Source organism: Chlamydotis macqueenii, chromosome 8 (genome assembly GCF_036417535.1).
Source record: "Chlamydotis macqueenii isolate bChlMac1 chromosome 8, bChlMac1.mat, whole genome shotgun sequence".
NCBI lineage: Eukaryota > Metazoa > Chordata > Aves > Otidiformes > Otididae > Chlamydotis > Chlamydotis macqueenii.
In genome coordinates this window covers 1112521-1182550 of record NC_141563.1, presented here as the reverse complement: position 1 = coordinate 1182550, position 70030 = coordinate 1112521, and the positions used below count along the sequence as shown (strand labels likewise).

Genomic DNA, 70030 nt, shown 5'->3' with positions numbered 1-70030 from the left:
CTTTGTGACGAGGACGGGGCCAGCAGCATGCTGGACGAGGCCATGAAAAATCGTTGTTCCTGGCTGACGGACGTAAGCGGCCTGTGGCTGGATCGCCCTGCCCATGAGCCCTTTCAGGGCTTGCTCCTCCCTCCCTCCCTCCTTCCTTCCTTTCCTCCCTCGCCCACCCCTCAACCTCTCCCTCCCACTCCCCAGTGTGTCCAGCACCTGCAGCCTTCCTAAGCCTAAAGAGAGGGAAGGGAAGGGCAGCAGTTTCAGTGGCAGCAGCTGTGCAAACAGCTGGGCTGCAGTGGCAGCACCATCCTCACCTGTGTCCCCTCCAGGTGCCAAAGATCATGACTGCCATCCATGGAAGCCTGGACCGCATTTGCGTGACACCAGCCCCGCGCAGCATGGATGCACTCCTCCTCTTCCTGGCCAACTGGCGCCCTAAGGAAGTGGTGAGGAGCTTGTTGAAGTTCTCTCCACCAGCTGACAGGTAGAGGCCCAGACACCCTTGAGGGCTTGTTCCCTGTGGGGAGAGGGGTGCGGAGACTCCGGCTGCCAGACCCTTGGGAACCTGCAGGACATCCTGGAGGTGCTGGGCCCTGGCCCAGCATGGTGGTCAGCTAACCCTGCTGACCCAACGCTCTGGCTTGCAGCGCTGCCCTGGCCATGTGGGAGGTGATCTTCTCCCTGCCCCAGCCGTTGGAGAAGGTTTTGAGGGAGCTGCGCAGTGAACTCCAGGACCAGCTGGTGTGCAAGTTGTTCCACACCATCAGCGACGACGTCTGCATCCTGCACCTGGCTGTGAGTGACCGGAGCAGGCCTTGCTCACCTGCAGGGCTGTGCCTGCCCTCTCCCCTCCCATCTGCCCCCAAATGCTGTTCAGCCGCTCCTCAGAGGCGTGAGGAGAGGCTGGCCATGGTCAGAGGACAGCAGGAGCCATCACAGACACCGTGCTGTGTGCGGCCTGGTGCAGGGCACGGGGGGATCCAAGAGGCCCTGCACAGGCAGAGCTGTCCCCACGATGGGCTGTCTGGCCCCAGTGCCCTTGCCCTGAGCTGCCAGTGGGAACCAGGAGCCGCTGGGTGCGGGGAGCCCTGCAGGCTCTGCCAGTCTTTCACTGCCCTCTTCGTTGCAGCTGCTGGCCGCCAGCGACGTCCGGTCAGAGGATTTTGCTGCCGTGTACAATGAGCGGAGGTCTCTGCAGCACTCAAGCCTGGAGGTGCTCTCGCTGACACTCCGAGGCCTCGTCTCGCTGTCGCAGAGACCTGAGCTGGTGAGTGGGGCAGAGTCGAGTGGAGCCCAGTTGGCAGCCTGGGGCTGCTGGGGCAGTGGGTGATGTGGTGGCTTGGTCTTGGCTGGGAGTCGGGAGGTGGGGTGACGGCTCCAAACACCTTCGCTTCATGGAGGGGCCTGCTGCTGTCCTGGGGAGCTCTCCAGGCACAGGGGGTTACCAACCCTTCGGCCCTTCGGGCTGCTCAGAAAAGGGGGTGGCTGAGCAGGGGCAGTCTTTGCTCTCCTACCACCTCTTCCCTCCCCCTGCTCTCCTCGCATCCCCATCCGTGTGTCCGTGGCCACCGCCAGCCAGGAGGCTGCTGCAGCAATTCCCGTGCTTGCTGCCAGGAAGCCGGACGGGAGGCTGGTGCTCAGGGACCAGAGCAGTTTGGCCAGGATGGCCTTTCATTGCTTCACAAAAAGGAGATGGTGTGTTTCATACAGGCAAGAAAAATGCAGGTCGTGCTGGGAGACGTCCTGGAGACCCTGCAGCATGCCAATAAGGACATTCAGATGAAGGCCCTGCTTGTCTTCAGAAACATTCTGGGTTATCTGAAGTGGGAGAATGCCTGCCCCTTCACTCTGCAGCTGGTGGAGAAGCTCCTGCCACTCTTCAGCAATGTAAGGCTGCTGCGGGAGCCTGAGCCAAGGCAACGGACACGCTGCAAGGACAGCTGCTGGTCAGCCCAGCCCTGTGGTCAGCGGTCGGGCAGGGCTGCTCCCCTCCTCACTCCCCTGGGCTCTGCAGTCCAGCACGGCTTCTCCCTGGCAGGCTGATGCCTCCGGGTATCACCAGAGACCTGAGAGCCTACGCTGGGGCCCAGCTCAGCCCCTGTGCACAGCACCAGCCGCCCAAGAGCTGCTCTCAGAGCTTTGAGGGCCTCCTCAGCTGCAGCGCCAGGCCGGAGCAGACGTTCTCCCCAGGCGCCGTGGCGGGGGATGAGGCTGAGCCAGCCGTGTGTGCGCCGGAGGGATTTTCTCCGGCCAGCCTGGTCTTCTCTTCAGCCTGTGGCTGGGGAGCTCTGCACTGGCACGGCCGGTGTGGCTGATGGTGGATGCTGGGTGGCTAGGGGAGCACGCGGAGCATCGGCCCCACCTCTTGTGTGGCCTCTCTCAGGCCCAGGGCTATTCAGCCGCAGCTGCAGATCTGGCCCACAGCCCCTGTGTTCAGAACCCAACCCCGGGGCATCTCCCCCACATCAGCCACGCCAACGCCCTTGCTCAGCGTGGGCAGGGAGCAGCTGTTGCTGAAGTCCCCCTGTCCTCCTCCCTACCAGGAGTCCAGCCAGGTGCGGGAGCTCTCCATCAGCCTCTTCAGAGACGTGCTGAAGACTGTGGTGGGGAGGAACTGTACAAAGCTGAAGAAGGCAGTGCAGAGGGCCCTGCTCCCGCTCTTCCTCCGGATGCATGACCAGATCGGGAGCGTGGCCAAGGTGCAGTGACTGCGACCGGTGTCGTGGGGAGGGGAGTGCTGACAGCATGGGCTCTTGTGCCTTCTCTGAGCCTCTGCTTCTCTTCAGGCCTCCAGGGAAGCCCTCTTAGGTGCTGCAGAGCTCCTGGAGCAGAACGAGCTCAAGGACCTCACTCAGACAGAGCAGACATGGAGGACTGGAGAGTGCTTGGTGAGAACAACCCCAAATCCTAAGATCCAGGCTGGACGAAGGCTGCCCTGTGTGCCCGGTGCTGTGGGCTGTGCAGCTCTGCCTTCCCTGCTCTGCTCCAGCCCGGAGCCCAACGCCTGGAGCTGCATCTTCCTTCCCTGCCTTCAAGCACAGAGCCCCCAGGAGCTCTTCTGCAGGCCCCTCTCCCCTGCTCGCTGCCCCCTGGGTGCTGAAGTCTCCTCCCTGCCCATCCGGGGACCTGGCAGCGGGACAGAGGGATCTCAGTACCTCCAGGCTCCCTCTGCCTCTGGCTGTCTCTGAACCCCAGCCCCACAGGGCTGTTGGCTGGAGACGGGAAATGCCGGGAGGGAAGGGCAGTGCTGGTGGGAAGGACTGCTCCAGCCGGCTGGGGAGGGTTGGTACCAGCCCCGTGCCCTTGTGCTCTCTCCAGCTGGCGCACAAGAGGAGCAGGGTGGAAGAGTACCTGCAGCAGAGCCTGCCGTACTTGAAGGACTCTCAGGCCCCCGTGCGAGAGGCAGCCGTCAGGTTCATCGGTGAGCCACAGCCCCTGGGGACCCTCTTCTGGCAGCCTGGCCCCAGTCCCCGCTGTTGCACTGGCAACAAGGGGCAGCCCGTGGCTACCAGAGCCCTGAGGAGGGCCCAGCACCACGCAGCTGGGCTCGCTGGGAGCCTCGCTCGGTCCCACCACCCTCGGGGACTGTCCTTCCCTGGGGTCAGCCCTGCTGAGGGGGAGGAGGGTGGGCAGCCACCCTGCAAAGTGAAGGTCTGACAAGAGATCTGTGCCTAGGGCTTGCCGCACGGCATCTGAGGGACCGAAGCTCGGAGAAGCTCTGCGATATCTGCAATGGTGAGGAGGGGCGGTGCTGTGCAGGCTGGGGCTGGTGGGGAAGGGGACAGAGCCCAGGCAGGGTGCTATCACGCCTGGAACTGCTGCAGGAAAACTCTTTGGGGCCAGAAGAACATGTCGGGGGGCATGGGGCATTTGTCTCGCCTCCTCTCCGGGCCAGAGAATGAGATGGTTGGGCTGGCATGGTCTGGAGGGGACTCCTGGGGGTCTCTGCAAGTAGTGGGGGTTCATCTCTGCTCTGCTTGCTTCTCTTGCAGCTCTCAAGCCCTTGACGAATGACCCTGACCCCTTGGTCAGCTCCCTGGCAGCTCAGACCATCTTCATCCTGGGCAAAGAGACACCAACATCAAGAGAAACGCCAGCATCAAGACAAATGCCAACATCAAGGTGGAGCCTGCGGTCACTGTGCTGCTGGTGCCGCTGAGCCTTTGAGAGATTAAATTCTCCTCTCAAAATTGCCCGTGTTAAAGTACGTTTTTAAAAAAATAACTCTGGAACAACAAGCCCAGTCCCATGCGGTCCTTGCCACAGGGCCCACCTGGAGGGTGCTGAGCAGACAGTGTCACTGCTGGCCTCTGCCGCTGCCTCAGGACAGCACACCCGGACCCAGGGTGTCCTTGCAACAAAGCCCCAGCTGCCCCGCTAGAGCGCAAAACCCAGAGGGGAGGAGGAGAGAAGCTGTAGCCCAAGCTGCCCCTCCTGCGAGACCTCAGGGCACGAAGAGGCACCCGTGTGCACCAAGCTGACAAATCATCCTGTGTCCCGTCACAAAAACCCTGTGCTGTACTGGGGAGCTGTGCTGGTTTGGGCTGGGACAGAGCTGAAACGCCCGCAAAATGTCCCGTGAGTCCCTTTGCTCCCTGACTTTGGGCTCCGTCTGTTCTGGTGGTCACTCAGGAGAGCAGAGGGGTGGCGTCGTGTGGAGTCACTGGGCCCCACAGCCAGCTCAGCTCGGAACCAAGAGGTTCCCCTGGCTTTCTGGGTCCAAAGCGCCACTTGTCGCATCCAGCCCGACCTTCAGCACCCAACGCCCCGATTTTAGGGCCAAAAGCCTTATTGTAAGGGCACCCACCAGGCTGTCGGTGTCACCGAAATCGGGACTCAAACTCATAACACCAATGCAGCATTAAGAAGCAGGCATTCTTCATTGCGGCGCCGGATGCACGGGGGGATCCTTCCACCTAGCGTGCGTGCCGGTCTGGAAATCTGGACAGCACATATTTAGTGACTTCATGCGTAATCATTACTAATTCCCAGAATACTAACACACAATCATTAGTTTTCCTAGAAAGCATTATAATATTCCCCACCCACTTGCGCATGCTCAGTCCTTTGTGTCGAGGGTCTTTCGGGTGGTCTTGGGGGTCGTCGGAGTGCCCCTCCTCGAATTCGCTGGTGGAACCCCTCCTTCAAATCTCCAGCTACGGTCTTGGGAACAGGTCGCGTTGCCCTGGATTTTCTGGCTCCAAAGGGAGGGCTCAGGGCCTATTCCCACAGCTGGTGTTTGAGGCCTCCCTTTGTTCTGCCACCTTTCTTAATTACCCCAGACAGGCTGGGCTGACTCCTAACAAAGGAACAGCTCTGAGACTGCCCGCTCCCTCTCAGGACAAACAGATTTCATGTCAACTTTAACCTGTGTGACTACAGCTCTGCAGTTAGCAAGAATCACCTCGTATGGACATCTAATTTCCCAGCAATCACACTATTCTAAAGTTACACTGATTGAGCATTTCATGCCGTGTAACACCAGCACCCGCACCTTCTCTCAGGCCCCAAATTCCACCCTGAGCGGCTGCACCCGGGAGGCGGAGCTCGTCGCCTGGCAACGTCTGCCCCGAGGTCAGGGGGGCGTCAGTGGACCCAGGACAGCCAATGGCGTTTGAACAGGCGGGGCAAGGCTCGTGATTGAACGAACCAGGCAGCCAATCCGAGGAAACAGCACCGCCGGGCAGGGCGGGAACTGCACCCGGGTAGAGCGACAGCCCCGGCCACCAATCAGAGGTGACGGGCTCCGGTGCAGGGCAGGCTCAGCAGCCCGGGGGCCAATCAGAGGCGGCGTCCCCTCAGAGGAGGAGACCGACAGCTGTCGGCGCCATCGTGTGCAGAGCTGGGCTGGGGGCGGAGGGGTCCCCCGCTCTGCGGGGTTGCGGTCTGCGTGGGAGCGAGCCGGCCCGCCTTCCCGCCGCGGGACAGAGACCCAGGGGGAGGTGCCTCCGCTGGCGCTGCGGGATCCGTTCCCTCGGCAGGGGAAAAGCGATCGCTGTGGGAACTCTGTGCCCTGCCTGACGGCGGGACAGGGGAGAGCGATCAGAGCCCCGGTCTGGCTGTGCTGAGAGAAATGGCGCTGCGGGGAGTGGCCCTGCCCAGCTGAGGAGCAAAACCCCCGCGCTGGCTGCGGGCTGCGTAATAAACTGTGAGCTGTTTGTTCATCAAACCTTGTCAGAACAATGGAGAGTTATATGAAATACACAAAGTCGGCCACAAGAAAGTTACATTAAATACACAAGGTCAGCCACAGGCACCTGGCTATGTAAAAACGGCATGCAGGACTGCGAAAGGAGGGAGCGGGGGGGGGCTCATAAAGATGAAGGGTATAAAACCAGTAACTTTCTAACCATATAGTTTGAAGAAGCAATTAGTGGGAGGGGGAAGTCTGGTTTGGAGCAAGAAACAGTCTCACATTATCTCGAGGGAGTGAGGGAGTGATTAAAAGGAGCAAGGATTCGAGAACAGGATGGCACCCATCACATAAATCTCCTTGTTCAAGAAGGACACGAATCGGCTCAGACTGATAAGGACACTGCCAACTTGTGGGAACAGCACATTCCAGGCAAAGGTGAAAAGTACACCGTGAAGAAGACCTACGGCCTTCCTCCCAAAAGACCCCCGAAGACCCTCGCCCACAATTCCTGGGAGAATTTGCGCAAGCGCGAAGGACTGATAAGCTAATTACCATACGAAGCGAGAGTAGGTGGGTTTAGGTAATGAATATGTATCAGCATCAACGAAATATTTATTGTTTTTACTGTATAAGAACGGGGCGGTTTGCTATCTCGGCGCGCGCCGTTGGCGGAGCAGGAGACTCCCCGGCCGCCCAGCGCTGTTTTGCTTACTGGTCGCTTGCTTTAATAAACCAAATTTTTAATTGGCCAATCTCTGTCATTTAATGGGACAAAGAGGGCAGATAAACTATAACATCTAGAAGTCAAAGTCAGATGCAAACTCCAAAGTTTCTTGGAGCCTTAATGGGTCCCACTGAGGGACGTTACCGACAAAGCCTCCCTGGGGCTGGTGAGAGCTGAAATGACAGGGAAAAGCAATGCAGAGGTGGAACAGATTCTGAGTAAACCTGGATGTGTTATATGAAGCCAGAGGGCCAAGCCCTGACCCATAGGCACGGGAAAGGAAGACCCTGTCCCTCACATTTCTTGAGACTCTTTCTGGGGCAGTGTGATGTGGGGATGATGTGCAACGCCAAGTGCAAGAACAGGCTGTGACACCTCCCTGCTCCTGAGTGGGGAAGAGGAGGCCATGAGGCCCTGGTGCTGTCATGATAAAGTTTCTCCTAGGTGGCACAGGCAACAGCCATGGCCCAGGGGAGAAAGATGTCGGCTCTGATGAGGGTATTCAGCATTGTCAGCTCCCTCAACAGTCTCCAACACAGGCTGTCCTCTGCTGCCCCAAGCCTGCACCTGTTCCCTTGAAAGCTGTGGACACCTAATCCTCTTCTTCTTGTTCTCATCTGAGTATCTCACTACCATTACTGATTTCTCCCCACCGTCCCTGGCTGTGCCTTGGCACACAAAGCCTTGGGCTGGTCCAAACTCCCTCTGGATTGACACACACACACACACAAATCCATCCACTGTCAGTCCATTGTTCAAGGAGCTGAAGCCTCTGATTGTGCTGCTCTGAGCCTCTGTCTCAGCAGGCAAAAGCCCAGGTGCCTCAGCATCCCCACAGAGGCCATGTACACGAGACGCCATCTTGGAAGACCACTTCTGGGCACTCTCCAGTTCCTCCCAAGTTGTCTAGAGCAGGAAACCCAACAGAGGAACCCACAAGTCCAAATGTGGCCACAACAGTGCTGAGTCGAAAGGGATGGTAACTCCCCTTTTCTGAGTGGCCACATTGTTCCTAAGGCAGCTGCCTACCCAGCTGATCTCACTTATGGTGAGCATGTTCTCCTGGCTCATACGGCATCCCTCCTTGGGCCCAGGCCCTCCTCCTTAGGGTCCCTGCTCAGCCAGCCAGGTCCTAGCCTGCCCTGAGGTACAAGGTTATTCTTTCCCCTCAATGCAGGACTTGTTGCTTCTCCTTGTGAACTTCAGGTGTTTCTGTTGGCCGAATCCCAGAGATTCTCAGGGTTCTCCCAGACTGATGCTCCATTTTGCCAGCTGTTAATCTTGCAGGCAGCTGGCTCACCCTGATTTTGGTGTCTCTCACAAGAAAACAGCATGAGCTGCAGGGCACTACAAATACTAAAAACAGGTATTAATTCAACAAAATTGCTTTCCAATATAGAATTATCCATGCTGACCACCTCAGAAAGAGCTACAAAGCAAGCAAAGCCAAGACCAGTGTGGAAAGAGCAAACAAAGGAGGGCTGTTTGTATGGGAGGAGCTAAGGATGATCAAAGGGAAGATCTCTGGTGGGGGAAAAGAGGGGAAAAGGGAACAGCAGATGAAGCAAAGGGCATGATCAAGGAGGTCTGGAAGTACCTGCCAAGCAGCTCTGCATGTGAGCAGCAGTGACTTGCAGAAGACAAGAAAGATGATGTGGCCAAAGTCATGTTTGCTCACTTCCATGGTCATGAGGAACCAGAGTGCTTTCCCTAGCATGGTCAAGGGAAGCCCTGAGGTGGAAGGAAATGCACCGTCACCCATACTGTAAGGCAACTCAGGATGTCTCTAAGCCAACCTCCTCCTCACAGCAAGGTCTCATCACCATTGCACAGCTTCTAAACCTGAACTATTTTGGATGTAGTGTAAAAAGTGCTGAGCAGAAGGAGATAATCACTTCTTCTGGCTGTGGTGCTCTCATGCAGCCCTGGATGCTGTTTGCCACCTTCTCTGCTGGGTCATGTTTTGCCTCATGAAACTGAAGGACCACCACAGCCTTTTCCCACAGAGCTGTTGCCCAGCCACACAACTCCTGGCCTCTGTCACTGCAGCCTGTAATTCCCCTGCTCAGTCCTTGGGTCTTTTTAGAAGATGGACGCAAGATTGGCTTTTTGCTTTCTCCAGACATTATGACCTCACGAAATGTCTCGGAACAGCCTTACTATGACATCATCCTGGTCTCTCAGCATCTTAGCATTCATCCCATCTGGTGCAACAGACTCTTAAGGCTTGGCCTTACCTAAGTAACCTCTGACTTCATCTCCATCCACTGCTGTGTTCTGGCTGGGCTCTGCCTTTTAGGCACATGCCACTGAGAGACCTGGCTGGAGAAGACAAAGGCCAAGAGTACCTCAAACCTATCTATTCCTCCTCTTGCTAAACCCAGCAGTGGCCACACATTCTCTTCATTTCTTCTTTCACTTTTCCTCAAGTAGGAACAGCTGATTGTTGTGCCCTTGAAATCTCTTGCAAATGTCAACTCTAGGGCTTCCAAACAACAACTCTTTTAAGAATCATAGAATTGTTAGGGTTGGAAGGGACCTTTAAAGGTCATCTAGTCCAACCCCCCTGCAAGGAGCAGGGACATCCCCAACTAGATCAGGTTGCTCAGAGGCCTGTCCAACCTGGCCTTGATTGTTTCCAGGGATGGGACATCCACCACCTCTCTGAGCAATGTGTTCCAGTGTTCTACTACCCTCAGTGTAAAATGTTTTTTCCTAATATCCAATCTAAATCTAACTATTTTAAAACCATTACCCCTCTTCCTATCACAACATGCCCTACAAAACAGCCTCTCCCCATCTTTCTTGTAGGCCCCCTTCAGGTATTGGAAGATCGCTATCAGGTCTCCCCAGAGCCTCCTCTTCTCCAGGCTGAACAGCCCCAGCTGTCTCAGCCTGTCCTCATAGGAAAGGTGCTCCAGCCCACTGATCATCTTCATGGCCCTTCTCTGGACCTTCTCCAACTGGTCCACATCCTTCTGATGTTGGGGGCTCCAGAACTGGACACAGTCCTCCAGGTGGGGGCTCACCAGGGCAGAGTAGAGGGGGAGAATCACCTCCCTTGACCTGCTGGCCACGCTTCTCTTGATGCAGCTCAGGATGCGGTTGGCCTTCTGGGCCGCAAGGGTGCATTGCCGGCTCATGTTGAGCTTCTCATCCACCAGCACTCCCAAGTCCTTCTCCTCAGGGCTGCTCTCAATCCATTCTCCATGCAGCCTGTATTTGTGCCTGGGATTGCCACGACCCAGGTGCAGGACCTTGCACTTGGCCTGGTTGAACTTCATGAGCTTTGCATGGGCCCAGCTCTCTAGCCTATCAGGGTTCCTCTGGATGGCATCCCTTCCCTCCAGTGTGTCAACAGCACCACACAGCTTGGTGTTGTCAGCGAACTTGCTGAAGGTGCACTCTATCCCACCATCCATGTCACCGACAAAGAGGTTGAACAGGGCTGGGCCCAACATGGAACCCTGAGGGACACTACTCATCACCGGTCTCCACCTGGACATTGACTACGAATCTCTGAGTGCAGCCATCCAGCCAATTCCTCATCCACTGAGTGGTCCATTCAGGTTAGAAAGAAAGATATTGTGCAGGACAATGTCAAATGCCTTGCACAAGTCCAGGTAGATAATGTTCATTGCTCATCCCTTGTCCACCAATGCTGTCACCCATCACAGAAGGCCACCAGATTGGTCAGGCACCATCTGCCCTTGCTGAAGCCATGTTGGCTGTCACCAAACACCTCCTTGCTCTCCATGTGCCTTTGCATGGTTTCCAGGAGAATCTGCTCCATGACCTTGCTAAGCACAGAGGTGAGGCTGACCAGGCTGTAGTTACCCTGCATCCATCTCCTGTACGCTTTCTTTTTTCTAAGGAACTTTCCCGTGACTCCTGCTTCTATTTTTCTTCCTCATTCTCCTTGGGAGGTGAGACCCTGTTATCTAATGATCATGACAACTAAGGCTGACTCTGGCTTTCACATCCCTCACCAGATCTTCCCTCTTGGTGAGTAACAGATGCAAATCAATTTCACCATTGTTGGCCCATCTGACAAACGAGATACATAGACCTGTGTCCCAAACGATCCCAAGACCATCCAGAAACCTCCCGAATTTTTTGCCATGCTGTTTTGCTCCCCTTTGAGGGTCATTGGTCCTGAAATTCTCCATGAGGACTTGAATGGGTTCTTTATCTCCCACAACAGTGTGCTCCTCAGCCTGAGGACATTGGTGCATGTTTGGCCTGGAGGTGAAGCCCATCCCAGCAAAGAAAGAGAGGATTTTGAAAGCAGTTTTGGGTGAGGACATCCTGTGATACAGGAACATCATGAAACCTGTTGCATTAATCCATGATGGTATCATCAATGGGAAGGTTAAAAGATGGGGGAGAGAAGAACCAGGAGGGTTTGAGAGTGATGGAACACTTGCAGAGACCTCCATGTGAGATGTTTTGTGTTCATGTGCTGTGATCCGTCTAGTGGATGGAGAAGGGACAGACCTTGTGTCTCCGCAGTGGTGGGATTCAGTCACTGGCCAAAGGCACTGAATTGGTCTGAGATGCCCTGGCTGGTGTCCATCACACCACTGCTCTGAATGGGGCTGGGGTGGCTGAAGCAACAGCTTCGTAGTCGGCATTATCCGCAGTGGCGCGGCACAGCGCAGCGCAGCCAGGACATTCCCGAAGCAGCAAAGCTCAGTGTGGAGAGGACCAAGGTGCCAGGAGCCCCGCAGCTCACGCAACAGTGTCTGACGAGACATGGGCGGAAGCAGGGGTCACCGGCGGTCCGGCCCGTCTCCCCGTTTAAAGCAGAACCTGTGGAGCGCCGGTGACCCGGAGCGCGGCAAACAGGACGGGCAAACAGGGTGTGGCGTGTCAGCAAGTACATGGCACGGCTGTTTTGGTGGCAGTTCACAAGGGTAGGGCGCGTCAGCGAGGGCGCCGCCCTGGGCACTTGGTGTTTTACGCCTCTCAAGGCAACATGGCCAACACCCGCCTGAGAACAAAGGCTGAAGCTCCAGCCAGGAGGTCTGCACTGGCTCCGTCTGCGGCGGTCGATGCCTCCATGCAGACAGAGCAGCTGAGGGGAGAGACTGCGGTGCAGACCTCGGGCTGCAGGCAATGCCTGGACCCTACTCTCCGGGCAAGGGCAGGCGGCAGCCCTGACTGCAGAAGGTGTGCCCAGGTGGAGGAGCTCCTGCGGCAGGGGCTGAGCTGCAGGAGGCGGTCAGGAGGCTGCGGGACATCAGGGAGGCGGAGACGGAGCTGGATACTTGGTTCCAGGCATAGTCTGTACCGGAACCGCAGCACCCAGTGAACCAATCACCCCCCCCCGCACTGACACACGACATTAGCAAGCAGGCAGAAGATGCCACTGAATGGAAAGCTGCAAGGACAAGGCACTGCAGGAGGAAGAAGAAGCTTCCTCAGAACGCCGAGGTGCCCCTGCAGAACCGCTTTGCTGCTCTGCAGACTGAAGAAGTAAGACCCAGCACCTCGGGGGATGCACGGGAGCCGTGCGAGGTAGCGCACCCGGCTCATGTAATATCTAGCGCTACCAAGAAAAAGAGACACATGGTAGTAGTGGGTGACTCCCTCCTGACAGGTACGGAGGCACCCATCTGCCGACCCGATGTGCTCTCTTGGGAGGTGTGCTGTCTCCCGGGGGCTCATATCAGGGATGTCACCGAGAGACTACCTAGCCTCATACGGCCCACAGACTATTATCCACTGCTGGTGTTTCATGTGGGGGGCAGCAACACAGCCGGCAGCAGCCTGAGAAACATTAAAAGGGATTTCAAGGCTCTGGGTTCAACAGTCAAAGACTCTGGGGTGCAGGTGGTATTCTCGTCAATCCTCCCGGACCAAGGGCAGGGACCTGAAAGGGCCAGACGTATCTGGCAGGTTAACTCGTGGCTCAGGGAGTGGTGCTACAGCCAGGGCTTTGGGTATCTAGATCACGGGGCGTGCTTTGAGAAGCCCAGGCTGCTAGGGGCGGATGGCGTGCACCTAACCCAGAAGGGGAAGAGTGTGTTTGGACAAAGCCTTGCTAGGCTCGTCCAGAGGGCTTTAAACTGGTGTTGCTGGGGGAGGGGGAGCACAGTTCAGCCCACTGCTGTCAGCATGGCGCCAGTGCCAGCACCGAGGGTCCAGAAGCTGAGGAAGGATCACAGATAAGTGCAAATGAACTTAAACTGCGGTCCAATAGAACCCCTGTCGCTCCAGCCAGCAAGTCGGCTTTGTCGAGGGCCCAGCTGAAGTGTCTCTATGCCAATGCACGCAGCATGGGGAATAAACAGGAAGAGCTGGAGATGTGTGCACGCGAGCAGGGCTACGACTTTGTTGGCATCACAGAGACATAGTGGGATGATTCGTACGACTGGAGCATCAACATGGAGGGGTATAGGCTTTTTAGAAAAGACAGGAAGGGGAGACGAGGAGGAGGTGTCGCTCTCTACATCAGCAACCGGCTGGAGTGTGTGGAGCTCCACCTGGGGATGGAGGAGGAGCTGACAGAGAGCTTATGGGTCACCATTAGAGGATGGGGACGGACAGGGGACGTCACGGTAGGGGTCTGTAACAGACCGCCTGGCCAGGAGAACAGAGCAGACGAAGCGCACTATAGGCAGATAGGAGCAGCCTCACGGTCACAGGCCCTGGTCCTCATGGGGGACTTGAACCACCCTGACATCTGTTGGAGAGACAACACGGCAGGGCACAGGCAGTCCAGGAGGTTCCTGGAATGCGTGGATGACAACTTCCTCCTGCAGGCGATAGAGGAGCCGACAAGGCGGGGTGCCATGCTCGACCTTGTGCTCACCAACAGGGAAGGACTGGTGGGGGATGTGAAACTAAAGGACAGCCTTGGCTGCAGCGACCACAACACGGTGGAGTTCAAGATCCACGGGGCAGCAAGGAAACTACATGGCAAGCTCTCTGCCCTAGACTTCAATAAGGCGGACTTCGGCCTCTTCAGGGACCTGATGGGCCAAGTGCCATGGGAGGCAGCCCTGGAGGGAAGAGGGGCCCAGGACAGTTGCTCTATATTCAAGGAGCACCTCCTCCAAGCTCAGCAGAGGTGCATCCCGATGAAAAACAAGTCGGGCAAAAAGTCCAGGAGGCCAGCGTGGATGAGCAAGGAGCTCCTGGACCAACTGAAAGTGAAGAGGAAAGCCTATAGAGGGTGGAAGTGGAGACGGGTAGACTGGGAGGACTACAAAGAGTCTGTTTGAGTGGCCAGGGATCAGGTGAGGAAGGCCAAAGCCCTGGCAGAACTGAATCTGGCCAGGGATATAAAAAGCAACAAGAAAAGCTTCTATAGGTATGTAGGGGACAAAAGAAAGTCCAGGGAAAATGTAGGCCCCCTCTGGAAGGAAACCGGTGTTCTGGTTACCCAGGACATGGGGAAGGCTGAGGTACTCCATGACTTTTTCGTCTCAGTCTTTACCGATAAGAGCTCTTGTCCCACCACCCAACCTGTAGAAGGTGCAAGTAGGGACTGCGAGGATGTAGAACTGCCCACTGTACTCGAAGAGCATGTTTGGGATCATCTGAGGAACTTAAAGTGCACAAGTCCATGGGACCCGATGAGATCCATCCGCAGGTCCTGAAGGAACTGGCGGATGAAGTTGCCAAGCCACTGGCTATCATATTTGAGAAATCGTGGCAGCCTGGTGAGGTCCCCGACGACTGGAAGAGAGGGAACATAACCCCAATTTTTAAAAAGGGGAATAAGGAAGACCCGGGCAACTACAGGCCGGTCAGCCTCACTTCTGTGCCTGGCAAGGCCATGGAGCAGATTCTCCTGGAAACCACGCTAAGGCCTATGGAGAGCAAGGAGGTGGTTGGTGACAGCCAACATGGCTTCAGCAAGGGCAGATCGTGCCTGACCAATTTGGTGGCCTTCTATGACGGGGTAACAGCATCGGTGGACAAGAGACAAGCAACGGACATCATCTACCTGGACTTGTGCAAGGAATTTGTTCTGTTTTTTTTTAGTGAGGGGGGGCCTAAGGTAGTAGCTTCTGTAGGAAACTGCTAGAAGTCACTCCCCGTTGTTTAGTGGACTCGGCTGGGCCTAGGGCGGACCCACTGCTGGCCAAGGCCGAGCCAATTGGTAGCAGAATGTCCCGTGATAACGCCTCTGCGATAACGTATTTAAGTACGGGAAAACAGAAAAAAAAGAGGAGAAGAGATGTGAAGCAGTTGAGCAGGGGGCAGAGACGGGGAGGTGCGAGCCTCATGGGCCTTGCAGGCCTCACCCTCTGGCCTCCCGCCGGGCAGCCGACTGGGCCCAACTCGGCCTGGCCTGGCTGCAAGAAGTGGAGAGGAGATGAGAAGTGAATAAGATGTAAAAAGGATCCTGAGAGGCGTCTGCCAGCCTGTTGTAAGTAACGGCTGCAGACGCCAAGGTCAGTGAAGAAGGACGGGGAGGAGTAACGCGGCTCCTGGCCAAGATTCCCCTGCAGCCTGTGGTGACGACCATGGTGGAGCAGGTTGTCCCCCTGCAGCCCATGGAGGTCCACGGAGGGGCAGAGATCCACCTGCAGCCCGTGGAGGACCCCACGCCGGAGCAGGTGGAGGCCTGAAGGAGGCTGCGGCCCATGGAGGGCCCGCTGGGACAGCTGTTCTAGAGGGACTGCACCCCGTGGAAGAGATGACAACGCCGGAGCAGTTTCACGAAGGACTGTGGCCCGTGGGAGGGACCCCACGCTGGAGCAGAGGAGGAATGCGAGGAGTTCTTCCCCCGACCATGAAGCAGCAGCGTAAAACAACGCGTGATGAACTGATCGTGACCCCCATTCCCTTTCCCCTCCCCGTGTCGCTCGGGAGGGGAGGTAGTAGAGATAATGTTAAGTCCAGGAAGAGGGAGGGGTGGGGGGAGGTTATCTTGTTCCCTGTCTCATTCTCCTGCTAGTTTTAGAAATAAATGAATAGTTTTCCCCAAGTCGAGTCTGTTTTGCCCGTAACGCTAACTTTAAGGAATTCTCCCTGTCCTTATCTCAAACCTCGAGCCGTTTTCCTTATATCATCTCCTCCTATTTTCTTGGAGGGTGGGGGGAGCGAGAGAGAGACTGCGTAGTCTGGTCCCGATCAGGGCTGAACTACAACACTGTCCCGCACGACATCCTTCTCTCTGAACTAGAGAGATATGGGTTTGATGGATGGAGCACTCTGTGGATAAGGAGTTGGCTGGATGGCTGCACTCAGAGAGTGGTGGTCAACAGTTCCATGTCCATGTGGAGACCAGTGATGAGTGGCGTCCCTCAGGGGTCTGTGTTGGGCCCGGCCCTGTTCAACATCTTTGTGAGCAACAGTGGGACAGTGGGATAGAGTGCACCCTCAGCAAGTTCACCGACGACACCAAGCTGTGTGGTGCTGTTGACATGCTGGAGGGGAGGGATGCCATCCAGAGGGACCTGGACAGGCTGGAGAGGTGGGCCCGTGCCAACCTCATGAAGTTCAACCAGGCCAAGTGCAACGTCCTGCACCTGGGTCGTGGCAATCTAAGGCACAAATACAGGCTGGGCGGGGAATGGATCGAGAGCAGCCCTGGGGAGAAGGACTTGGGAGTGCTGGTGGACGAGAAGCTTAACATGAGCCGGCAATGTGCCCTTGCGGCCCAGAAGGCCAACCGCATCCTGGGCTGCATCCAGAGGAGCGTGGCCAGCAGGTCAAGGGAGGTGATTCTCCCCCTCTACTCTGCCCTGGTGAGACCCCACCTGGAGTACTGTGTCCAGTTCTGGAGCCCCCAACACCAGAATGACGTGGACCAGTTGGAGAAGGTCCAGAGGAGGGTCACGAAGATGATCAGAGGGCTGGAACGCCTCTCCTGTGATGCCAGGCTGAGAGAGTTGGGGCTGTTCAGCCTGGAGGAGGCTCCGGGGAGATCTTATAGCCATCTTCCAGTAACTCAAGTGGGCCTACAAGAAAGATAGGGAAAGGCTGTTCAGGAGGGCCTGTTGTGATAGGATGAGGGGTAACGGTTTTAAGGTAGAGGGAGGTAGATTTGGATTGGATATTAGGATTAAATTTCTTAGAATGAGGGATTCTAGAACACTGGAACAGGTTGCCCAGAGAGGTGGTGGATGCCCCATCCCTGGAAACGTTCAAGGCCAGGCTGGATGAGGCTCTGAGCAACCTGATCTAGTCGGGGATGTCCCTGCTCCTTGCAGGGGGGTTGGACTAGATGACCTTTTAAGGTCCCTTCCAACCCTAACCATTCTATGATTCTATGATTCTATATGGACTGATTCAAGGTATGCTTTTGGAGTAGTGCATGCCCATGGAGCCATATGGAAAGAGAGAGGAATGCTGACAGCACAAGGAACATCCATCAAACATCGAGAGAAAAAAAAATTCTGCCCTTGCTCCAAGTGGTTGCAGAAACCCAAAGAAGTTGCGATTATGAACTACAAAGCCCACCAATTTGGGAATTCCCCAGAGAATATTGAAAATGGATTAGCCCATCAAACGGCAGAGGAGGTAGCAGAAAAAGGCATCATGGCAGTAATACCAGTTAAAAAAAAAATGAAATTTGAACAACAAACTCCAAATTACAGTAAGGTTGCTTTGGAACTAGCTAAATCACTTAATTCAAATAAAAATGGAAAATGATGGATGATTACTCCTAAAAATCAAGTTGTGGTCTCACCACAATCGATGCTAAGAACAGAAAAATTCATTGGGACATAGAGACAATGATCAGTGATTGAAGAGGAAAGGTAATTAGTGTTAGCATGACAAAATTAATAGAATCAGTAATTAAAAGTGTGAAATTTGTTTAAAGAATAACCCTAGAAATATTAAACAACCACCCCCAGGAACCACATATAAAGGAAACTCGCCTGAAAATTATTGCCAGATTGATTTTTCAGCATTGCCACAACAAAATGGATATAGATACCTATTGGCATTAGGAGATATGTCCAAAAGTTTTTCCCTGTCACACCAATAAGCAAGAGAGGTGGCTAAAAATATGTTGAAAGAAATAATGCCACAGTTTGGAATTCCCAAAAGAATGTCGTCAGATAGAGGTCCTCATTTTGGACCTGAGGTTATTCACATATTGAGCAGAATTCTTGGAGTTAAATGGGATTTACACATTCCTTGAAGGCCACAATGTAATAGATCAGCCAAATTTGTCAGGCAACATCCTTGAAGTGATATTTTCCATCCTAAATACTGCCACGGTGGGGTTTCCTGCATTTTTTTCTTCTGCAGTTGTGAGCCCCGTGCTTGAAACTGCTTGGACTACTTGTCGTTTCACTTCTCGGGCTGTTTGCTCTGATTCCGCAGCAAGTAAGATGTCATCCATATAATGGTAGATTAGAACATTTTCAAAATACTTTCGTATTGGACTTAAAACTGCCACTACAAACTGGTGGCATAACGTTGGACTGTTTTTCATGCCCTGCAGCAACACCTACCAGTGATATCTTTTGAGCGGCTCTGCAGCATTGATAGAAGGCACAGAGAAGGCGAATCGCGGTGCATCTTGCGGAGCCAGAAACAGTCTTTCAGGTCGATGACAATAAGAGTCCATGCTTGTGGTAACATTGCTGGCCAAGGGAGCCCAGGTTGTAAGGCTCCCATATCTTCAATGACCTCATTTATGTTTCTCAGGTCATGTACTAACCTCACGAAAAGCATTGCTGCGACTTAGCTGACAGCGCTGCAAAGGCTTCTGCAATCAGAGACAGATGGTGTTGCCTAGACGCAATGTTCATACAAGCATTCAGCATATCGTCAATGCTAGGATTCCTTAAAGGTCGTAATACTTTCTGACAGTCAGGGTTGGCATTTTCGACAGCAAGTTGTTTGAAAATATATTCCTGTGCCTGCTCATTATCGATCTGCTTTTCAAAAGCCTCATTAGGCCGCTCTAAAAATTTCATAAATGGTTCATTTGTTTCTTGTTTGATTTGGACAAAAGGCTGTCTCTGTTTACCGGTTTCAGGGTAAACAGATCTTAAAGCATGGAGTGCCAACTGTTTAACCTGCAGCAGACCCGCCTGGCAGATTCTAGCTTGCGCAGCATTGGTGCTGTGATCGCCTTGCCCCAATAACGCATCTGCAGTGACTGCTCGCAATGGGTCGCGCCCCCCTAATGTCAAATTTTCATCAGCCTGGGCGCCCGCAAGCTGCGTCATCTTTGACTCCCACAAAGTGTATTGCATGTCCGTCATTATTAAGTGAAACAACATTTTAAAATCACTTGGCGTAAACACATGAGTATCACAGAGAGACTGTATTAAATGTGTTGTATTCGGAGCCCCAAGTGCATGGTCCATCACCGTTCCCCTGATATCCTTACTAAGAACATACAAGAGACCTCCCACCGCAGGTCGCGATCAGGCACAGACACCACAGGGAAAGCACGCAGCATATCCGCATCCCCCGCGTGCCTCGCTTCTCCCGTTACAGCTGCCCATTTATCATGAGGGTCGGGAGGAAATAAATCAGGCTCCGTTCCTGGATCATTAGGCTCTGGATGAAAAGGATCATCTGGGTCATCATCAGGATTAGCAGGTGGCAGGACTGCAAGAACAGCAGCAGCAGGTTTAGTTTTTGGTCTTGCGGCAGGGTGGGCCAGAGGGGGTGGCGGCGGCAAGACACCGTTTATTTTTACAAGTGGGTTTTTATACATTTCCCTTCTTAAGCATTACCTTCCTTATTTCATTCTTGTCCAATCAACAGTTATCCCACATACAAGCTTACCCAATAAAATCACTGCTTACACGCTATACATATTCAGGATTGTTACAGCAAAACTAAGTTTCAATACTTCTTAGTAATTTTCCACAGCAGCATTCTTCTACTATTACAGACAGAACAACTCCAGCAACTTTCTTATCTACAAGGCCAGTGACTAGTTTTTCTGTGAACATCAGGTAAAACAAGCCATAAATTCACTAACAATGTCTCCTATCTTAAAGCTTCTCTTTTCACTCCCATGGATTTCTTCCAACGAGCATGATTGCATCCCTCTCCCAAGGTTGGTTTCTGTTCACTGACGCCATACTGGCTCGAGAAATACCCACAGAAAACTTCAGCAAACAATCTGAATCAACAAGAAGATAAAAGCTTTGCTTTTAATCTGCAGACACCTGAAAGGAAGAGAAGGGCTACTGAAGTGAGCAGAGAGCGCTGGGTAGGACGGTGTTTGCGCATCGCAGAGCTGGCCTGTCTGCTGCTGGCGAAGCAGCAAGCACTGAACTCGGGTAAAACCTGAGCTCAGAAGGGGATCATTGATTTGGGAGAAAGCCCCATACGCCCATAGCAGCCTTTGAGAAGGATCTCTCTTTCCTTACAGAATACTTAAGTTGTCCAGAACAAGATTCTGGGTCTCCACGTGTTTGCAAGCGCAAGAGCTGAGCCTCCCAAAAAGCTGAGAGAGCTGGGGAAAAAAAGCTGTAAAAAAGAAAAAGCCACATAGAGAGAGTTCAGAAAAGATTTAATGAGAAGACAGAAGAAGACAGGACAGGCATCATCTGTGTCCTGCTATCAGTCACTCATCGTCATCGTCACCTGGAACTTCTTCCAAGCGAATCAGTCTCCAGCTGTTGACGTCTATTTCCCATTTCTTTCTGCCTTTCACTCTGGGCTCTGCCTCCTGCAGCTGGCTTTGAAGATCTTGCTTTGGATGGCAGAATCTCGCTCCTCTCCCACTCACCTTTCTTTCCCTTTCTGGCAATCTCATCTGCCCACGCAGGGGAGCATTTTCTTCAGCCAGCTGGGTGTTCTCCTTTTGCAGCTCAGTCAGCTGCACCTGGAACTTCTCACAAGTGTAGCACTGGCTGCTCACACCATAGGAGCCCTCTTTACCCGCAGCCTCTGGGGCCTGAAGCTCCTCAGCCACCTGAAGCTGCTCCCCCAGCCCAGCAGGCTTCTGCATGAGCTCCAGCTCCTCTCGTGCTTGTGGAGAGCTTGCCTTCCTCAAAAGACAGTTCTCCTCTTGAAGGACCCTGCATGGCCTCTCCAGGTCCTGGGGGGTACTCTGCGGGTGGATGTTCTCCTGCAGCAGCCTGCTGGGACGGCTACCAGGCAGCCAGTCCTCCTGCTGCCCTCCATGCTGGACATCCAGCCCTGGCACAGACCACGCGCCACTGCTCATTCCTTGTGGCGGGGAGTCCCAGCAGCAATCAGCCAAGTCTGACCCAATAGCCCTGAGGGCCTCCTCCAGGCTGATCCTTCTCTCCTGGAGGCACGCATCTTTGAAGCCTTCTCCATGGCAGGTGGAAAACCCCATGGGGCTCTCCAAAGAGAAGGGCCCGATTGCCCCGCAGCCTAGGAGCCTCTGCTGGCAGAGCATGTCTGAAGCCTTGGCCCCAGCCTTGCTGCAGGAAGCAGGCTGCTCACCGTTGAACCGCTCCAAGATGTACTTGAGGAAGGCTCTCCTCTGCAGCATCAGTTCCCGTTGGAGGCGGAGGATGTGAGCAGCCTGCTGGCCATTGCTCTCCCAGCACAGCTTGCTGAGGGCATCCTGGAGCTTCCCGCAGGCCTGGCTTCCGCTCCAGCCTCCTCTCACCAGCTCCTTGGCCAGCTGTTGACGCAGCTGCCACGCCTGATGGATGGCGTTGTCGCGCTGCTGCTGCAGCGTTGCTTGCGCCTTGCGCAGCTGATCCTCCTTGGAGCGCAGCAGCTGGCGGATCTCTGCCACCCGCTGCCGCTGGTTCAGCTCCCGCAGCCGCTGGAGCTCCTGTGCCTGCCGCTGCTCCCACGCAGAGTGGAGCTGTTTGGCCAGGAGCTGCCGCTTCCGCTCTGCCGCCTCCTTCAGCCGGCCAGTTTCAGCCTCGAAGCGTTGCTGCAGCTCTTGGGAGCGGAGTCGCTCAGCCTCCAGCTCAGCCTGCAGCCTCTCCAGCTCCCGCTGGTGCTCGTCCTTCTGCGCCAGGCCGTGGCGGGGCGAGGAGCGCCTGCGTGCCATGGAGCCCTGTCCCACAGCGTGCCGGCTCATGGCTGCAGGGATGGCAAGCAAACGCGGCCAGCACCAGCCACTGACGTCACACGTCACTCCCTCTCAGCAGCTGCTGCCTCCCTTGACCATGCAGGCGCAGAGACAGCGTCTGCAATGAGCCAGGGGTGGGCAGCTCTGGCCTTGGAGCCGTATTCCGGCCCTGAGCACACAAAGGAGAGGCGGGGCCACATGGCCTTATAAGGTATGCTCCAGCCCTGAGGACACAAAAGAGGGGCGGGGCCACATGGCCTTATAAGGTATGTTCTGGCCCTGAGCACACAAAGGAGGGGCGTGGATTTCCCGACCTACGGGCACGACCTTGCACCTGTCCTGGTTGAACTTCATGAGGTTTGCACGGGCCCACCTCTCCAGCCTGCCCTTAGTGAAGCCATCTTGGCTGTCGCCAGTCACCTCCTTGCATTCCATTTCTCTCAGCACGGTTTCCAGGAGAATCTGCTCCACCACCTTGCCACGCACAGAGGTGACGTTGACCGCTCTGTACTTTCCCGGGTCTTCCTTGTTCCCCCTTTTAAAAATGGGGGTTATGTTACCCCTCTTTCAGTCAGTTTCCACAGATGAGTTGCTGTGAGCCTCAGCTGCTGCTCCCATGAGTGGAGCGAGGTTTCTATGGAAGCCAGAGGCATAGCATTCCTGGAACAGGGACTGAGTGCACTGTCTGTGGTCCGGGAAGGACCTGAGTTACTATGGAACTGCATAGCCGCTGTCAAGGAAGATGGATCGCAGCGGCTATAACTGAACTTTGCTCTTTGTAATGTCATTGAAATACAAAGAGCATCTCCATCCCAAAGAGGAGCAAGGTTTGTTACTTAGCATAGAAGGTCAGCCCCTAACAACGAGACCCCAAGGATTGACATGATCGTGAAGACCGACGGGATGCTGCCTGGATCTGGGGCCAGAGGGATGCCTTGGACCTTGCTGCGGTGGTAGCTGTAATCCTCCTTCCTATCATTACTTAACTTTCCTTTTCACTCCCTTTCATCTATCGCATGCTGCTTTACGGTCAAAATAATAAAGTTTGTTCTCCTTGATTGAAACCAACCCCTTTGGCATGTTCGCCTTGATTTTGCACTTTGCGATCGCAGTAGAAGAACCATCACGAGTCCCAAGTTGACTGCGACACTCATTTCCTTCCACAGGGGGCCTACATTCTCCCTGGAGCTCTTTTTGTCCCCGACATATCTCTAGACGCTTTTCTTGTTGCCGTTGACGTACCTGGCCAGATTCCATTCCATCAGGGCTTTAGCCTGCCTCACCTCATCCCTGGCCACTTGGACAACCTCTCTAGAATCCTCCCCAGGTACCTGTCCTTCCTTCCTTTTTTACTTTCACTGGCTCCAGCAGCTCCTTCTTCATCCCTGCCAGCTTCCTGGCGTTTGTGCCCGACTTGCTCTCCATTGCATTGCGCCTGAGCTTGGAGGAGGTGCTCCTTGAATAGCCACCAACTTTCCTGGGCCCCTCTTCCCTGTCTTCAAGTCTTGCTCTTGGGCTGGCACAGACAGGAGCTCACCTGCCAGGCTGATTGCCCAGCCTGCACCAAAGGTCCCCCTGCTCACCAGCTGCTCCAGCTGGAAGTTTGCTGGTGAACGCACACACACCCCCACCACGCACACCAGGTTTGGGGAAGGTACAGGCTCTCACCGAGCCTCTCGCTCACCTCACTCATGCTGCTCCCCCTCAGCAGGTGCTTTTCAGGACACACACTCTTCTCGCCCCAGGGCCTGCTGGTCCAGACCCCCACTCATTCCAGGAGCTGTGCACAGACCCCCCACTCACACCACCAGCTGCACTGGGACCCACTCCCATAGCTGGCACCACAGGCCAGGGAAGCCAGGGCTATCCCCACTCCCTGCATGACTCCAGGAGCTGGCGCCCACTCCACCCACGCCAGCCCCCCAGTCACTGGCACACAGTCCTGTTGGTTGGCACACACGCGGGAGAGAGATGGAGATTCCACAGAGAGAGAGTTCAGAAAAGATTTAATGAGAAGATAGAAGGAGACAGGACAGACATCATCTGGATCTATCAGTCACTCGTCATCATCTGGAACTTCCTCAACACGAATCAGTCTCCAGCTCTTGATGTCTATTTCCCATTTCTTTCTGCCTTTCACTCTGGGCTCTGCCTCCTGCAGCTGGCTTGGAAGACCTTGGTTTGGATGGCAGAATCTTGCTCCTCTCTCACTTGCCAATGGGGGAGAGGCCAGAGCACCTTTCCATTCCATGGGGGCCTCTGCTTGCACACCTGGGCACTGGCCAAAATCCCCTCTGGCAGGTGCCCGGGGCGATGCTCTGCACTCACCTTGCTCCTTGGGGTCCTGACGCTGCCTTTTCTGTGGGGGAGGCTCACAGGAGGCTCCTGCCTCCTGCTCCAGCACCCCTGCAGGACACTGGGCAGGGGGGGACTGTGGCCTCCTGTTGTCCCCCGACCTCAGCTCCATCACTGGAAGCGGCTGCAGCGAAGGAGATGCCTGGATGTGGGGACGTTGGTGCTGTCAAAGACCGTCCTGATCCTCCAGCATCCCTGGCAAACGTGCCACTGAGATGAGGGCACGTGCGCAAGAGTATTTACCCAGCCCGGGGTCTTTAGGACACGGCACTGCAGGCACAGAATGATAGACCAGTTAGGGGTGGAAGGGACATCTAAAGGTCATCGAGTCCAACCGCCTACAAGGAACAGGGACATCTCCCACCAGATCAGGTTCCTGTCCCAGCAACCTGCACAGCCTCACCAATAAAAGCTGGAAGTTCACATGTGGGTTTTCCTGATGTGCCTGAGCACTGCAGGGCAAGAGCCTCTCTGCTTTCTTCTACAAAATAAAATGCTTAATCAATACAATTTTAGAATAATATGATTTTTGAAAATTAAATATCAAGATGAGGTGATTCTTGCTAAGTTTAGAACTGTAGTCACATAGCTTATGCAAGGCTATAATAGAGCAATAAATACTGTTGTGCTTTTAAATATCATATGTTGGGTGAACTTTGTGCATAGGCATCCTACAAACCGGTAAGTCGACAGCTAGTCGAATGTGAATCAGAACTCAATACTCCCATTCTACCTGTGAAAAAGCCAGGAGGTGAGGAGTACAGGTTAGTACAAGATTTAGTAGCAATAAATTGATGTCGTAGTTCAGCCGCGATCGGGACCAGACTACGCAGTGTCTCTCTCCCACCCTCTGAGAGAAAACGGGGAGATGACATAAGAAAAACGGCTCGAGGTTTGAGATAAGGATGGGGAGAAATCTTTAAAGTTACTGTTACAGGCAAAACAGACTTGACTTGGGGAAAAATACTCATTTATTTCTAAAATTAGCAGAAGAATGAGACAGAGAACAAAATAGCCTCCTCCCACCCCTCCCTCTTCCCAGGCTTACCATTATCTCTACCACCTTCCCTGCCGAGCGGCACAGGGGGGAAGAGGGAATGGGGGTTACCGTCAGTCCATCACACGATGTTTTCTGCCACTGCTTCGCTGTCGGGGGAAGAACTCCTCGCATTCCTCCCCTGCTCCAGCGTGGGTCCTTCGTGAAACTGCTCCAGCGTGGGTCATCTCTTCCACGGGGTGCAGTCCCTCCAGAACGGCTGCCCCAGTGGGCCCTCCACAGGCCACAGCCTCCTTCAGCCACCCGCCTGCCCTGGTACGGGGTCTCCACAGGCTGCAGGGGATCTCTGCTCCTCCATGGGCCTCCACGGGCTGCAGGGGGACTACCTGCTCCACCATGGTCATCACAGGCTGCAGGGGAGTCTTGGCCAGGAGCCGCATTACTCCTCTCCCTCCTTCTTCACTGACCTTGGCGTCTGCAGCCGTTCCTCTCACAAGAAAAATTCTTCACAACAGGCTGGCAGACGCGTCTCAGAATCTTTTTTACGACTCATTCACATCTCACCTCCTCTCCACTTCTTGCAGCCAGGCCGTGCTGAGTTGGGCCCAGTCTGCTGCCTCGTGGGAGGCCAGAGGGTGAGGCCTGCAAGGCCCACAAGGCTCGCACCTCCCCCTCTCTTCCCCTGCTCAGCTCCTTCACATCTTCTCTTCTTTCTTTTTCTGTTTTCCCCTTCTTAAATATGTTATCGCAGAGGCGTTATCACAGAACATTCTGCTACCAATTGGCTCGGCCTTCGCCAGCAGCGGGTCTGAGTGCGCTGAACAAAGGGGAGCAACTTCTAGCAGTTTCTGACAGAAGCTGCCACCTTACCCCCCCGCCCCCGCACTAAACAAAACCAGAACAATTGAACAATTGTTCTGGTTTTGTTAGTGAGGGGGGGGGCCTAAGGTAGTAGCTTCTGTAGGAAACTGCTAGAAGTCGCTCCCCTTTGTTCAGTGGACTCGGCCGGGCCTAGGGCGGACCCGCTGCTGGCCAAGGCCTAGCCAATTGGTAGCAGAATGTCCCGTGATAACGCCTCTGCGATAACGTATTTAAGTAGGGGAAAACAGGAAAAAGAGGAGGAGAAGATGTGAAGCAGCTGAGCAGGGGGCAGAGAGGGGGAGGCGCGAGACTCATGGGCCTTGCAGGCCTCACCCTCTGGCCTCCTACTGGGCAGCCGACTGGGCCCAACTCGGCCCGGCCTGGCTGCAAGAAGTGGAGAGGAGATGAGAAGTGAATAAGATGTAAAAAGGATCCTGAGAGACGTCTGCCAGCCTGTTGTGAGGAACAGCTGCAGACGCCAAGTTCAGTTCAGAAGGAGGGGGAGGAGTAATGCGGCTCCTGGCCAAGATTCCTCTGCAACTCGTGGTGAAGACCATGGTGGAGCGGGTTGTCCCCCTGCAGCCCATGGAGGTCCACGGAGGGGCAGAGATCCACCTGCAGCCCATGGAGGACCCCACGCCAGAGCAGGTGGAGGCCTGAAGGAGGCTGTGGCCGTGGAGGGCCCGCTGGGACAGCTGTTCTAGAGGGACTGCACCCCGTGGAAGAGATGACCCACGCCAGAGCAGTTTCACAAAGGACTGTGGCCCGTGGGAGGGACCCCATGCTGGAGCAGAGGATGAATGCGAGGAGTTCTTCCCCTGACGATGATACAGCAGCGTAAAACAACGCGTGATGAACTGACCGCGACCCTCATTCCCTTTTCCCCCCCGTGCCGCTCGGGAGGGGAAGGTAGTAGAGATAATGTTAAGCCTGGGAAGAGGGAGGGGTGGGGGGAGGTTATCTTGTTCCTTGTCTCATTCTCCTGCTAATTTTAGAAATAAATGAATAGTTTTCCCCAAGTCGAGTCTGTTTTGCCCGTGACGGTACCTTTAAGGATTTCTCCCCGTCCTTATCTCAAACCTTGAGCTGTTTTTTTTTCTTATATCATCTCCTCCTATTCTCTCGGAGGGTGGGGGGAGCGAGAGACAGACTGCGTAGTCTGGTCCTGATCAGGGCTGAACTACGACAACAATTCAGGATATTCACCCTGTAGTGGCAAACCCGTATCCCTTGCTGACTGCTTTAAAAGAAAACCACAAGTGGCTCTCTGTATTGGACTTGAAGGATGCCTTTTTCTGCATTCCCCTTGACAGAAATAGTCAGGCGTGTTTTGCCTTTGAGTGGGAAGATCCCAGAACTGGGTGGAAGACTCAGCTCACCTGGGCAGTGTTACCTCCAGGATTTAAAAGTGGCCCAACAGTCTCTGGAAATCAGTGGGCTAAGGAATCAGAAACATGGAAAAGAATTTATCCTGAAGGACTGGTGTTGCAATATGTAGATGACATGTTAATAGCCAGAGAAACCAGAGAAGAATGTTCCAACTTGACTATTAACCCGTTCAATTTCTTGGGCCAAAGTGATGACAGAAGGTAAAGGTAGCTCTGATGTCTGCTCCTGCTGTGGAGTTGCCTGATTTGACCAAACCCTTTGAACTGTTTGTGCATGCAAGACAACCCTTGGCTCTCGGAGTCCTTTCTCAGAGGACTGGAGAATGAAGACGACCGGTTGGTTATTTCTCCAAACATTTGGACAATGTTAGCCAGGGATGGCCAGGCTGTTTACGAGCTGTAGCAGCAACTGTCCGCCTGATTCAAGAAGCTCGTAAGCTGACAACGGGACAGCAAAGAACAGCTGATGTACCGCATATGGTACTTTCTGTTCTGAACAGAAAGGAGGACACTGGTTATCCCCAAGCAGGATGCTCAAACATCAAATTGTCCTGTTGGAACAAGATGATACTGAATTAAAAACAATAAATCTTGCCGCTTTTGTTAAATTCAGTAACAGAAGAGTGAACCTATACCTGCCCCAGAACTCGAGATATTTACTGACGGAAGCAGCTTCGTGAGAAACGGAAGAAGGTTTGCTGGCTATGCAATAACAACAACAAACTCTGTTATTGATGCAAAGCCGCTCCCAGTGAATACGTCGCGTGCAAAAGACTGACCTGATAGCCCTCGCAGAAGCCCTAAAGTGGGCAGGAGAGAAAAGAGTGACTGTCTGGACTGATTCAAGGTATGCTTTTGGAGTAGTGCATGCCCATGGAGCCATATGGAAAGAGAGAGGAATGCTGACAGCACAAGGAACATCCATCAAACACCGAGAGAAAAAAAAATTCTGCACTTGCTCCAAGTGGTGCAGAAACCCAAAGAAGTTGCGATTATGCACTGCAAAGCCCACCAATTTGGGAATTCCCCAGAGAATATTGGAAATGGATTAGCCCATCAAACGGCAGAGGAGGTAGCAGAAAAAGGCATCATGGCAGTAATACCAGTTAAAAAAAAAAGTGAAATTTGAACAACAAACCCCACATTACAGTAAGGTTGCTTTGGAATTAGCTAAATCACTTAATTCTAATAAAAATGGAAAATGATGGATGATTGTAGTGGATGGGAATATGAGCAAGTGTATCAACGTAAGCGAATGGAGCAAAGTGAGTAATGCGGGATGGGAATGTGGGCGAATGTATCGAAGCGAACAGGACCTGAGGACAATGGACAAAGCGAGAGTACGTGCTGAGAAGCAACGGCATGATGGACAAAGTAAGAAGTACGAGATGAAGAACAATGCTAGAACGTCAATCAGGAGCGTGAAGCTGATTGGACAAATAGTGGGGTGGTAGAGCTCATGCAAATAGTTGCCCTATAGGAATAGAGATGGTAGACAAAGAGCATCCGGGTGAAAAGTATAAAACACTGCTTGTAATAATAATCGCACCCTCAGTGCCGCACTTTGACTCGCTTGCTGTCTCGATCGTCACTTTGACTCGCTTGCTGTCTCGATTGTCACTTTGTCTCCATGTGCCACACCTCACCAGCTCCACGCTCCTCCCCTGTGCTGTCTTGTCAGAAACTGCAGGGCCACGCTGGCTCTATATGGCCCCGTGAGGTGTCACAGAGGGGTGTCACAAAGGGCTCAACATCTTTAAATCAATGCCCTCACCTACAGCCTAAGAGACAGAGAACTTGAGGAGTCATCCAAAACGTCCTCTCAGAACACATGGATCTCACTGGCATCCAAACCAAGCCTGACTGATTGGAAGGTTATGGAGCAAAATTTCTGAGGTGGGCAGCAGAGAAGATAGACACTCTTTGTGACAGTATCTGCTGTCTCGTTGCTTAGAGGAGCTCTCATTCACTTTTGTCTTCATCAACCCTGGCTCGAGGTGCAACTTGCCGCTGTAGAAAGTGAGAAACAGACCATGGCAGACCATGAAAGAAGAAAACTAGTGGGCCTAGTGTGAAACTGGTGAGACCATAAAGGGAAGACCTACCAGACAAAAGATCAGAAGGTAGAGTGTCAGGATAAAAGAGAGACCGGAAGGTGCAGCTGAAAATGGGCCGGGGTGCATGGGGTACTGGAAGGAAGGCAGCAGAAGCACGCACCCCGTTCTGTTGCCGGCAGCAGCAGTGCCTCGTGGCTGGGAGCAGGACCCTGTGTTACTGCTCAAGGCCTTAGAGGCAACCTTCACCCCACTCACATACTCGTATTTACAATTTACGTAACCTGCTGGCTGCGGCCACGGCATCGCCCGTTGCCGTTGGCTTTGGAGTACTCGTACACACGGCCCTCCCCGTGCCAGTGCGCTTCAGGCATATTTATGTGCTGAATTTTTAGCATTTTGTGCAAACAAAAAGTTGGCCTACCGTGTGTGCAAGGTGCAGGGAGCAGAACACATTATATAAGGGCATGCGGCCCCACCCCTCCATTGTTCATGGCAGGACTAGAACATACCATAAAAGGGCATGCGGCCCTGCCTCTCCACTGTGAGCTCGCGGCAGGACACGCATGGAAGGCTGCGCTCGCCCACCCTGGCCCTGGGGCAGACGCTGTGTTTGCTTCAGTTTGGTGACGGGAGGCAGCGGCAGCACCGGGTTCAGGGGGCCGCGGCTGCTGGCGGAGCCGGGGAACGCAGCTCTGGGTGACCTTGGCCGGCAGCGTTTGCCAGCCAACACCATGACACGGGGTGTTGCATGCCGGGGGCCCGTGGCACATGCCGGCCCCTCGCCCCGCCGGGGCCCAGTGCAAGCCCCCAGCAGCCTTGCTCAGACGGATGAGCAGAGGCGGGAGCTGGAAGCGCTACGGACCGAGCTGGAGGAAGAGCGGCTCCGCACCCGAGAGCTGCACCGCGGCTTGGCTGCCAAAACCCGGGAGCTGAAGGCGGCTTTGAAGCGGGAGCAGCAGCTCCTGGCAGAGCGGCTCCAATCCGAGTGGGAACAGCGACAGGCCCAGGAGGTGCAGAGGCTGCAGGAGCTGGACCAGTGGCAGCGGGTGGCTGAGACATGCCAGCTCCTGTGCTGGAAAAAGGCTGAGCTCCGCCAGGAAGAGGAGCTGCTGCGGGGGCAGCGCGCCGCCACCCTTCAACAGACACAAGACCTGCAGCGGCAGCTGGCCAAGGAGATGGCGAGGCCCAGCGGGAGCAGCAGGGAGGCCCAAAGCAAGCTCCAGGACATCCTCAGCACCTGGGAGGAGGATGGCTACCAGCCCACCTGCATCCGCCACCTGCAGAACCAGCTGCAGCTGGAGAGGAGACTCTTCACCACACACATCCTGCAGCGGTTCCAGGGCCAGCTGCCCACAACTGCAGCTGGCTCTCAGAGCAGAACACCCCCATGCAGCGTCTTCTAGAAGACCCGAAGAGGTCTGCCTCCTGAAGAAGGGACACTCACCAGATGTGTGGCAAGGAGGCAGAGAGGCTGCAGCAGAAAAATGCACCCCTGGATGCCTTTGGCTGGCAGGTGGAAGAAAGATCCAGGCAACGGCAGGCATCAAGGGCATGATCAACACTCATCTTGATTAAATAATTGTTTACCTATCTCTCTGCATAATCTCTCTCTGTCCCTTGTGTACGTGAACTGGAAGGGCGATGCGCCAGCTCCTGGGGGCACATCTCCTGCCTTTGTGGTGCTTTAGCTGTAAAGAAATGAAAATAACACCGAGGACACCAGGGACAGCGATGGGGACAAGGAGGGGCAGGAATGGGGACCGAGCCCCAGTGAGGACAGGACAACTGTGGGGACAGGGGTGGGGACAAGAGACATTCCCAAGTGATGCTAGGAACAAAGATGGAGACCCAGCCCACACGCCATGCATGGGGCCCTCATACACCTCCATGGTGTCACGCTTCTGCTGCATCAGTGTGCAGAGGTGGGTGGGCTCCCCACGGGGGTCAGCTGCCACCTGTGGGTAGGAGGGAACGGTCACCCAGCGTGATGGTGGGATGGGGGAAAGCAGCGGTGAGGGGCTGGCGTACATCCTTTACACCGCGGGAGAGAGCCTGGCAGCGGCAGGCGTGGTGGCCAGGGGGGTGTGGAGAAAAACGGTCTGGGCATAGTCCAGGATGGAGAAGTTCTGCTGCTTTGGAACCAGCTTGCGGAAGCCATCCAGCCGTCACGCACTGGCCTCTGGAAAAACTGAAAGATACAAAGGGCTGCTGAATACTCCACTGAGAGCAAGGGCTGGTGGGACCTGCAAACAGTGGGATACACATTTAGCAAAAGCCACCTGCTTAGGCAGCACCCAAGGATCCACCAGTCGAGCTGGCCCTGCCCAATCCGAATTTCTATGTACTGTGGAAGGGGATAAAAGTGGTGCATGTAAGGCATATGCTGGGGAAGACAGTCTGGGTTATTCCCCACTTTGGGCAAAGGCGTGTTTCCGCCCATGGCATTGCTTTCACTGGGTGTACTTGGTGGGTGATGCGGGAGGATGGGGAAGTCTGACGTGGACCTCACGGAGATCTGATTTTAGGTGAAAACAGCCAATAGTTTGAACTGCTTGATGTTGACTACCGTGTAATACTGTATGTCGTGACTTCTCCAGCTGTTACATGGCGTATCAAAGGTAGTATAGTAGACGTCTGAACAGCCTGAAGCCATCACTGATGGTCCCTGCCTCAGCTGGGCAGACACACTTCCCTCTAGCAGTGTACTTTCTCTTACCATTCCTACCTCTAGGTTCAAGAGTCAACTTTTCACACCTCAGTTTTAAGCAGGACACCCGGACAGTGGCAGGCAGGAATCTCCTTTACCCCTCTTGAGGGGAGGGATTCAGTTGAGCAAATCAAGGCATCCATTCTGGGTTTCTAGTCCTCAGGACAGAATAGGACCCAGTTCCCTCCCACGACAGCCACAAACCCACACCAGGTAGGATTGCTCTTGCCTCAGTTCAGATGTGCACAAAACACCGTTGTTTCAGCTCCCATGGTAATTAATGGAGATGGAGAGAGTCAGGAGAGAGCTGTTCAGACACAGACACCTGGTGATATCTGAGGTGCCAGAGGTGGACTAAGACACATGCAGCTCGCTGCAGGGCTAAGAGACAGGGCAGCACCTGAAGGTGTCTCTTGGAGGCTGGTGGGGAATCCCTTTGAGCAGGTGAAAGGACAGCAGAAGCCCATATGCAGGACAAGCGAACCTTTCCCTAGTCATGATGTTCAGGCCAGAGGGCAGAGGTGTTCAGCTGAGCACGTGGAGTAGCACAGGGAGAGCTCAGTTTCCCTTTCTCTTCACCACCAGCTGTATTTTCCACCCGTCCTTTGGGTAAAATGGCACTTGTCCCACATATGTCCCTCCTCTGCCTAACCTCAATCAGGGCAGTTGAATGTCAGATTGATGGCCAAGCATGGGCTTGTAGTGCTACGCGAGACGCCAGGGCTCTGCAGCACAGCTGCATGCAGCTGGCACAGACAGCACTGGCCCTGTGCAGGAACCCCAGCCCCATTCAGAGCAGCGGTGTGACGGGCACCAGCCAGGGCATCTCAGACCAATTCAGTGCCTTTGGCCAGTGACTGAATCCCACCGCTGCAGAGACACAAGGTCTGTCCCTTCTCCATCCAGTAGATGTATGACAGCACATGAACACAAAACATCTCCCACGGAGGTCTCTGCAAGTGTTCCATCACTCTCAAGTCCTGCTGCTTCTTTCCCATCATTTAACCTTCCCATTGATGATACTATCATGGATTAATCCAACAGGTTTAATGATGTTCCTGCATCACAGGATGCCCATACCCAAAACCACTTTCAAAATCCTCTTTCTTTGCTGGGATGGGCTTCACCTCCAGGCCAAACACGCACCCATGTCCTCAGCCTGAGGAGCACACTGCTGTGGGAGACAAAGAAGCCATTCAAGTCCTCATGGAGAATTTCAGGACCAATGACCCTGGGAGTACCCGGAAGGGGAGCAAAACAGCATGGCAAAAAATTCTCGAGGTTTCTGGAGGGTCTTGGAACAGTTTGGGAAACAGGTCTCTGTAGATGGGGCGTCAGATGGGCCAACAATGGTGAAACTGATTTGCATCTGTTACTCATCAAGAGGGAAGATCTGGTGAGGGATGTGAACGCCAGAGTCGGCCTTAGTTGTCACGATCATTAGATAACAGGGTCTCATCTCCCAAGGAGAATGAGGAAGGAAAATAGAAGCAGGAGTCATGGGAAAGTTCCTTAGAAAAAAGAAAGCGTACAGGAGATGGATGCAGGGTAACTACAGCCTGGTCAGCCTCACCTCTGTGCCTGGCAAGGTCATGGAGCAGATTCTCCTGGACACCATGCAAAGGCACGTGGAGAGCAAGGAGGTGGTTGGTGATAGCCAACATGGCTTCACCAAGGGCAGATCGTGCCTGACCAATTTGGTGGCCTTCTGTGATGGGTGACAGCATCAGTGGACAAGGGATGAGCAACAAACTTCATCTACCTGGACTTCTGCAAGGCATTTTACTTTGTCCCGCATAACATCTTTCTGTCTAACCTGAATGGACCACTCAGTGGATGAGGAATTGGCTGGATGGCTGCACTCAGAGAGTGTTAGTCAATGTCCAGGTGGAGACCGGTGACGAGTGGCGTCCCTCAGGGTTCCATGTTGGGCCCAGCCCTGTTCAACATCTTTGTCAGTGACATGGACAGTGGGATAGAGTGCACCCTCAGCAAGTTTGCCGATGACACCAAGCTGTGTGGTGCCATCGACACACTGGAGGGAAGGGTTGCCATCTAGAGGAACCTTGACAGGCTAGAGAGCTGGGCCCATGCAAACCTTATGAAGTTCAAGCAGGCCAAGTGCAAGGTCCTGCACCTGGGTCATGGCAATCACAGGCACAAATGCAGGCTGTGCGGAGAATGGATGGAGAGCAGCCCTGAGGAGAAGGACTTGGGAGTGATGGTGGACGAGAAGCTCTACATGAGGTGGCAATATGCCCTTGCGGCCCAGAAGGCCAACCGCATCCTGGGCTGCATCCAGAGGAGCGTGGCCAGCAGGTCGAGGGAGGTGATTCTCCCCCTCTACTCTGTCCTGGTGAGACTCCACCTGGAGTATTGTGTCCAGTTCTGGAGCCCCCAACACAAGAAGGACATGGACCAGTTGGAAAGGGTCCAGAGGAGGGCCACAAAGATGATAGAAGGGCTGGAGCACCTCTCTTATGTGGACAGGCTGAGAGAGTTGGGACTGTTCAGCCTGGAGAAGAGGAGGCTCCAGGGAGATCTTATAGCGGTCTTCCAGTACCTCAAGGGAATCTACAAGAAAGATGGGGAGAGGCTGTTCAGTAAGGCCTGTTGTGATAGGATGACGGGTTACGGTTTAGACATAGAGGGAGGTAGATTTAGATTGGATATTAGGAAAAAAACATTTTACACTGAGGGTTGTAGAACACTGGAACACGTTGCTCAGAGAGGTGGTGGATGTCCCATCCCTGGAAACAATCAAGGCCAGGTTGGACGGGGCTCTGAGCAACCTGATCTAGTTGGGGATGTCCCTGCTCCTTGCAGGGGGGTTGGACTAGATGACCTTTGAAGGTCCCTTCCAACCTTAACCATTCTGTGATTCTTAAAAGAGTTGTTGTTTGGAAGCCCTAGAGTTGACATTTGCAAGATTGATCCAGGGCACAACAATCAGCTCTTACTACTTCAGAAGAAGAAATGAAGACAATGTGTGGCCACTGCTGGGTTTAGCAAGAGGAGGAATAGATAGGTTTGAGGTACTCTCGGCCTTTGTCTTCTCCAGCAAGGTCTCTCAGTTGTGTGTGCCTAAAAGGCAGAGCCCAGCCAGAACACAGCAGTGGATGGAGATGGAGTCAGAGGTTACTTAGGTAAGGTCAATCCTGAAGAGTCCGTTGCACCAGATGGGATGAATCCTAGGATGTTGAGAGACCAGGATGATGTCGTAGCAAGACTGCTCCAAGACATATTGTGAAGTCATAATGTCTGGAGAAAGCAAAAAGCCAATCTTGCGTCCATCTTCTAAAAAGACGCAAGGACTGAGCAGGGAAATTCCAGGCTGCAGTGACAGAGGCCAGGAGCTGTGTGGCTGGGCAACAGCTCTGTGGGAAAAGGCTGTGGTGGTTCTTCGGTTTCATGAGGCAAAATATGACCCAGCAGAGAAGGTGGCCAACATCATTCAGGGCTGCAGGAGCAGCACTACAGCCAGAAGAAGTGATTATCTCCTTCTGCTCAGCACTTTTTACACTACATCCAAAACAGATCAGGTTTAGACGCTGTGCAATGGTGATGAGACCTTGCTGTGAGGAGGAGGTTGGCTTAGAGACATCCTGAGCTGCCTTGCAGCACAGGTAATGGTGTATTTCTTTCCAACACAGGCCTTCCCTTGACCATGCTAGAGAAAGCATGCCGGTTCCTCATGACCATGGAAGTGAGCAAACATGACTTTGGCCACATCATCTTTCTTGTCTTCTGCAAGTCACCGCTGCTCACATGCAGAGCTGCTTGGCAGGTACTTCCAGACCTCCTTGATCATGCCCTTTGCTTCATCTGCTGTTCCCTTTTCCCCTCTTTTCCCCCACCAGAGATCTTCCCTTTGATCATCCTTAGCTCCTCCCATACAAACAGCCCTCCTTTGTTTGCTCTTTCCACACTGGTCTTGGCTTTGCTTGCTTTGTAGCTCTTTCTGAGGTGGTCAGCATGGATAATTCTATATTGGAAAGCAATTTTGTTGAATTAATACCTGTTTTTAGTATTTGTAGTGCCCTGCAGCTCATGCTGTTTTCTTGTGAGAGACACCAAAATCAGGGTGAGCCAGCTGCCTGCAAGATTAACAGCTGGCAAAATGGAGCATCAGTCTGGGAGAACCCTGAGAATCTCTGGGATTCGGCCAACAGAAACACCTGAAGTTCACAAGGAGAAGCAACAAGTCCTGCATTGAGGGGAAAGAATAACCTTGTACCTCAGGGCAGGCTAGGACCTGGCTGGCTGAGCAGGGACCCTAAGGAGGAGGGCCTGGGCCCAGGGAGGGATGCCATATAAGCCAGTAGAACATGCTCACCATAAGTGAGATCAGCTGGGTAGGCAGCTGCCTTAGGAACCATGTGGCCACTCAGAAAAGGGGAGTTACTATCCCGCTTGACTCAGCACTGCTGTGGCTACATTTGGACTGGTGGGTTCCTCTGTTGGGTTTCCTGCTCTAGACAACTTGGGAGGAACTGGAGAGTGCCCAGAAGTGGTCTTCCAAGATGGAGTCTCGTGTCCATGGCCTCTGTGGGGATGCTGAGGCACCTGGGTTTTGCCTGCTGAGACACAGCCTCAGAGCAGCATGATCAGAGGCTTCAGCTCCTTGAACAATGGACTGACAGTGGATGGATTTGTGTGTGTTTGTGTGTCAATCCAGAGGGAGTTTGGACCAGCCCAAGGCTTTGTGTGTCAAGGCACAGCCAGGGATGGTGGGGAGAAATCAGTAGTGATAGTGAGATACTCAGATGAGAACAAGAAGTAGAGGATTAGGTGTTCACCGGTTTCATGGAAACAGGTGCAGGCTTGGGGCAGCAGAGGACAGCCTGTGTTGGAGATTGTTGAGGGAGCTGGCAATGCTGAATACCCTCATCAGAGCCGACATCTTTCTCCCCTTGGCCATGGCTGTTGCCTGTGCCACCTAGGAGAAACTGTATGATGACAGCACCAGGGCCTCATGGCCTCCTCTTCCCCACTCAGGAGCAGGGAGGTGTCACAGCCTGTTCTTGCACTTGGTGTTGCACATCATCCCCACATCACAGTGCCCCAGAAAGAGTCTCAAGAAATGTGAGGGACAGGGTCTTCCTTTCCCGTGCCTAGGAATCAGGGCTTGGCCCTCTGGCTTGATATAACACATCCAGGTTTACTCAGAATCTGTTCCACCTTTACATTGCTTTTCCCTGTCATTTCAGCTCTCACCAGCCCCAGGGAGCCTTTGTCAGTAATGTCCCTCAGTGGGACCCATTAAGGATCCAAGAAACTTTGGAGTTTGCCTCTGTCTTTGACTGCTGGAGAGGTTTCCTCAACTTCCTCACAGTGTCTGAGGTTCATGGACTGGGCCCCAAACCCACCAGAGACGTAATTAAAATCCTGGGGCTGGTCCTCTGCTGCTGAGCTGCTCCAGGCTCCTGGGACGCAGGGAACTCACGGCAAGGAGGCAGAACAGCAGAGAGACAGCTCTGCCCAGGAGCAGCTGCTCTGCCAAGTGCAGCAGGGCTGAGGGCACTGCTGCAGGCACTGAGTGGGGACAGGCAGGGCAGAGAGAGGTTAAAGGCGGCCTGGGCTGAGAGCTCACTGGAGGAGAAACCTTCACAGCCCTCTGCACGGTAAGTCTCTGGCTGCAGGGCAATGAACAGGAGTTTCCTAGAGGGGTCTCGTCCAGCTGCCACAGCCCACAGAAATCTCTCTCCAGTGTAGAGGAGGAGGAGATGCTCCAGAGCAGGGATTCCCAGCTGCATGGCCAGAGGGACAGGGCACGACGGCTGCCTTCTCCCAGGGACGGCTGCAGGGTGTGAATGTGTGTGTGCAGCCAGGGGTGCCCAGGGCTGTCCTTCAGAGCAGGGTCCCTGCGCCCCAGGGGCTGTGTGCTGGGGCAGGGACTCTGCCTCTGCCAGGCTCAGCACTCAGCCTGCCCGGGGAGCTCCCCATGGTGTTTGGGGAGAGGCTGTGGGTGCGAGGAGAGACCCCAATCAGGGCAGGGTCCTTCCGCTGTCCAGAGAGTGCTGCATGGCTCAGAGCTTCTCACAGCTGCAGGTCAATCCCAGGACACGGGCAGAGGCAGCTTTTCAAGAAGCACAAGCAGGCAGGGGATGCCTGGAAGGAAAGGTGCTTTCCAGGGTCTGTGCTCTCGGTTTCCTGCTGTCACTGTGAGGGAACAGCAATGCAGATGTTGGGTTTGGACAAGAGAAGGACGCTCCTATAGCGTTACACTGACAGATCAGCAGGTCTGCGAGGAACTTGGTAAAGCTCCTTCATCATTCCTTTGCCTACAGAAAGCTCAGTCATCTCTTCAGTGTTTTTCTGACCTAATCCTTAGGGCTGGCCAACAGAAAGATGGGCCTGGGCAGGGTCCTGCTACTTTTGCCACCTGCCCCTGCTGCTGCTGCTCTTGTTTTCGGGCTCTCTGGGGATGGGGGTTCAGCAGCAGCTCAGCCACTGACCCTGCAGGCCTTGCCGTGCAGATGTGTCCATGGGAGCAAGGTGCCCAAGCCCTCTTCTGGCCTCTGGGTCTCTGGGCAATGCAGGCCAGAGGGTGGGGATGAAGCTGGCTCTTTTTGCCAGACACCCCATCTTCAAGGGATCAGAAAGCTCACAGATCTTTACTGAGGGGAGTTTTTCTGGGGAGGCGAGTTTTAAACTGAATTCCTCTGCTCTCAGCATTATCCGATCTTCTTTTCAAGGGAACAGCTGGGTGTGATCATCCTCCAGATTAAAGAGGTGCAAGCCCAGGGCAGCTGGGATCAAGTCTGATGGGCTCACTCTGCACTAAGGGTCTGCCTGTTTGCAGCCCAGCTCTCCCAATGTAGCGCTTGTAGCAGAACAGAAAATTCAAGGCTGTCTGCCTTCAAAAAGTAAAACAAACACAACCAACCCCCACAGCTCTGCTCTGCAGCCAAGTGAGTTGGGAGGGACAATGCTGAAATGTCACTGATTTCATGAGGGGTTTTAAACAGAGATCACTCCTGGTTCCTTCCTGCCTGTTGGTGCACAGCAGCACTGACTCCTCAGGAGCCCACAGCAGAGTCCTCTACTCCCCATTGCACCCTCAGCCCGCAGAACACAGAGCTCACCCAGGGAGCTGCATGAAGGTCTTTCTGGAAGGACAGAGGCTGGGGAATGATGGTTCCTTGAAAAATGGAGTCAGTTTTGCTTGGTGAACTCAGTCCTGACCCTTCACTCTCTTCTCCTGGTTTGACAGACTCCCATGCCCAGAGACAACAAATGTCCAACGGCAGCTCCATCACCCAGTTCCTCCTCCTGGCATTCGCAGACACACGGGAGCTGCAGCTCTTGCACTTCTGGCTCTTCCTGGGCATCTACCTGGCTGCCCTCCTGGGCAACGGCCTCATCATCAATGCCAGAGCCTGCGACCACCGCCTCCACACCCCCATGTACTTCTTCCTCCTCAACCTCTCTGTCCTCGACCTGGGCTCCATCTCCACCACTGTTCCCAAAGCCATGGCCAATTCCCTCTGGGACATCAGGGCCATCTCCTACTTGGGATGCACTGCACAGGCCTTTTTATTTATCTTCTTGATCTCAGCTGAGTATTTTCTCCTCACCATCATGGCCTATGACCGCTACGTTGCCATCTGCAGACCCCTGCACTACGGGACCCTCCTGGGCAGCAGAGCTTGTGTCCACATGGCAGCAGCTGCCTGGGGCAGTGGGTTTCTCTATGCTCTGCTGCACACGGCCAATACATTTTCACTGCCACTCTGCCAGGGCAATGCTGTGGACCAGTTCTTCTGTGAAGTCCCCCAGATCCTCAAGCTCTCCTGCTCAGACTCCTACATGAGAGAAGCTGGGGTACTTGTGGTCAGTGTCTGTTTTGGTTTTGGCTGTTTTGTGTTCATTGTTGTGTCCTATGCGCAGATCTTGAGGGCTGTGCTGAGGATCCCCTCTGAGCAGGGACGGCACAAAGCCTTTTCCACGTGCCTCCCTCACCTGGCCGTGGTCTCCTTATTTGTCAGCACTGGGATATTTGCCCACCTGAAGCCCCCCTCCATCTCCTCCCCACCTCTGAACCTGTCAGTGTCATTTCTGTACTCGGTGGTGCCTCCAGCAGTGAACCCCCTCCTCTACAGCATGAGGAACCAGGATCTCAACAATGCCCTATGGAAACTATATGAATACATCTTCAATCATTAATAAGGAACCGCCAGCTATATATAACTCCCAGGAATGCAGTTAAATCACAGTCTGTCTTTTGTTCTTCTAGTTTTTTTTTATTTTTATTTAAACTTGTGATAATATGAATTGTAATTATATATTATTCATACAACTATTTCTTAATCTTGAGACCTCTTTTATCTCTCTGGTAAACCAAATGTACATAAGGAACTGGGCTCATTGCATACGTAAAGCATCTGGAACGTAGTCCTTTGCCCCTGCTCTCATCTCTCAGATCTCCTCTGGAGCTTGGGGCCCAGCCCCAGCAGGCAGAAGGGATTCAGGAGCCAAGGGCCCAGCTGTCACATAGCACAGGACAACACCAATGTTCATGTAGATGTTTGACCATGCAGGGGGAGGACACGCTGCAGTGCGTGGGTGGTGCAGAGCCCAGTCTCCTGGAAGGCAGCTGAGACAGGCAAGTGCAGGGAAGAGGAGGCTGGTCTGTTCCCTTGGTGGCATGGAGAGTCCAAGAAGGTGCCCCAGAGCACCCATCACCCCCCAGCCTCCTCTGTCAGATGTTTCTAGCACTGCCCACTCACACCAGTTTGTGGGTGGTTTTGCTCTGTGGCCATCTCTGTCCTCCTGCTGGTCTCGGCACCTGTGCTGGGGGAAGAGCCAGCCCTGCCCAGCCACTCTTCTCACCCAGGCCTTGGCCACCCTAGAGCAGGGATGTTTGTGAGCCCTTGCATGGACACGGCTGGGGTTTGGCTGGATCTGGGCACTGGGGGACTACAAAAGAAGGAGGGCTGATGGGCATGGAGACTGAAGTCTGGCAGGGGAACTCTGGTGACAGCAGTTTCCCCACCTCAAACACACCATGTCCTGTGCAGTGTCTGATGAGGGGGGCTGTGGGGGCGTGTGTTGGGCAGTGGGGCTGCGCTGGCTCAGGAACGGGTCACAGATTGGAGCCATAACACAACAGTCAGGAGGTGGAAGCAAGGACAGGCCATGAAGGAGAAATTTGGAAGTGTGACCTCAGCGTACAGGCACGTGTTTAGGAAAGCTGACAATCACCTGGAGCTGATGGGGGCTGCAGGACAGGTCAAGAGAAGAATGAAGGGCTTCAGTCACTGAGTTTGCAGTAACGGCTGAGCAAGGAACAGGCTGCTCAGTGATGGGGTGGAGGGGTGTCGTACTTCAGGCCCGATCAGGACCAGACTACGCAGTCTCTCTCTCACTCCCCCCACCCTCCGAGGGAATAGGAGGAGATGATATAGGAAAAAAAGGATCGAGGTTTGAGATAAGGATGGGGAGAAATCCTTAAAGTTACCGTCACGGGCAAAACATACTTGACTTGGGGAAAAACACTTATTTATTTCTAAAATTATCAGGAGAATGAGACAAGGAACAAGATAACCTCCCCCCACCCTTCCCTCTTCCCGAGCTTAACATTATCTCTACTACCTCCCCTCCCGAGTGGCCCGGGGCTGGGGGGGAAGGGAATGGGGGTCGCGGTCAATTCATCACGCATTGTTTTACGCCGCTGTGTCATCGTCGGGGGAAGAACTCCTCGCATTCCTCCCCTGCTCCAGCGTGGGGACCCTCCCACGCGCCACAGTCCATCGTGGAACTGCTCCAGCGTGGGTCATCTCTTCCTCGGGGTGCAGTCCCTCTAGAACAGCTGTCCCAGCAGACCCTCCATGGGACACAGCCTCCTTGAGGCCTCCACCTGCTCTGGCTTGGGGTCCTCCATGGGCTGCAGGGGATCTCTGCCCCTCCGTGGACCTCCATGGGCTGCAGGGGGACAACCCGCTCCACCATGGTCTTCACCACGAGTTGCAGAGGAATCTTGGCCAGGAGCCGCATTACTCCTCCCCCTCCTTCTTCACTGACCTTGGCGTCTGCAGCCGTTCCTCACAACAGGATCCTTTTTACATCTTATTCACTTCTCATCTCCTCTCCACTTCTTGCAGCCAGGCCAGGCCAAGTTGGGCCCAGTCTGCTGCCCGGAGGGAGGCCAGAGGGTGAGGCCTGCAAGGCCCACAAGGCTTGCACCTCCCCCTCTCTGTGCCCCGCTCAGCTGCTTCATATCTTCCCCTTTTTTTTTCTGTTTTCCCCTACTTAAATATGTTATCGCAGAGGCATTATCACGGGACATTCTGCTACCAATTGGCTCGGCCTTGGCCAGCAGCAGGTCTCCCCTCGGCCTGGCCGAGTCCACTGAACAAAGGGGAGCGACTTCCAGCAGTTTCCTACAGAAGCTGCCACCTTAGGCCCCCCCTCACTAACAAAACCAGAACAAGGGGACATAACTGCAGACACAGAGGGGGGTGAGGCACTCCATGCCTTCTTTGCCTCAGGCTTTGCTGATAAGGTCTCCCAGGCCTCTCCTTAGTGACAGGGCTCAAGGAGGAGGAGAGGGTGTATTGACAGGAACCTGGGCAGATCCCACAAGGACAAGGGCCAGTTCCTGTCCCTGCAGGGCACTCACCCTGGCCGTGGCACAGGGGAGCAGCTCTGTGGGAAAGGACTTGGTGGGCAGGGAGCTGGACAGGAGGCAGCCGTGTGCCCTGGTAGCAAGAGAGGACAGCAGTGCCCTGGGCTGTACGACCAGGAGCATGGGCAGGAGATGGGGGGAAAGGACTCTCCCCCTCTATGTGGAGTTTGTTAGTCCACATCCAGAGCACTGTGTCCATTTATGGGAACCCCAGCACTGGAAAGGTGTTGTCAAGCTGGAGCAGGTTTAGTGAAGGGCCCTGCAGATGGTCAGGGGCTGGATTACTTTCCCTGTGAGGAAAAGTTGAGGAAGCTGAGCTTGTTCAGCCTGCAGATGGCTGAGGGGCACCTCACAGCAAGGGAGAGGGCTCATCTTTTTTACCATGAGGCTAGCCAGACATTGCAACAAGCTTTGGTCACCACGAGACATTGTGAAGTCCTCCATCCTTGGAGATTTTCAAGACCCAGAGGGACTAATCCCTGAGCAACCACGTATGACCATATACCTGACGCTGCTTTGAAGTTCTACAGATGTCCCAAGGTCTGCTCTGAACCTCAATGCTTTTATCATCCTAGGATCTCTTGTCTCATATATATTCAGCAGATGAGAGAACAGATGTATATGGGGCACAAATCCTCCTGTGTTTTATGTGACCATGTAAATCAAGTCAGGTGAACTTCTCCTCCACTCCATTGACTGCAATTGGAGCCTGGGAGACACTGCCTCAGATAGCTCCACATTACCCCTGAAGCTCATTGCATCCAGCTTTAAAACCCTCAAAGGCCATGGTCTGGATCCTGAAGCTCTTACCTGTTGATTTTGGAGAGTGCTCAGAGGAGGTCTCCCAAGATGGGGTTCAGAGCCTCAAGCTTATGGTCTATGTATAGAAAAGGAGAGACCTGGCATCTTTGGCCCAGTGGCAGAGAGGGTCAGAGCAGTGTAGGAGTAGCCTGAGAGTGCTTGAAGGGTGGTTTCAGAGCCAGTGGACCTTTGCTTCACAGTGAAAAACAACATGAGATAAAAATAAAAGAAAAAGTACAGCTTAGGAGGCTGAGATTTGACACGAAGAGAAAGAAATGTCTCTCCAAATGTAGTTCTGTGCTACAACAGGTCACTCTGAGGGAATCGAGATTAGTCCGTGCCTTTGTGTTTTAAGGAACAATCAGGGAGCACAGAGAGAGATCAGTAATGTTAGGGATATGGCCTGGTGAGATCAGGAGAGGGAAGCAAGGAAGATTTTGACAGCCTGCACGGAAAGAGCCGCAGATGTGAGACTCTGTAGGACAGGTTGTACTGGAGATGGTCCGGGGCTGTGGCAAGGCTAGAAGCTCCCAACAGAGCCAAGGTCTTTACCCCCACTATGGCTGTTGCCTGGGGCACCAAGGCCTGTCAGGAGACACCACAACTTGATGGCACCAGGACATGAAGGCCTCATCAGCCTACCAAGGAGAGACACATAAGCATCATACCGTACTCCTGCACCAGGCACCACACATTCCCACATCACACTGCCCCAGGAAAAGCCCTGAGCAATGTGTGACCCACAGGATCTCCCTTCCCAGGGGCTGGGGGTCAGGCCATGGCCCTTTGTCTTCATGCAACACATGGAGGTTCACTCAGCATCAGAGCCACCTTTACATCGCCTTTGCCTGCCTCTCATCTCTGCCTCCCATTTTCTCCTCTAAGCAGCCCCCAGGGAGGCTTTGTTGGTAACAATCCTCAGTGGGACCCATTAATGCTCCCTGAAGCTGTAGGGGTTGCTTCTGACGTTGGCTTCTTCAGGGGTTTGTCCAGGCTCCTCTCAGTGTCTGAGGTTCATGGTCTCAGCACCAAATGCACCCTGGGGCTCGTTAAAATGCAAAAAGCCATGTCTCTTCCAATTATTTCCTACAGTCTTAAAGTCTTGGACAGCTAATTGGAGGGTCTCCAGAGAGGACATAAAGGGGAAGATTTTTCTGAGTATTCAACACAAAAGTATTTTGTATTTTTAAGTGACAGCTCCTCTGCACCAACTCCCACCTGCTTTCCTGAGAGACCTGGCTGCACCCAGGCACAGCACGGTTTCCTTCATTGCAAACAAAGGGAAGGAGAGGATGGTAAAGTTTAATAAACAAGAACCCACACTCCTCATCTGTATGCTAAGTCTAAGGTGCTTCCAGTGAGGTTCACCATCCACAGGGATAACCTCACCGGAGATGCTTTTCACAGGTAGATACAAACACAATGAAGGAGCTGCATGAAGAGATAATCCTATTGCTGACAGATGAGGCGAGGCTTCTGACTCTCTGAAGCTCAAAGCAGCACCTGGGTACTTGAGAGCGATCTGATTCTGATCAAGGTGCAAGGGCAGGGGGAAACTGGAGAGCAATGGAAAGGCCGTAGATCCCCATGAGGCATCTGGGCTCTTGGCTCCTGAACCCCGCCTGCATGCTGCAGCTGCACCTTGCTCCAGAGAAGTTCAATGGAGATGGGAGTTTGGAAAAACAATTTTGAACTGGTTTCTTTATTGTGTCTCTCTACACAAGGAGTCTAGCTCCATTTTTACATGAGGTGTTTGGATCAAAAACAAACAGGAATCAAATGCCAGGAATAATATTATTTAAGCAAAAATTTTAGAATCCTAGAATATTTAGGTTTGGAAAGAACCTTTAAATGTTGTCTAGTCTAACACCTCTGCAGGGAGCAGGGACATCTTCAACCAGATCAGGTTGCTCAGAGCCTCATCCAACCTGGCCTTGAATTTTACCAGGTACGGGACATTCACCACCTCTCTGGGCAACCTGGGCCAGGGTTCCACCACCCTCAGTTTAAAAAAATTTTTCCTAATATCTAATCTGAATCTACCTCCCTTGTCAGAGACTGAAAAGGTTAATTAATGTCTCAACATCGCTAAATGATGGATGGAACCGAGCAAAACATTGACAAACCACAATGCTAAAAACTTCAAAAACTGTGAAAAAATGTCTAGACAAATATCCTGGTTTTGTAGCTGAAGCAGCAACACGTGCTTATAAACTCCAAGAACTGCAAAACGGGGTGTCTTGTTTTTGTACCCTTCCCCCAGAATAGAGCCAAACCCTGTGCATGAGCTCAGGCCCTGGACAGTACCAAGCATGCACAGCATTGCCAAGTGACTGCACAGTGGAGGCCCACTCTGGGGGATGCAAAATGACTTTGTGGACACTGTCTTGCTGGACATCAGGTAACAACATGCTTCAGGTAACCGCATGGCTTACCAAGAACAAGCGGGCCTTGCATTTGCAGAGAGCTAACACCCACCACCACAGAGACAGATCAGCATGATGCAGCAATCACAAGCTAAACCACAGGCAGGAAGTACCTGAACTCCTAAGATGGAAAGACTGGTAAAGGCCCCCACAACATCAAGAAGGGGGGGCTGATACAAAGGACTACAAAAAGGGTCGCTGCATGAACCCGTGTGAGGAACTCCACCCTACTCAGATGCACCTTCGGAACGCCGATTCTCCGTGGTGGCATTGTCATCCTTTTGAGGCTCCCACCCCACCCACTCTGTAAGACGGACTTTCAGGACGCTGACTCTCCATGGTGATATTTTCTCCACCCTTTTTTTCTCTTTTCCTCTCTCTCCACTTTTCTCTTTGTCTCCCCGCCATTACCCTTTGTGGGTGAATGAAATAAAGAACCAACATAAATATGGAACCAACATATGTATAGGACAACGTTCTGTCTTAATTCTGTAACCGAGAAATTCGTACCTTTCATGGCCGGATATTTATCAGTTCGTGACAGGAAGGAAAATAGAAAAGTGCAGATGGCCGACCTCAGAGGAGGAGGCTTTGGCCTAGTCTTGTGATTTGTAGTGGGGGAGCCCACGTGAGCAGCACAGAAGGGCAGCAGAGCTCGGTAGAGCTGGTCTTCAAGGACAGCGCTTTTCAAGTACAAGTCCGTCTGCACCAAGAGTCAGGAAAACAAGAAGAGATATTCAGGAGAGAAGCTGGAGGAAGCAGGAAATTCCTGGGAAAGCTCCATGGCAAAAAGGAAGCATACAGGAGATGGATGCAGAGACTTGGAAGAAAGAAGGAATTCAGAAATAGGGTTGGTTTTAGGTTAGCTGCAGAGTTGACACTTGCAAGGGAGTTCAGGGGCAAACAATCATCTGTTCCTACTTGAGGAAAAGTGAAAGAAGAAATGAAGAGAATGTGTGGCCACTGCTGGGTTTAGTAAGAGGAGGAATAGGTAGGTTTGAGGTACTCTCGGCCTTTGTCTTCTCCAGCAAGGTCTCTGAGTTGCGTGTGCCTAAAAGGCAGAGCCCAGCCAAAACACAGCAGTGGATGGAGATGGAGTCAGAGGTTACTTAGGTAAGGTCAGTCCTTAAGAGTCCGTTGCACCAGATGGGATGGATCTTAGGATGCTGAGAGACCAGGATGATGTCGTAGCAAGGCTGTTCCGAGACATTTTGTGAGGTCATAATGAGTGGAGAAAGCAAGAAGCAAATCTTGCATCCCTCTCCATGGAGCTGGCTGCAAGCTGTAATGAGGCAGTGCTGAGAGACAGGGCAGCAGCAAAAGGTGTCTCTTGGAGGCTGGTGGGGAATGCCTTTGAGCAGGTGAAAGGACAGCAGAAACCCACATGCAGGACAAGCGAACCTTTCCCTACTCATGATGTTCAGGGCAGAGTGCAGAGGTGTTCAGCTGAGCACGTGGAGTAGCACAGGGAGAGCTCAGTTTCCCTTTCTCTTCACCACCAGCTGTATTTTCCACCTGTCCTTTGGGTAGAATGGCACTTGTCCCACATACGTCCTTCCTCTGCCTGACCTCAATCAGGGCAGTTGAATGTGGGTTTGATGGCCAAGCATGGGCTTGTAGTGCTACGCGAGACGCCAGGGCTCTGCAGCACAGCTGCATGCAGCTGGCACAGACAGCAGTGGCCCTGTGCAGGAACCCCAGCCCCGTTCTCATGGAGAATTGTCCTGGTTTCAGCAGGGATGGAGTTAATTTTCTTCTCAGTAGCCGTTGTGTTTTGGATTTCGTGTGTGAAGAATGTTGATAAAAACATTCTGATGATACGAGTTGTTGTCAATGATACCAAGGACACTGTCTGGTTTTCCAAATCTCGTTAAAGTCTCGCTAACGTGCAGATGCGGGAAGCTGGGCAAAGACAGTGAGAATAATTGATCCAAACTCGCCAAAGAGAGTATTCCATGCCATAAACGTCATGCTCATTATAGAAGTGGGGGGTTGCCCATGGGTGGGGGCATTCTTTGCAGACATTCTTTTTAGTCATACTTGGCATCCTTTTCTTCTCTCTTGCTTGCTGGCATCTTTCCCTCTACCTTGCCAGCTTGCTCTCCCCCCTTTGCTTGCTGCTTGGTGTCGTTCCTGTGATCACTGCTCAGGACGGGCTGTGTCGGTCATTCGGACATCGGGTGGTGAGAAATTGTACATTGTTCATTGTCCCCAGGCAGAACTCCAGGCCCTCCTGCTGCTCTCCCATAAAGGGCAACTTCCCCTCTGAGCACAGGTCTGTGGCCTTGTGACTTGTAGATTCCCCAAACTCCACAGTTTCTCCCGGAGGTGGTATTTGTAGTGCCCTGCAACTCCTCCTGCTGTTACCTTGTGAGAGACACCACCATCATGGGAGCCATCTGCACACAAACATGAACAGCTGGCTCAGTGCAGGGGAACCTGGAGAAACTCTGGGCTTTGCCCAACAGAAACCTCTGGAAGTTTTACAAGGAGTAGCGTCCAGCCCTGCAGAGAGTAGAGAATAACCAAATTCATCAGGGCAGGCTGAGACCTGACTGGCTGAGCAGGGACCCTGAGGAGAAGGGTCTGGGCACTATGAGGGACACCACGGGAGCCAGTGGTGCATACTCACCATGAACAAGGCCAGCTGCATACGTCGCTGTATTAAGGAGGAGCATGGGCCACCCAGACAACCTGAGTTAACATCCTTCTCATCTTAGAAGTTGTGTAGCCCCACACACACAGGTGTGTCCCAGTGTGGGGATCTCCATTTTAAAGTGGGAAGGAAATGGAGAATGTCCAGAGAAGGTCTGCTGAGATGGTGTTTGGGACCTGGTGCATGTGACCTTTGTGAGACAGCTGAAAGACAAGGGCTTCTTTGGCCCAACGTTGTGGATACTCCAGAGAATACAGGAGTAGTCTGGGAGTTCCTGAACGGTGGTTTCAGAGATGGTGGTGCTGTTCTTTGTAGTGCAATACAGTATAAGAAAGAAATAATGCCCTGATGTTCATCTTGGTAGGTCCAGAGTGGTCATAAGGAGAAAGAAATGTCACTCAAGAGCAGTGCTGTGGTGCAGCAGGTCACCCTGGATCAGCCCAAGACTCTGTGTTTCAAGAGAGGGCCAGGGAGGACAGAGAGATATCAGTAAAGGAAGGAAGATGCTCAGGTGAGAGCGAGGTGCAGAAGCAGGGTGGATGTGCACAGCCTGTGGGGAAGGAGGCAGAGGTGAGGCAATGCTGTAGGGCAGCCTGTGGTGGAGATGGGAGGGGGACGTGGAAAGGCTTAAAGTCCCCCAAAATGATGAGGTCTTTTTCCCATTGTCAATGGCTGTTGTGTCTGCCACTGATGGCTATGAGACACCCTATCCGCAGAGCATTAGGGCGTCCTTGCCTCCTTGTCCATATCCAGCAGCCTGGGAGGTGTCGTACCATAGTCCTGCCCTTGGCACCACAGCTTCCCAGATCACAGTGCCCCAGGAAGAACCCTGAGCCACTTGTGAGGGACAGCATCTCCCTTCCTAGGGGCGGGGATTTAGGGCAGGACACTTTGGCTTAATGTGACACACCCAGGTTCACTCAGCATCAGAGCCACCTCTACATCTCCTTTGCCTGTCATCTCTGCCTCCAGGTTTCTGCTCTAACCAGCCCCAAGGAGGCTTCGTCAGTAACATCCCTCAGTGGGACCCATTAAGGTTCCAAGAAACTTTGAAGTTTGCATCTGACTTTGACTTCTGGAGAGGTTTCCTCAACTTCCTCACCATGTCTGAGGTCCATGGACTGGGCCCCAAACCCACCAGAGAGGTCATTACAATGCCTTGGGCTGGTCCTCTGCTGCTCAGCTGTCCTGGCCCTGGGGCTCCTTAGGTGGTTCCCACATCTCTCCAGTCTCACCTCCCTGTGCCTGTTTGGCACTGACCCAATGGCACTGCAGAGTCCTGTTTGTGGGAACCTTGATTCACTCCTTCACTTTTGAGAGATTTCACCTTTAAGGGTGTTTCACCTTCTGAGTTTCCATTCACTTCCAGCCCAAGGCACGTGGGGAGTCCCCATCCTGTCCTGACCTCTCCAAATGAATCTCCAGAGAGATTGGACATGCCATCAGTGCAGTCATACATGATGCAGCCTGAGGAGATAATGGGGAACCCATACACCATCTCCAGTGCCATTGGACTCCAAGAAAAGAGCTTTTAAAACCAGAATTTTTGGTCCAGTTGAACCCAATTTCCTGTGAGAATAACTCAAAACACCAGGAGAACACAAAGCCCAAAGGTTCTTTAAAAGATCAATTCCTTGGAATCTTTTTTGGCAGCAACTTTGGAGGAAGTACCCAGCCTTCAGTCACTGCAGACGGTACATATAATTTATTAAGGAGCTGCTATTGGACAGGTCACATCTGACACACTCTGGTACAAGACTCAGACACAATAGGAACAAGCCTCAAAAGAGGTAATAGAACATAGAAAATCATATAGAAGTAGAATTATCACAGAGGAAAAAGATAAGATAAACTCTAAGAAACATGAAGAGAAGGGGACGTAGATTGTTGTCAGTGAAACTACGTCCATTGGGCCAGTTTCCATAGGGTATCCTTGAGCTCCTGGTTCCTCATGCTGTAGATGAGGGGGTTCACTGTTGGAGGTACCAGTGAGTACAGAACAGTCACTGTCAGGTCCAGAGATGGGGAAGACACTGAGGGGGGCTTCAGGTAGGCAACCATGCCAGTGCTGAGAAACAGGGAGACCACGGCCAGGTGAGGGAGGCACGTGGAAAAGGCTTTGTGCCATCCCTGCTCAGAGGGGATCCTCAGCACAGCCCTGAAGATCTGCACATAGGACACAACAATGAACACAAAACAGCCAAATGAGAAACAGAGACTGATCACAACAAGCCCAACTTCCCTGAAGTTGGAGTGTGAGCAGGAGAGCTTGAGGATCTGGGGGATTTCACAGAAGAACTGGTCCACAACATTGCCCTGGCAGAGTGGCAGTGAAAATGTATTGGCAGTGTGCAGCAGGGCATTGAGAAACCCACTGCCCCAGGCAGCTGCTGCCATGTGGACACAAGCTCTGCTGCCCAGGAGGGTCCCGTAGTGCAGGGGTCTGCAGATGGCAGCATAGCGGTCATAGGCCATGATGGTGAGGAGAAAATACTCAGCAACTATAAAAAAGAGGAAAAAAAACACCTGTGCAGCACATCCTGTGTAGGAGATGGCCCTGGTGTCCCAGACGGAATTGGCCATGGCTTTGGGGATGGTGGTGGAGATGGAGCTCAGGTCAAGGAGGGAGAGGTTGAGGAGGAAGAAGTACATGGGGGTGTGGAGGCGGTGGTCGCAGGCTATGGCAGTGATGATGAGGCCGTTGCCCAGGAGGGCAGCCAGGTAGATGCCCAGGAAGAGCCAGAAGTGCAAGAGCTGCAGCTCCCGTGTGTCTGCAAATGCCAGGAGGAGGAACTGGGTGATGGAGCTGCTGTTGGACATTTATTTCCTCTGAACATGGGGGCCTGTTGAAGCATGACAAAACAGTAAAGGGTTAGGACTGACTTATCTGAGAAAAAACTTACTCAATTTCTCATAGAACCATCACCACTACCACCACGCCCCCACCTCCCCCCCGCAATACTCAGTCCTTCCAGAAAGACCTTCATGCAGCTCCCTGGCTGAGCTCTGTGTTCTCCTGGCTGAGGGTGCAGTGGGGAGCAGAGGACTCTGCTGTTGGCTCCTGAGGAGTCAGTGCTGCTGTGCACCAACAGGCAGGTAGGAACCAGGAGTGATCTCTGTTTAAATCCGCTATTGAAATCAATGACATTTCAGCATTGTCCCTCCCAACTCACCCGGCTGCAGAGCAGAGCTGTGGGGGGTTGGTTGTGTTTGTTTTACTTTTTGAAGGCAGACAGCCTTGAATTTTCTGTTCTGCTACAAGCGCTACATTGGGAGAGCTGGGCTGCAAACAGGCAGACCCTTAGCGCAGAGTGAGTCCATCAGACTTGATCCCAGCTGCCCTGGGCTTGCACCTCTTTAATCTGGAGGATGATCACACCCAGCTGTTCCCTTGAAAAGAAATTTGGATACTGCTGAGAGCAGAGGAATTCAGTTTAAAACTCCCCTCCCCAGTAAAACTCCCCTCAGTAAAGATCTGTGAGCTTTCTGATCCCTTGAAGATGGGGTGTCTGGCAAAAAGAGCCAGCTTCATCCCCACCCTCTGGCCTGCTTTGCCCAGAGACCCACAGGCCAGAAGAGGGCTTGGGCACCTTGCTCCCATGGACACATCTGCACGGCAAGGCCTGCAGGGTCAGTGGCTGAGCTGCTGCTGAACCCCCATCCCCAGAGAGCCCGAAAACAAGAGCAGCAGCAGCAGGGGCAGGTGGAGAAAGAAGGAGAAATGCCCCAGTGCTTCTGCCCAGGGCAGCAAGGCCATGGAGGGACAGAGGGGCACTCGGGAGTCTCCTGTGCTGGAGCTCTGGCTGCAGCGGCTACAACTCACAGAGCCCATCCCACCCACCGTGTGCTCACCCCTGTCATCAGGAAACCTCCTGGCAGCAGGACCCTGCCCAGGCCCATCTTTCTGTTGGCCAGTCCTAAGGAGCAGGTCAGAAAAACACTGAAGAGATGACTGAGCTCTCTGTAGGCAAAGGAATGGATGAAGGAGCTTTATCAAGCTGCTCACAGACCTGCTGATCTGTCAGTGTAACGCCATAGGAGCGTCCTTCTCTTGTCCAAACCCAACATCTGCATTGCTGTTCCCTCACAGCAGGAAACTGAGAGCACAGACCCTGGAAAGCACCTTTCCTTCCAGGCATCCCCTGCCTGCTTGTGCTTCTTGAAAAGCTGCCACTGCCCATGTCCTGGGAGTGACCTGGAGCTGTGAGAAGCTCTGAGCCATGCAGCACTCTCTGGACAGCAGAAGGACCCTGCCGTGATTGGGGTCTGTCCTTCCACCCACAGCTTCTCCCCAAACACCATGGGGAGCTCCCCGGGCAGGCTGAGTTCTGAGCCCGGCAGAGGCAGAGTCCCTGCCCCAGCACACAGCCCCTGGGGCGCAGGGACCCTGCTCTGAAGGACAGCCCTGGGCACCCCTGGCTGCACACACACATTCACACCCTGCAGCCGTCCCTGGGAGAAGGCAGCCGTCGTGCTCTGTCCCCCTGGCAGTGCAGCAGGGAATCCCTGCACTGGAGCATCTCCTCGTACTCCTCTACACTGGAGAGGGATCTCTGTGGGCTGTGGCAGCTGGACGAGACCCCTCCAGGAAGCTCCTGTTCATTGCCCTGCAGCCAGAGACTTACCGTGCAGAGGGCTGTGAAGGTTTCTCCTCCAGTGAGCTCTCAGCCCAGGCCGCCTTTAACCTCTCTCTGCCCTGCCTGTCCCCACTCAGTGCCTGCAGCAGTGCCCTCAGCCCTGCTGCACTTGGCAGAGCAGCTGCTCCTGGGCAGAGCTGTCTCTCTGCCGTTCTGCCTCCTTGCCGTGAGCTCCCTGCGTCCCAGGAGCCTGGAGCAGCTCAGCAGCAGAGGACCAGCCCAAGGATTTTAATGACCTCTCTGGTGGGTTTGGGGCCGAGTCCGTGAACCTCAGGCACGGTGAGGAAGTTGATGAAACCTCTCCAGAAGTCAAAGTCAGAGGCAAACGCCAAAGTTTCCTGGAGCCTTACTGCATCCCACTGAGGGACATACTGACAAAGGCTCCCTGGGGCTGGTGAGAGCTGAAATGACAGGGAAAAGCAATGTAGAGGTGGAACAGATTCTGAGTAAACCTGGATGTGTTATATGAAGCCAGAGGGCCAAGCCCTGACCCCTGGGCACGGGAAAGGGAGATCCTGTCCCTCATATTTCTTGAGACTCTTTCTGGGGCACTGTGATGTGGGGATGATGTGCAACGCCAAGTGCAAGAACAGGCTGTGACACCTCCCTGCTCCGGAGTGGGGAAGAGGAGTCCATGAGGCCCTGGTGCTGTCATGATAAAGTTTCTCCTAGGTGGCACAGGCAACAGCCATGGCCCAGGGGAGAAAGATGTCGGCTCTGATGAGGGTATTCAGCATTGTCAGCTCCCTCAACAATCTCCAACACAGGCTGTCCTCTGCTGCCCCAAGCCTGCACATTCCTTTGAAACCTGTGGACACCTACTCCTCTTCTTCTTGTTCTCATCTGAGTATCTCACTACCACTACGGATTTCTCTCCACCATCCCTGGCTGTGCCTTGACACACAAAGCCTTGGGCTGGTCCGGACTCACTCTTGGTGGACAGACACACACACACACAAATCCATCCAATGCCAGTCCATTGTTCAAGGAGCTGAAGCCTCTGATCGTGCTGCTCTGAGCCTCTGTCTCAGCAGGCAAACGTCCATGTGCCTCAGCATCCCCACAGAGGCCATGGACACGAGACACCATCTTGGAAGACCACTTCTGGGCACTCTCCAGTTCCTCCCAAGTTGCCTAGAGCAGGAAACCCAACAGAGTAACCCACCAGTCCAAATGTGGCCACAGCAGTGCTGAGTCAAGGGGGATGGTAACTCCCCTTTTCTGAGTGGCCACATGGTTCCTAAGGCAGCTGCCTACCCAGCTGATCTCACTTATGGTGAGCATGTTCTACTGGCTCATATGTCATCCCTCCTTGGGCCTAGGCCCTCCTCCTTAGGGTCCCTGCTCAGCCAGCCAGGTCCTAGCCTGCCCTGAGGTACAAGGTTATTCTTTCCCCCCCATGCAGGACTTGTTGCTTCTCCTTGTGAACTTCAGGGTGTTTCTGTTGGCCGAATCCCAGAGATTCTCAGGGTTCTCCCAGACTGATGCTCGATTGTGACAGCTGTGAATCTTGCAGGCAGATGGCTCACCCTGATTTTGGTGTCTCTCACAAGAAAACAGCATGAGTTGCAGGGTACTACAAATACTGAAATAAGGTATTAATTCAATGAAATTGCTTTCCAATATAGAATTATCCATGCTGACCACCTCAGAAAGAGCTACAAAGCAAGCAAAGCCAAGACCAGTGTGGAGAGAGCAAACAAAGGAGGGCTGTTTGTATGGGAGGAGCTAAGGATGATCAAAGGGAAGATCTCTGGTGGGGGAAAAGAGGGGAAAAGGGAACAGAAGATGAAGCAAAGGGCATGATGAAGGAGGTCTGGAAGTACCTGCCAAGCAGCTCTGCATGTGAGCAGTGGTGACTTGCAGAAGACAAGAAAGATGATGTGGCCAAAGTCATGTTTGCTCACTTCCATGGTCATGAGGAACCAGAGTGCTTTCCCTAGCATGGTCAAGGGAAGCCCTGTGTTAGATGGAAATGCACCATCACCTGTGCTGCAAGGGAGCTCAGGAGGTCTCTAAGCCAACCTCCTCCTCACAGCAAGGTCTCATCACCATTGCACAGTTTCTAAACCTGAACTATTTTGGGTGTAGTGTAAAAAGTGCTGAGCAGGAGATAATCACTTCTTCTGGCTGTGGTGCTGCTGATGCAGCCCTGAATGATGTTGGCCACCTTCTCTGCTGGGTCATATTTTGCCTCATAAAACTGAAGGACCACCACAGCCTTTTCCCACAGAGCTGTTGCCCAGCCACACAACTCCTGGCCTCTGTCACTGCAGCCTGTAATTCCCCTGCTCAGTCCTTGGGTCTTTTTAGAAGATGGATGCAAGATTGGCTTTTTGCTTTCTCCACTCATTATGACCTCACAAAATGTCTCAGAACAGCCTTGCTATGACATCATCCTGGTCTCTCAGCATCTTAAGATCCATCCCATCTGGTGCAACGGACTCTTAAGCATTGACCTTACCTAAGTAACCTCTGACTTCATCTCCATCCACTGCTGTGTTCTGGCTGGGCTCTGCCTTTTAGGCACATGCCACTGAGAGACCTTGCTGGAGAAGAGAAAGGCCCAGAGTACCTCAAACCTATCTATTACTCCTCTTACTAAACCCAGCAGTGGCCACACTTTCTCTTCATTTCTTGTTCTGAAGTAGTAACAGCTCATTGTTGTGCCCTTGAACTCTCTTCCAAGTGTCCTAAAAACAACAGTATTTAGAATCATAGAGTCATGAAATAGTTAGGGTAGGAAGGGACCGTCAAAGGTCATCTAGTCCAACCCCCCTACTAGGAGGAGGGACATCTTCAACCAAATCAGGTTGGTCAGAGCCGTGCCCAACCTGGCCTTGAATGTTTCCAGGGATGGGGTATCAACCACCTCTCTCCTCTCTGGGCAACCTGTTCCAGTGCTCGACCACCATCAGTGTAGAAATTTTTTCCTAATGTCCAATCTGAAGCTACCTCCTTCTATTTTGAAACCATTACCCCTCGTCCTATCACAACAGGCCCTACTGAACAGTCTCTCCCCATCTTTCTTGTAGGCCCCCTTCAGGTACTGGAAGAACACTATAAGGTCTCCCTGGAACCTCCTTTTCTCCAGGCTGAACAGCCCCAGCTCTCTCAGCCTCTCCTCATAGGAGAGGGGCTCCAGCCCTCTCATCATCTTTGTGGCCGTCCTCTGGACCTTCTCCAACTGGTCCATGTCCTTCTGATGTTGGGGGCTCCAGAACTGGACATAGTACTCTAGGTGGGGTCTCACGAGGGCAGAGTAGAGGGGGAGAATCACCTCCCTCAACCTCCTCTTGATGCAGCCCAGGATGTGGTTGGCCTTCTGGGCCGCAAGGGCGCATTGCCGTCTCATGTTGAGCTTCTCGTCCACCAGCACTCCCAAGTCCTTCTCCTCAGGGCTGCTCTCAATCCATTCTCCATGCAGCCTGTATTTGTGCCTGGGATTGCCACGACCCACGTGCAGGACCTTGCACTTGGCCTAGTTGAACTTCATGAGGTTCGCACAGGCCTAACTCTCCAGCCTGTCAAGGTCCCTCTGGATGGCATCCCTCCCTTCCAGCGTGTCAACGGCACCACAGAGCTTGGTGTTGTCGGACTTCATTCTGAGAACTTGGACACTGAGAGAAGGATGTCGTGCAGGACAGTGTCAAAAGCTTTGCACAAGTTCAGGTAGATGATATCCGTTGCTCGTCCCTTCTCCACCGATGCTGTCACCCCATCATAGAAGGCCACCAAATTGGTCAGGCACGATCTGCCCTTGGTGAAGCCATGTTGGCTGTCACAACCACCTCATTCATCTTGATGTGCCATAGCATGGTGCTGTGAGGAGCTAGGCATCTGCCCGCTGGCTGCCCAGGTGTCAGCCCTGTCTGCAGCCATGAGTTCATGGGAACGGTGGAAGCAGGGGCCAGCTCTGGTGTTCGACTTTGCCAGATGAAACCACCCCAATGCAGAAGGACTTGTCAGTATCTGCACTCCCTGTTCTAAGAAATGAAGATGGTAGGAAAAGCAGATGGAAGGTCAAAAATTGAAAAAATCCCTCATCTTTTTTGAAGAGTGTTTTAGCATGTGAGTGAATCTCAGCATTTCTTCTGCACTCAGGGAGAACAGAGTGAATCCTCCACATGAAGAGGATTGCCTGTGGCTTAGAGCAGAGTGAGGGGAGCTGCTTTGTCCATCAGTCACAGGTGATGTGGGCTTGCAGCATTCTGAGTTTGAGGGTGATCACACTGCTATGTTTTTGTGAGATGCCAGCAGACAGTGTTGAGATCACAGGGATCCACTGCAGAGCACTAAATATCTCAGCCTTACTCAAGGTCTCAGCACCTCTCTTCTAGCCCAGCTCAATGGCATTTCTTTGGTCATAGCATCTCTGTGCTTATCCATGGGAATTTCAGATAACACAAAGATGGTAAGAGGCAGTTTGGCATGCTTGGGGGAAACTCATAGCTTAGAAGGACACTGAAAAATTTATTTAAGTATTTTCGCAAAGGTATCTCACTGAGGGAAAAGCAGCCCATGCCCCAGCCCCACAGCCTGCAGTGCCCACAGCCCCACAGGTGAAAGCTGGGACCCTTGTTCCCATGGACACAGCTGCAGGAAAGGACCCACAAGATCAGGGGGTGACTCTGCAGCTGGAACTCCCCTCCCCAGACAGCCTGACAGCAAGAACAAGATCCCAGCAGCAACACCACAGAGAGGTGGAGGCACAAGGACAAATACAGCCAGGGTGTGGCTGAGAGAGGACAGGGCAGAGGCAGGCGGGCACTGGGGACAGCGTCCCCCTCCCCCAGATGTGCGTGCCCGCTCCCCGACACCACCATTGCCGGGCAGCTGCTCTCAGCCCCTGTGCTCTGCAGAGGGCAGTGGGCACGTGGCTGGAGAGCTGCAGCACGGCTCTGCTGGAGCTCTGGCTGCAGAGGAGGGGGTTCATGGCTGGGACCCCACAGCCCTGCGGGCAGAGGCTTGGGTGGGTGGGAGAGGAGGCCAGGGGGTTTGCTCAGAGGAAGGGGTCTGCCCTGGAGGGGATGATACAGAGATTTCTGAATTCTCCCTCCCACAACATTTCTGGGTTTACTTTCCTCTCATTCCTTGATCATAACTGTGATGCCTGGGGATTTTCCTCCTGAGAGGTGTTTCCCTGTCTGATCTTTTTTCCCTGTCAGCACTCACAGACCCCATCCCACCCTCTGTGCACTCAGCCTGGCCCTGCACACACCTGCCTGTTTGCAGGGCACTGACTGGTGCCTGTTCCTGTTTGGAGGTTCCAAAGGCCAGGGCAGGACAACCCTGCTGGGTGCAGCAAGGGTGATGCTGGTGCTGTCCCTGGGCAGAGGAGTGGCTGAAGGCACTTGAGGAGGCTCTTAGCAGACCAGCTGACTCAGAGTTACAGTACAGAGGTCTCAAGGACTTGTCCAAGCTTGACAGCTCCTTTTCTACTTCTCCCTTTTTTCACCTCTCATCCTCCTCTAAATAGGAAACTGAAACCACAAACTGAAAAAGCTCCTAAGATTTAAGGCACACTCTGCCTTGACCTTGCTCTTGAAAAGCCCCCTCAGAAACATCCTGGGGTGATCTGGAGCTGTGAGCAGCCTAGACCAACGCAGCAACCTCTTCACAGGAAAAGGACCCTCTACTGCCAGGAGTTGCTTCTTCCACCCACAGTATCTCCCTGGAAAACTATTGGGAGCTCCCTGGGCAAGCTGAGTGTTGATCCTGGTATCACACAGAGTCCCTACATGGCACACAGCACCCTGGGGTGCAGGGACCCTGCTCTGAAGGACAGCCCTGGGCACCCCTGAGTGCACACCTGGCTTCCCACCCTGCAGCCGTCCTTGGCAGAAGACAGCTGACATGCTCTGTCCCTCTGACGGTGCAGCAGGGAAGCTGTGCTCCAAAGCACATTCTTCTTCTCTACACTGGGGAAACTGTGAGAGTCCTTGTCGTAGTTCAGCTCCGATCGGACCAGACTACGCAGTCTCTCTCTCACTCCCCCCACACTCTGAGAGAACAGGGAGAGAAAATATAAGGAAAAACAGCTCGAGGTTTGAGATAAGGACAGGGAGAAATCCTTAAAGTTACCGTCACGGGCAAAACAGACTCGACTTGGGGAAAACTATTCATTTATTACTACAAACAGCAGGATAATGAGACAGAGAACAAGATAACCTCCATCCACCCCTCCCTCTTCCCAAGCTTAACATTATCTCTACTACCTTCCCCCCCCCGAGCGGCACAGGGGGGAAGAGGGAATGGGGGTTGCAGTCAGTTCGTCATATGTTGCATGGTCGGGGGAAGAACTCCTCACATTCCTCCCCTGCTCCATTGTGGGGTCCCTCCCACGGGCCACAGCCCTTTCTGGAACTGCTCCGGCGTGGGTCATCTCTTCCATGGGTGCAGTCCCTCCAGAACAGCTGTCCCAGCGGGCCCTCCACGGGCCACAGCTGCCTTCAGGCATCCACCTCCCCCGGTACAGGGTCCTTCACGGGCTCCAAGTGGATCTCTGCTCCTCCGTGGACCTCCATGGGCTGCAGGGGGACAACCTGCTCCACCATGGTCGTCACCACAGGCTGCAGGGAAATCTTGGCCAAGAGCCGCATTACTCCTCCCCCTCCTTCTGAACTGACCTTGGCGTTTGCAGCCGTTCCTCACAACAGGCTGGTAGATGTCTCTCAGGATCTTTTTTACATCTTATTCACTTCTCATCTCCTTTCCACTTCTTGCAGCCGGGCTGGACCGAGTCGGGCCCAATCGGCTGCCTGGCGAGAGGCCAGAGGGTGAGGCCTGCAAGGCCCATGAGGCCTGCGCCTCCCCCTCTGCGCCTCTGCCCCCGCTCAGCTTCTTCACATCTTCTCTCCTCTCTCTCTTTTTTTTTCTGTTTTCCCATTCTTAAATACGTTATCGCAGAGGCGTTATCACGAGACATTCTGCTACCAATCGGCTCGGCCTTGGCCAGCAGTGGGTCCGCCCTAGGCCTGGCCAAGTCCCCTGAACAAAGGGGAGCGACTTCTAGCAGTTTCCTACAGAAGCTACCACCTTAGGCCCCCCCCACTAAACAAAACCACGACAGTCCTCCTGACAGATCCCATAGAGTACAGGATGTGCCAGAATTAGGAGGAACCACAGATCCGTTGCCCTGGAGCCAGAGACTTACCCTGTAAAGGGCTGTGAAGATTTTTCTCCAAGTGCGCTCTCCTCTCTCCTCCCACTGCAGGCTGCCTTTCAGCTCTCTCTGTCTCGCTCCTCTCCCCTCAGCTCCTGCAGGCAGAGCCCTCAGCCCTGCTGCGCTTGGCAGAGGAGCTGCTCCTGGGCAGAGCTGTCTCTCTGCAGCGCTGCCCTGTTACCAGCAGCTTCCTCCATGCCAGGAGCCCGGCCCAGCTCAGCAGCAGAGGCCCAGCCCAAGGCAGCACTTTCTCTGTCCCCTCGGGGCTCCCTCCAGCTGTCCCTGGGGCTGCAGGGGAACCTGCTGGGAAACAGCCTGCAGCCATCACTGATGGTCTCTCAGCTGGGGAGAGAGGCTACTTTACACAAGTGTTATTTTCTTTTTTGAGATAAATGCTCCCTCTAAATATTAACTTTTCTTGTTCCGTCATTAGACATGACACCCAGACCGAGACAGTCAGGGATCTCCTTTACCTTTGCTGAGGGAAGGGATTCAACTGAATTTGTCAAGACCTCTTCTCCTTGGTTTGTATTCCTTGGTGCTGGAAGGGGACTCAGCTCCCTCCCATGTCTGCCACAAACTCACGGGACATGGGATTCCTCTTGCCTCTCTTTCTCTTCTCCTTCAGCTGTGTTTACTAGGTCTCCTCTCACTGCTTTCTGCAGGTGCCTCATGTTCATCCTCACATTGCCTCAAATAATTCAGAGAATTTAATCAATTTAATTTTCAAATCCAGGCCTACAGAGCTACAGGAGATGCCAGGGCTGGCAGGGACAGCACAGGACCTACAGGAAAGCAATTCCCATTCAGGGTGGGTGCGTGACAGACACCCCTGATGGCATCGCAGAGATTGTGCTCTGGTGCCTCTTGCCATCAGCCAGAGGCATCAGCCATCAGATGCCATCAGAGAAGCAAGGTCTGTCCCTTCCCTATGCAGGAGCTGCATGCATTGGGTGAACACAAAGCACCCCACACCGGGGTCTTTCCTTGATGGATGATTCAATCAAGGAACAGACCAATCCCCTTGACAGTGTGCCTGGATACATCTTGTCTTCAAGGACAGCAGAATCCAGGCTCCTTTCAAAACTTGATGAAAACTCAAAAGGGAATTCAAGGGCATTAAGATGAGCTGTTGCTAGTTCAGGAACGGCTAAAGAAAAACTGAGAGAGCACTGCTAAAATTAGTAAGAGTAGGTGTGGATAGATCTGAAATATTTAACGTCCTATTTCCTTCAGTTTTCACCAGCAAGGTCTCCCAGACCTTTTTGCTTTGAGGCAGGGCTCTGGAGGAGAACAACCAGACATGGATGAGGATCAAGCCAGGGGTTACTTGAGCAAACGACACCCTTACCAGTCCATGGGACAGGAGGGGCTGCATCAAAGGGCGCTGAGAGTGTTTTTCACCACTGGTTCATTATAATTGGAGTAAAAAAGACAGATTCTGTGAAGTATCTTTTTAAATGCTGTTCATCAGCACTAATACTATAAAGAGAGAATAATAAAGATCATCTAAGGTCTCTTTTTGATGCGGAGAAACCCAGGCAGGGAAGCACTGAACAGGCCTCTGACCAACACACAGCACGCCATGCAGACCTCACCCACAGAAGACATTCCTCTGTTCTGATCAAGCTACTGTAGGAATTTCTTACAAAAACCAAACTCTTTTCACCATCTCTACAGTCAGACAGAAATGATGTTCTCATGAGAACACCTTCCCGCATTGTCGGATACAGGCAAGGCCACGCAGGAGGCGTAAGGGCCAGCGCTGAGTGGGAGCTGCCCACAGGCTCCGCTGTGACAATGAGCTGCTGAAGTTGTCCTGCAGCCAAAGGCTCTGCTCTGCACAGCACAGGCGTGAAGGCCAGGCTGCATGTGCAGCGCAGCACAGCTCGATGTACGATGGTCTGCTGGTCAGGGTCACGGCTCAGGTTTTTCTCTGAGAAGTCTGCACTCCACCCTGGTGCCACGGCTGAGCCGCTACGGCCCAAATGTGCACAGCCAAGAGGAGATGGGTCACAGGCAGGAGGAGCTGGAGCCCCAGGGCTTGCCACACAACTGTGAAGTGTTGGAATTAAATGCAATGTGGTGGGACAGCCTGCTCACAAGGAGTTGTGTAATGCAGGAATAGAGGCTCTGCTGGAGAGACTGTCAGGGAGGATGATTATGGAGATCCTCTGTTTCGAGGGGATGCCCCTGTGTTCTCTTCCTGTGGAGGTGAACAACCAGCAGTGGATGGGGATCAACTCAAGGGTTACTTGAGCAAACTCAACCACCATGACAGAAATGGAGATGGGTGTTTGATCAGATCCCTGAACACAAGTATTGGGATACCATTACATTTGAGACTCCAACAACTTGAGACGCCCTTGCAGCCCAGACGACCAACCGCATCCTGGGCTGCATCAAGTGGCCAGCAGGTCGAGGGAGGTGATTCTCCCCCTCTACTCTGCCCTGGTGAGACCCCACCTGGAGTAATGTGTCCAGTTCTGGAGCCCCCAACATCAGAAGGACATGGACCAGTTGGAGAAGATCCAGAGGAGGGCCACAAAGATGATAAAAGGGCTGGAGCACCTCTCTTATGAGGACAGGCTGAGAGAATTGGGGCTGTTCAGCCTGGAGAAGAGAAGGCTCCAGGGAGACCTGATAGCAGTCTTCCAGTACCTCAAGGGGGCCTACAAGAAAGATGGGGAGAGGCTGTTCAGTAGGGCCTGTTGCGACAGGACAAGGAGTAATGGTTTTAAAATAGAGGGAGGTAGATTTAGATTAGATATTAGGAAAAAATTTTTTACAATGCGAGTTATAGAACACTGGAACAGGTTTCCCAGAGAGGTGGTGGAAGCCCCATCCCTGGAAACGGCTGGATCCCAAGGCCAGGCTGGATGAGGCTCTGAGCAACCTGATCTAGTCCCTGCTCCTTGCAGGGGGGTTGGACTAGATGACCTTTAAAGGTCCCTTCCAACCCTAACCATTCTACTATTCTATGATTTTTTGGTCCAGAGGAGTATGATGCCCATTGATGCGTTCAGAAATATCTCCTGATGCATGTGGTGCTTTAGGCTGTGAAGAGAATCAAAACAGCACCTCTGACCTTCTCCAGAGAAGGAATTCATTCACGACTTCCCATTGGCAGACAGGTGCTCAGAAAAGCAGAATTCCATCACAAGTCATGGTTACCTGGGAAGACAAATGCTGTAACTAAAAATGACCCCCTCTTGCTTCTTCCTCCAGCTTTTATTGCTGAGCATCATGTGCTATGAGATATCCCTGTAGACAGTTGGGGCCAGCTGTCCTGGCTATGTCCCCTCCCAATTACTTGTCTACCTCCAGTCTTCTCATGGGCAGGGACGCGTGAGGAACAGAAAAATTTCTGGCACTGTGCAAGCACTGTTCAGTAACAGCTAAAACAATGATGCACTACTGTGATGGTTTAGCCTGAATCACCACACAGTTTCTCGCTCACCCTCCCCCTCCCCAGGGGGATGGGGGAGAGAATTGGGAAGGAAGGAGAACTCGTGGGTTGAGATAAAGATAATTTACTAAAATAAAAAGAGAAAACTACAATAATAACAGAATATAAGGATATTAAAAATATACAAAGTGAACAATATGTGTTTTCCCACCACCCGATGTCCCAATGACCGATACAGCCCGTCCTGAGCAGCGATCACGGAAACAAAACCGAGCAGCAAGCAAAGGAGCAAAAGGGAGCCAGCAAGGTAGAGGGAACGATGCCAACAAAACGAGCAGGAAAGATGGATGCCAGGAAGGCAGATACCCACCCTCGCCTGCCCCCATGAGCATGATGTTTATGGCATGGAATACTCTCTTTGGCCAGTTTGGGTCAGTTATTCTGTCTGTCTTTCTCCCAGCTTCCTGCATCTGCAAATTAGCGAGACTTGGAAAGCAGGACAGTGTCCTTGGTCTCATTCACAACAACTGGTATCATCAGGTGTCATAGTTCAGCCCCAACGGGGACCAGACTACGCAGTCTTTCTCTCACTCCCCCCACTCTCCGAGAGAATAGGAGGAGATTTGACAAACAAAAGAAAACCAGGAAAAAAAAACCAAACACGCGGGTTGAGATTGAACAAAAAGTAAATTTAACAGTAATGACAGAAGAAAACAAGAGAGTGATGGAACACAAATACAGTATAATAGCTCACAACAGATCTCCACATCCAGTCTCTTCCAACTAGCAGGGCCTCCCTTCAGCACCCTCCTCACTTATATACTGAGCATGATGTCAGATGGGATGGAATAGCCCTTTGGCTAATTTGGGTAAATTAACCCCAGCTGTTAGCTATTTAGTTAACTATCCCAGCCATAGGGGCTACCAGCTTCAGTTCTCCACCCAGCTCAGGTAAATATTAACTCTATCCTGGCCAGAACCAGGACACAGGGTGTTTATCAACATTCTTCACACACAAAATCCAAAACATACCAGCTACTGAGAGGAAAAGTTAACTCCATCCCTGCCAAAACCAGGACAGTATCCACCCCTTATTCCATACCATCTACGTCATGCGTATACATATACATATATATACACACACACAGATGTAACTCTTTCAATCAATGGGCTATCCCTCCAAAGTCTGTTGAGTTCAATTAGTCCATGACTTTGGGTTCCATCTGTCATAACAGTCTTTCAGGACAAGAGAGATGGTATGTAGTATGGGGCTCTTGCATGCTGCATCTGGAACTCGCAGTTGGTGCATCTGGCGTGGCTGGTGTATCATGTCCATGGTCTGTGAGTTGAAGATGTTGATCTTGAGGAAATTGTTGGGCGCCAGTTCCTGTTCCATCATTGTTGCATCTCTCTTGGTTTTATTGAAGCTCATTCTTCACTGATCAGGGTGTTCCTTGCTGCAATACCTTTGATATGACATATAAGAACTATAGAAATGATTATATACAGTTCAAATTATTGGCTGTTGTCACCTAAAATCAGATGTCCTTCAGGTACACATCGAACTTCCCCATCCTCCCGCATCACCCACCAAGTACATCCAGGTCCTTGAGCAAAAGCAATCCCATACATAGGTTTGCCTTTGCCCAGGGGAGGAATAACCCAGACCATCTTTCCTAACATATTCCTTAGATGCACTACAGGGACTTTATCACCCTCTACAATATGTAACAGTTCTGGCTGGGCAGGGCCAGCTCAATTGGTGGATCCCCGAGTGTTAACTAACCCGGTAGCTTTTGCTAAATGTTTATCCCAATTTTTGAAGGTCCCACCACCCATTGCTTTCAGTGTAGTTTTCAGCAGTCCATTGTACCATTCAATCTTTCCAGAGGCTGGTGCGTGATAGGGGATGTGATATACCCACTCGATGCCGTGCTCTTTGGCCCAGGTGTCTATGAGATTGTTTCGGAAATGAGTCCCATTGTCTGACTCAATTCTGTCTGGAGTGCCATGTCGCCAGAGAACTTGCTTCTCAAGGCCCAGGATGGTGTTTCGGGCAGTGGCATAGGGTATGGGATAGATCTCTAACCACCCAGTGGTGGCTTCCACCATTGTAAGCACGTGGCGCTTACCTTGATAGGTTTGTGGGAGTGTGATGTAATCAATTTGCCAGGCCTCTCCATACTTATACTTCAGCCATCGTCGTCCATACCACAGAGGCTTTAACCGCTTGGCCTGCTTAATTGCAGCGCATGTTTCACATTCATGGATAACCTGTGCAATGGTATCCATGGTCAAGTCCACCCCTCGATCACGAGCCCATTTGTGTATTGCATCTCTTCCTTGATGGCCCGAGGTGTCATGAGCCCACCGAGCTAAAAATAGTTCACTTCTGTGTTGCCAGTCTAGGTCCACTTGGGAATCTTTAATCTTAGCAGCCTGATCCACTTGCTGGTTGTTTTGATGTTCTTCAGTGGCTTGACTCTTGGGTACGTGGGCATCTATGTGACGTACTTTTACAAACAGATGGGTTTGTCTCTGCGCTGCCAGTTGCTCTGTTTCCATTGCTTTAACCACCCCCACACAGCGTTCGCCACCATCCATGTGTCAGTGTAGAGATAGAGTTTTGGCCATTTTTCCTGTTCAGCAATGTCCAAAGCCAGCTGGATGGCTTTCACTTCTGCAAACGGACTCGATTCACCTTGGCCTTCAGTGGCTTCTGCAACTTGTCGTGTAGGACTCCACACAGCAGCTTTCCACTTCTGATGTTTTCCTACAATGCGACAGGACCCATCAGTGAACAGGGCATATCTCTTCTCATCTTCTGGTAAATTATTATATGGTGGGGCTTCTTCAGCACGTGTCACCTCTTCCTCTGGCGGCATTCCAAAATCTTTGCCTTCTGGCCAATCTGTGATTACTTCTAAGATTCCTGGGCGATTGGGGTTTCCTGTTCAGGCTTGCTGTGTGATCAGTGTGACCCACTTACTCCATGTGGCATCAGTTGCATAATGTGTAGAGGGGACCCTTCCTTTGAACATCCAGCCCAGCACTGGCAGTCGGGGTGCCAGGAGGAGCTGTGCTTCAGTACCAATCACTTCTGAAGCAGCTCAAACTCCTTCATATGCTGCCAATATTTCTTTTTCAGTTGGAGTATAGTGGGCCTCAGAACCTCTATATCCCCGGCTCCAAAAGCCTAGGGGTCAACCTCGAGTCTCCCCTGGTGTTCTCTGCCAGAGACTCCAGGTAGGGCCATTCTCCCTGGCTGCGGTGTAGAGGATGTTTTTCACATCTTGTCCTGTCTGGACTGGCCCAAGGGCTACTGCATGAACAATCTCCTGTTTAATTTGTTCAAAGGCTTGTCGTTGTTCAGGGCCCCATTTAAAATCTTTCCTCTTTCGAGTCACTTCCTAGAGAGGGCTTACAATCATACTATAATTTGGAATATGCATTCTCCAGAAACCCACAACGCCCAAGAAAGCCTGTGTTTCCTTTTTGTTAGTTGGTGGAGCCATAGCTGTTATTTTGTTGACCACATCCATTGGAATGTGACGACGTCCATCTTGCCATTTTACTCCAAAAAACTGGATCTCTTGTGCAGGCCCTTTGACTTTGCTTTGTTTTATGGCAAAACCAGCTTTCAGAAGGATTTGTATTATTTTCTCCCCTTTTTCAAAAACTTCTGCTGCTGTGTTGCCCCATGCGATGATGCCATCAATGTACTGCAGGTGCTCTGGAGCTCCACCCTTTTCCAGTGCAGTCTGGATCAGCCCATGGCAGATGGTGGGGCTGTGTTTCCACCCCTGGGGCAATCGATTCCAGGTGTACTGAACACCCCTCCAAGTGAAAGCAAACTGTGGCCTGCATTCTGGTGCCAAAGGGATGGAGAAGAACGCATTGGCAATATCAATGGTGGCATACCACTTGGCTGCTTTTGACTCCAGTTCATACTGAAGCTCTAGCATATCTGGCACGGCAGCACTCAGTGGTGGCGTAACTTCATTTAGGCCACGATAGTCCCCTGTTAACCTCCATTCTCCATTAGATTTTCACACTGGCCATATGGGACTGTTAAAGTGTGAGTGGGACTTGGTGATCACTCCCTGGCTCTCCAGTCGATGAATCAGCTTGAGGATGGGGATTATGGAGTCTCGGTTGTTGCGGTATTGCTGCCGGTGCACTGTGGTGGTAGCAATTGGTACCTGTTGTTCCTCAACCTTCAGTAATCCCACAACAGAAGGGTCCTTTGAGAGCTTGGGCAAGGTGGCCAGCTGTTTATTCACCTCCGTCTCCACAGTGGCTATACCAAAAGCCCACCGATACCCTCTTGGGTCTTTGAAATACCCACTCCTGAGGTATTCTATACCAAGAATGCATGGAGCATCTGGGCCAGTCACTATGGGGTGCTTTTGCCACTCATTTCCAGTCAAACTTACTTCAGCCTCCAAAACAGTCAGCTGTTGGGATCCTCCTGTCACTCCAGAAATACAAATGGGTTCTGGCCCTTTATAGCTTGATGGCATTAGTGTACACTGTGCACCAGTGTCTACTAGAGCTTTATACTCTCGTGGGTCTGATGTGCCAGGCCATTTAATCCATACAGTCCAATAAACTCTGTTGTCCCTCTCCTTCGCCTGGCTGGAGGCAGGGCCCCTCTAATCCTGTTCATAATATTCGTCACTCACTTCCTGTGAATATGAATTAGAATTCCCTTCCATAGGATCATAGGTAAGGTCAGCCTTTCTATTCCATCTGGGGAACTGTCCACTGGAGACCGGAGCAGCAGTTTTCCGGGGAGAACCTCTATTTGCAAATGTTTTTCCCTGCAGCTCACGTACCCGTGCCTCTAGGTCTGAGGTAGGTTTCCCATCCCACTTTCTCATGTCCTCTCCTTGGTCACGCAAGGTAAACCACAGGATACCTCGCCGTGTGTACTGTCTCTCTTGAGCAGGGAAACGTTTACTCCTAATAGCTGAAATACTGCTCTGTATGGGCGGGGAGTAGGACCTATCTTCTTTTAACTGCTAGACCTCCCGAGATAGTTTCTCCACAGCTGAGACGAGGGAAGAAGAGAGAGTGTCTTCATATTGCCGGAGCTGAGTAGCCAATTCATCTATTGTTGGTCCCTCTCCCTCTTTCCAGAGCATAATTGCCAATGAATTGGCATACGATGATGGTACACTCCGTAGAAACTTCCGCCACATAAGCCGTGTGCACCGGACTTCATCTGGATCTTGGGGTGACTCCTCACTGTCTAGGTCACTATAAATGGCTTCCAGCACAGCTAATTCCCTTAGGTACTGGATACCTCTCTCTATAGTGGTCCGCTTGCCTGGATGTTAAGTAATATCTTCCTTGAAGGGATATCTTTCCTTCATACTTGACAGGAGTCGCCTCCAGAGGCTGAGAGCTTGTGCACCTCTTCCAATCACTTTGTCAATGCCTGCTTCCCTAGAAAGGGATCCCAGCTGTTTAGCTTCCTTACCTTCTAATTCCAGGCTACTGGCCCCATTGTCCCAGCATCGAAGCAGCCAGGTGAGAAAGTGCTCGCCTGGACGGCGGCCAAAATCTTTTCGTATGTCTCGCAACTCATTCAGGGATAGGGATCAGGTGGTTTCCGTCTCATTTATGAGTTCTTCTCTTACAAGTTCCTCTCTCATGAGTTCCTCTTCTTCCTCCTCTGTTCATGATGGTCCTGGTTTTCCCTCATCCCTTACTAAACGAGCTGACTTTCGCTTCCAAGATTTCTTCTTCTGTACAGGGGTGACTGATACTGACACAGGTTGGTTCTCTGATTCGGCTGCAGTGCCAGTAGCTACGGTTGGAGTAGCCGCAGGGCCGGTAGCTGGGGCTGGAGTAGCCGCAGGGCTGGTAGCTGGGGCTGGAGTAACCGCAGGGCCGGTAGCTGGGGCTGGAGTAGCTGTGGTGCCGGTGGGTGGGGCTGGAGTACCTGCAGTGCCGGTAGCTGGGGCTGGAGTAGCCATGGTATCGGTCGGTTGATTTTTTCTCCCTTCTTCCTGGAGGTGCTGCACGTTAAGCAGTTTTTGGTAGATACTAGCCAGTGCCCAGCACAAAGCGGTAAGCTTTGCCTCTTTAGAATAGCCATGGCATTTTTCTTTCAAATATTCGATCACTTTATCAGG

General features: G+C 52.9%; 3 protein-coding genes across 3 annotated transcripts in view; 2 read left to right on the top strand and 1 right to left on the bottom strand.

Moving 5' to 3' along the window:
- LOC147599783 (uncharacterized) overlaps positions 1 to 2702 on the top strand; it is a 2717-nt gene extending 15 nt beyond the window's left edge. The window contains exons 1-6 of the mRNA XM_086753556.1: positions 1 to 72; positions 324 to 478; positions 642 to 789; positions 1124 to 1261; positions 1705 to 1881; positions 2538 to 2702. The exon at positions 1 to 72 is cut by the window's left edge and continues 15 nt beyond it. Of these exons, the coding sequence (XP_086609682.1) occupies positions 1 to 72; positions 324 to 478; positions 642 to 789; positions 1124 to 1261; positions 1705 to 1881; positions 2538 to 2702 (855 nt within the window). The remainder of the gene's footprint in view (positions 73 to 323; positions 479 to 641; positions 790 to 1123; positions 1262 to 1704; positions 1882 to 2537) is intronic.
- A 36613-nt stretch (positions 2703 to 39315) lies between these two features.
- On the top strand, positions 39316 to 45409 carry LOC147599782 (olfactory receptor 14A16-like). Its single transcript, XM_086753831.1, has 2 exons — positions 39316 to 40306; positions 45387 to 45409. The coding sequence occupies exons 1-2, from the start codon at positions 39316 to 39318 to the stop codon at positions 45407 to 45409; spliced, it is 1014 nt and encodes a 337-aa protein (XP_086609957.1).
- A 5166-nt stretch (positions 45410 to 50575) lies between these two features.
- On the bottom strand, positions 50576 to 51499 carry LOC147599781 (olfactory receptor 14A16-like). The gene has a single exon (XM_086753552.1). The coding sequence runs from the start codon at positions 51494 to 51496 to the stop codon at positions 50576 to 50578; it is 921 nt and encodes a 306-aa protein (XP_086609678.1). The 5' UTR covers positions 51497 to 51499.
- Between the last annotated feature and the right edge of the window lie 18531 nt (positions 51500 to 70030).

Excerpts from the sequence above, each read along its gene's own strand:
- LOC147599781 (XM_086753552.1), bottom strand. The coding sequence starts at position 51,496 with ATGTCCAACAGCAGCTCCATCACCCAGTTCCTCCTCCTGGCATTTGCA.
- LOC147599782 (XM_086753831.1), top strand. The coding sequence starts at position 39,316 with ATGGAGTCAGTTTTGCTTGGTGAACTCAGTCCTGACCCTTCACTCTCT. Across the intron at positions 40,307-45,386 it reads CAACAATGCCCTATGGAAAC|TATTATTTAAGCAAAAATTT; the intron begins TATATGAATACA and ends TGCCAGGAATAA.